This window comes from Xenopus tropicalis, chromosome 4 (assembly GCF_000004195.4).
Source record: "Xenopus tropicalis strain Nigerian chromosome 4, UCB_Xtro_10.0, whole genome shotgun sequence".
Lineage (NCBI taxonomy): Eukaryota > Metazoa > Chordata > Amphibia > Anura > Pipidae > Xenopus > Xenopus tropicalis.
In genome coordinates, this window is record NC_030680.2 from 138,173,721 (window position 1) to 138,234,668 (window position 60,948).

The 60,948-nt window shown below is 43.1% G+C and overlaps 4 protein-coding genes across 14 annotated transcripts; 2 read left to right on the forward strand and 2 right to left on the reverse strand.

Moving 5' to 3' along the window:
* The first annotated feature begins 2,287 nt into the window (after window positions 1–2,287).
* LOC100158544 (uncharacterized) lies at window positions 2,288–28,890 on the forward strand. Of its 4 annotated transcripts, none has more exons than XM_012960647.3 (16): window positions 2,288–2,483; window positions 3,651–3,747; window positions 7,704–7,755; window positions 8,138–8,242; window positions 9,024–9,124; window positions 11,100–11,280; window positions 12,762–12,817; window positions 13,912–14,040; window positions 16,011–16,125; window positions 17,231–17,368; window positions 20,702–20,903; window positions 22,282–22,430; window positions 23,358–23,601; window positions 24,051–24,486; window positions 26,070–26,637; window positions 27,339–28,890. In XM_012960647.3, the coding sequence occupies exons 2-16, from the start codon at window positions 3,736–3,738 to the stop codon at window positions 27,554–27,556; spliced, it is 2,706 nt and encodes a 901-aa protein (XP_012816101.1). In that variant the 5' UTR covers window positions 2,288–2,483; window positions 3,651–3,735; the 3' UTR covers window positions 27,557–28,890.
* Window positions 28,891–29,895: 1,005 nt separating this feature from the next.
* On the reverse strand, window positions 29,896–39,767 carry rpusd3 (RNA pseudouridine synthase D3). Of its 2 annotated transcripts, XM_002933048.4 has the most exons (9): window positions 39,542–39,767; window positions 37,992–38,155; window positions 35,958–36,002; window positions 34,825–34,921; window positions 33,671–33,778; window positions 33,342–33,426; window positions 32,980–33,106; window positions 30,423–30,562; window positions 29,896–30,213 (listed from the first exon to the last, which is right to left on the reverse strand). In XM_002933048.4, the coding sequence occupies exons 1-9, from the start codon at window positions 39,649–39,651 to the stop codon at window positions 29,983–29,985; spliced, it is 1,107 nt and encodes a 368-aa protein (XP_002933094.3). In that variant the 5' UTR covers window positions 39,652–39,767; the 3' UTR covers window positions 29,896–29,982. The 2 variants fall into 2 exon arrangements, with proteins under 2 accessions (XP_002933094.3, XP_012817148.1); XM_012961694.2 differs by lacking the exon at window positions 37,992–38,155 and having other exon boundaries at window positions 39,542–39,658.
* Window positions 39,768–42,543: 2,776 nt separating this feature from the next.
* Window positions 42,544–51,127, reverse strand: cidec (cell death inducing DFFA like effector c). 5 transcript variants are annotated; one of them, XM_012960955.3, is made up of 8 exons: window positions 50,893–51,127; window positions 50,029–50,127; window positions 48,288–48,390; window positions 47,205–47,282; window positions 46,188–46,329; window positions 45,388–45,537; window positions 44,881–45,068; window positions 42,544–43,693 (listed from the first exon to the last, which is right to left on the reverse strand). In XM_012960955.3, the coding sequence occupies exons 4-8, from the start codon at window positions 47,255–47,257 to the stop codon at window positions 43,516–43,518; spliced, it is 711 nt and encodes a 236-aa protein (XP_012816409.1). In that variant the 5' UTR covers window positions 47,258–47,282; window positions 48,288–48,390; window positions 50,029–50,127; window positions 50,893–51,127; the 3' UTR covers window positions 42,544–43,515. The 5 variants fall into 5 exon arrangements, with proteins under 5 accessions (XP_012816409.1, XP_012816410.1, XP_012816411.1 ...); NM_001008101.1 differs by lacking the exon at window positions 50,029–50,127 and having other exon boundaries at window positions 42,550–43,693; window positions 50,893–50,951; XM_012960956.3 differs by lacking the exons at window positions 48,288–48,390; window positions 50,029–50,127 and having other exon boundaries at window positions 50,893–51,042.
* A 384-nt stretch (window positions 51,128–51,511) lies between these two features.
* On the forward strand, window positions 51,512–60,215 carry jagn1 (jagunal homolog 1). Of its 3 annotated transcripts, XM_018092984.2 has the most exons (4): window positions 51,512–51,641; window positions 52,230–52,445; window positions 52,834–52,929; window positions 58,112–60,215. In XM_018092984.2, exons 3-4 carry the CDS (start codon window positions 52,841–52,843, stop codon window positions 58,572–58,574), a joined length of 552 nt encoding a protein of 183 aa, XP_017948473.1. In that variant the 5' UTR covers window positions 51,512–51,641; window positions 52,230–52,445; window positions 52,834–52,840; the 3' UTR covers window positions 58,575–60,215.
* The last annotated feature ends 733 nt before the right edge of the window (window positions 60,216–60,948 follow it).

Below are 60,948 nucleotides of genomic sequence, written 5' to 3' on the forward strand. Positions count from 1 at the left end.
CACTCTGCAGCTCCAACCCGGCCCAAGGAAAGTCTCCCATAGGGCTCAATGGCACTCTGCAGCTCCAACCCGGCCCAAGGAAAGTCTCCCATAGGGCTCAATGGCACTCTGCAGCTCCAACCCGGCCCAAGGAAAGTCTCCCATAGGGCTCAATGGCACTCTGCAGCTCCAACCTGGCCCAAGGAAAGCCTCCCATAGGGCTCAATGGCACTCTGCAGCTCCAACCCGACCCAAGGAAAGTCTCCCATAGGGCTCAATGGCACTCTGCAGCTCCAACCCGACCCAAGGAAAGTCTCCCATAGGGCTCAATGGCACTCTGCAGCTCCAACCCGGCCCAAGGAAAGTCTCCCATAGGGCTCAATGGCACTCTGCAGCTCCAACCCGACCCAAGGAAAGTCTCCCATAGGGCTCAATGGCACTCTGCAGCTCCAACCCGGCCCAAGGAAAGCCTCCCATAGGGCTCAATGGCACTCTGCAGCTCCAACCCGACCCAAGGAAAGTCTCCCATAGGGCTCAATGGCACTCTGCAGCTCCAACCCGGCCCAAGGAAAGTCTCCCATAGGGCTCAATGGCACTCTGCAGCTCCAACCTGGCCCAAGGAAAGTCTCCCATAGGGCTCAATGGCACTCTGCAGCTCCAACCCCGCCCAAGGAAAGTCTCCCATAGGGCTCAATGGCACTCTGCAGCTCCAACCCGGCCCAAGGAAGGTCTCCCATAGGGCTCAATGGCACTCTGCAGCTCCAACCCGGCCCAAGGAAAGTCTCCCATAGGACTCAATGGCACTCTGCAGCTCCAACCCGGCCCAAGGAAGGTCTCCCATAGGGCTCAATGGCACTCTGCAGCTCCAACCTGGCCCAAGGAAAGTCTCCCATAGGACTCGATGGCACTCTGCAGCTCCAACCCGGCCCAAGGAAAGTCTCCCATAGGGCTCGATGGCACTCTGCAGCTCCAACCCGGCCCAAGGAAGGTCTCCCATAGGGCTCAATGGCACTCTGCAGCTCTAACCCGGCCCAAGGAAAGTCTCCCATAGGGCTCAATGGCACTCTGCAGCTCCAACCCGGCCCAAGGAAAGTCTCCCATAGGGCTCAATGGCACTCTGCAGCTCCAACCCGGCCCAAGGAAAGTCTCCCATAGGGCTCAATGGCACTCTGCAGCTCCAACCCGGCCCAAGGAAAGTCTCCCATAGGGCTCAATGGCACTCTGCAGCTCCAACCCGGCCCAAGGAAAGTCACGATACCGAAGCTTGAATGAATCCAAATCTTTCATACTTGTTGCGGCAAATACGATTTTGTCGTGCAAATTGTCGCTAAGTACGAAAAAGTCATAGAAATTTAGTTGTGAACTTTAGAAAAAATACAATTTTTTTGTAATCGGACCTGTTGTACTTTGATAAATGTGTCCCTTAGACTGAAAAATACTTCAATATAAACTATTTTTGCACTTTGCAACTTGCATACATTTTTATATCCCGCCCTAGGCATTGAACTACTCAGTGTATTATGTCCTGTAAATTACATCCTTATAAGTGGTGCTTAATGATGTCATCAGTTATCATCAGAGCTAAGTGATGTCATTTCTGTCACGTAACTCAGTGAAACTTTTGTATTATAATAACAAATATACCCCCTGTTGTATAATATCCAGATATTAAACGTCACTTTAGAGTTTAAGGACCTGTTTAAAAGCACTAAACTTTCAGCATTGTGCTTTTATATAGTCATGGACCCCCTCAGTCCTTATTTTTTATAACAGGGGGTACATTATTCAGTGTGTAAGATTGATCTCTGTAGTCTTTATTTCAGCTTAGGGAAGTATAAAGTTCTGGGCAAAAAAAGTTAAAATCTTGAAAATTACGTGAGCCCTTTGTGCTCCCAGAATTACAGTTAATGGGCAGCACAGGGGCCCTTAGAAGCCATTAGGTGCAAGTATCAGTGTTCCCAGTCCCTCCCACCAATGCCACAGTATTATTCCTGTAGGTTCCCTGTACATGCTGGAGTACAGTCCTACCCTAGGAGATAGTGCCACGAAAGGGTTACATTACTATTATTATTATTATTATTATTAAGTTCTGTATTGTCGCTGGTTTATTTTTTCCGAGATCACAGCAACGTGACTCCTGAGTGTCATGCCCTAAAGGCACGGTAGCTGAACTTGTTATGAGGAATAAGCGGGCGTGTTTTTCAAGTGCTGCGATTCATTATGAACCTGCCATCCTTGCTGTGCCATAGCTTTGCGTTTGTTGCCCTGGAAACAGTCACCATGCCGACTACAAACATTAGGGGGAGGGATGCTGCAGGGAGTAAGGGAGATGGTGACAAGGAAGTGGCCTTTAGATGATTAGTGGTCAGGGGAGGGCAGGGTCACATATCATATCACCTTACCAGCGGTGCCAAGCCTGTGCAAGCAAGGTGGCAGGGCAGCCTCCGATGCTGACTCCTCTGTCATGGTCCTGAGCTGTGGGGTCCAACTGCTACTGATATAGGGTAAGATCCTATTAATCTCCATATCAATGCATGCACGGCTATGATTATACTATTATTACAGAGGGATAGTGGGGAGATCAAAAAATGTTTAAAAAAAAAAAAGTGGGATCTTGTAAAATTGCTCCTGTAAGGGTCCATATAAGAAGCACCCATTCCAATTTCATAGGCAAGGTGCAAGCTGCCCTATGTGCTGGATTTTATACTGTATATGGCACAAGTTGCAGAATGCTGCAGGCACAGGGCTCCTTTGCTCCCACCGCCCTCTGGTGCTTCAGACTCTTACATCCCAAATCATGTGCTATCCATGATAGGTGCCGTGGGTTCCATTTAGTGAGAGGGTGAGAGTGTGCTGGTGCCGAGACTGCACCATGGGCATTCAGTATGGAGCTTTCCCACTATTGTTCTCTGCCAGATGGAAGTAGTGGACTAAATGCCCCATATACCATAGCTGATCAGTCTGTGCAGTGTGGTCAAACATAGGCATGGTGACATTCTATCATCCAGTTCACTGCAGTTTGCTTGAGATTGGCCAAACTGCCCGGTCAACACTGTTATGGGCTATATATAATCCTGCAAGAAACAGGGGTGCTGCTACTGTGTGCCAAGGTGAGAATCTTGCCTCAGGCGGCAGTGCCCCACATGTTGCCAGAGGAAGCAAAAAGCCACTCCTGGTAACTGTAAGAGCCCAGATTTTGGTTATTAAACTGGAAACTCAGCTCTTGTAGTGCAGAGAGTGCAATACACTGGTGATGCAGCCCCCACTTCAACCCACTCTGACTTTGAATTTCATTGGGGAGTCCTCCTTGGGCAGGCTGGGGCCCACATGGTCCGGTCTATTTATTGCCTGGCATTAGGTACTGTGAGGGACATAGGTCGGTCAGTGTGGATAAAGTGTTATTATTAGCCATTTTATTCTAGTGTTGCCATGCTGCCATAATATGCCTGTTCTACCGTACCCTTCCTACCTGCTGCTTTGTGAAGGGATCTATTATGCCCTGGGCAGCTAGCCCTATGTGCAGCCATTAATGACAGCTCTGACTATGTTTCTCAGGCATAGACTATATATGCATGCTTTATAGGTTAGTGATACACACCCCTGGCACATTGAGAAAAGGAACTTGTTTGAAAGGTATTCAGCTTGTAACTGGACTTCTTCTCTTCCCTCAGTCTAGACTGCATTGGAACCACAGAAACTATGGAAGTGCCCCTTTAAAGTATCTGGATTACCAGCGATAACCGCCATATTGTTACTATGGTTACACAGGTAAAAAAAAACACCAGCACTAAATGGATAGGTTTGTTATTTAAAATGCTGAATAGTGCTATGGATTGCTAGCTAGGTGGTATAGATAAATGCCCCAAAGGCTGTGGTGGGAATATTGGGAGTAACAGTTCAGCAGCATTTGGAGTGGCCAAATTAGTGCATTAAACCATTTGGTCCAGGGATACTGACTGGTCCCTGTATGAGGGACAGTTAGCAGAGTGTTTGAATTGACAGTGGAAGGGGCAGTAAACAAGATCCCAGATGTTACTATTAGGCATTAGTATGCCTAAAGGTGGCCACACACGTAGCGATTTTCGATCTTTCGTACGACTGATGGTTCCCACCCTCCATAGACGTTCAGGGCTGAATTGTCAGATATGGAGGTAGAAACAATAGGATTTCTACCTCCTTCTGCCGATTCAGCCCTGAAGGTGGATTTTGCTCGGGTGCCATTAAAATCTTTTCCAAAGCCTTTTGCGACACGACGAGTCGCCATACACGCACCGAATACCGTGTAAAATGAGGTTTCATACAATATCATCTGTGCGTGTATGGCCAGCTTAACACCTACTGATAACGGTATGAATGTCCATACTACATTCAACCAATAAGCATAGCTAGTCAGTCAGAACTCAGTAAAATGAATCTGTGTAAAGACACCTTTAGGCCAATAGCATGCAGGGGGTACCTAAGGGGTCATTTTACAAGTAGAATTCAAAGTGCAAAAAAAAAAAACACACAATCTGCCATTTTTTTCACACTTTGCACACTGAGCTCTGCTCTTACAGAATGGCTGTGTGCTGCTCTGGAGGACAGAGACCTGCAACTAGCCACTTTCATAGAGCACTGCTTCCATTGGGCAGCGCTGTGTCCAAGAGGGACAGGCAGGGGGAGTACAAAGGCATCTCTACTCCTATCCCCTACCCATCCCCTACTTGCTGGCCATTGAGACACACAGGCAGGAGGTGAAGGCTGCATTGGGCCCTTGTCCTTACTGCCAGCTCAGGCCCGAACTGGCGATCGGTGGATTCTGGCAAAAGCCAAAGGGGCTTTGGTGAGATGCCATTGACAGTCACTTTTTATTGTTTGGGCCTCTCTGTAACTGATATGCCAGGGCCTATTTTAAATCCTAGTCCAGACCTTCCCCTGCCCTATGGCAGCCAGTAAGGACAGATGTGCCTCCTGACACTGTGCTTTGCGTCTCACACAGGATTTTCAATTTGGCGCAGCATTCCCCTAGGCACAAGTGCTTGGTAAGTGAGCAATAAGGTACTGACACTTGTGACGCTTAGCACTTGCACCCAGTTAAACTGTAGACTACTCCTCTAATACATTGCTAATACTGAGATTTCCAGTGCTATGGTTGAGCGGCAAAACTACTCAGTGCCATGTTTCTGAATGACAATGACCTGAGCGCCAAGTGTAGGAGCAGCGTACAGGCTGTTACCTTTAAAGTCAGCGTAAAGGCAGATCCCAGCGTTTGCCACACATCCATTAAGCTGGAAATGACACGAGCAGCAAAACGTTCAGTCTCTGTCCCGGCTCATTAGCCTTGCACAGCCTGCAGGTGTGAGTCCCCTAAGCAACCTGAGTCAACAGAGTCCTACGCTGAAACCAATCTGAGCTACACACCTGCCACCAACTAGGGAATGGCCCGTAGGAGTCAATGCATGCTTTCTATTTAAAGGAACAGTAACACTAAAAAATGAAAGAGCTTTAAAGTAATAAAAATATAATGCACTGTTGCCCTGCACTGGTAAAACTGGTATGTTTGCTACAGTAACACTATAATAATAATAATAATATATATAATAAGCTGCTGTGTAGCCACGGGGGCAGCCATTCAAGATGGAAAAAAGGAGAAAAGGCACAGGTTACATAGCAGATAACAGATAAGTTCTGTAGAATACAATAGTGTTTTATCTGTTATCTTCTATGTGCCTGTGCCTTTTCCCCTTTGAATGGCTGCCTCCATGGCTACATAGCAGCTTATTTATATAAATTATAGTAGACTTTCTCAAGTAAACACACAACTTTTACCAGTGCAGGGCAGCAGCACATTATATTTTAGTTACTTTTATACACTTTCATTTTTGGGTGTTACTGTTCCTTTAAAGGGGAACACAACTTAAGCTCTTTGTAACGTAAACATAATTTCAAACAATTAAAAAATGCACAGTCTTTTCATGATTTGTAATGTAATAATAGGGTTTGGAACAGTTCCCTAAGCCCCGCCCCCTGTTCCCCTGCTGGTCTGGCTGGCTACTTTGTGACTCAAATAAACTGTAACAGTAGCGCCTGTCCCTCAGCCTTCAGCCTGCATCCTCCCAATCCCACAATTCCCTGCACACGTGATGTCAGTAAGGAACATCCCAGTGCAATGCATTGTGGGTTATGTAGTTCCTGCATGCTGTCTGTAAGCATTGAGTTGGCGATATTGGATTCAACCAATTGTTTGGCCTTCTAGTCTGATTTGTGGCCAGATATCTGTTGGGTTGACCCTTCTGAGGGCCCCATATACAGGCTGATAAGCTGCCGACACACAGACTGTTGGCCACTTTTATTTGCCTGTGTGTGACCACCTTAAGGGTGAAGACACATGGAGCTACTTAGTAGCAGCTAATTGTCACAGCTACTAAACGCCAGAAAATCCCCTGCCATAGGCAATACTGAGAATTGCCTCTACTAAAACACACATAGAGACAATTATCAGTGATCAGCATTGTCTATTGCTGTAGCTTTGACAAGTAGCTGCTACTAGTAGCTCTGTGTGTCTTCACCCTAAAGGCCCCCATACATGGGCCGACTATAGCTGCCGATATTGGTCCCTTGGACCGATTCGGCAGCTAATCGGCCCATGTATGGGCAGAACAGAGTGGCCTGACCGACCGATATCTGGCCTGAAATTGGTCAGATCTCGATCGGCCAGGTTAGAAAATCCAGTTGGACCGGGGACCGCATCGGCTCGTTGATGCGGTCCCCGAACCGACTACCCCATAACCACAAATGTAATCCGATCGTTTGGCCCCAGGGCCAAACGATCGGATTATTTTTTTTTTCAAGTTACGTAGGTGGGGATATCGGGTGAAGATCCGCTAGCTTGGCGACATCGCCAAGCGAGCGGATCTTATAGTGTATGGGCACCTTTAGACTCACTCTTGTCTGGTAAATGCTAAAGCCAACCTAACTTCATAATTTAAAGAAAGTACACAGTCTGGTACGGTAAGTCTGCCCTATACAGTGGGGAAATTATTTCAACGTTTGTTATGAGATCACATTGAGGATTATAGGTTGGAGAATACTATCTTAGGTGTTTACTGGTTTCTATGATAAAGCATGTTGGACGTTTGGACGAGGTGAGGAGGAAATTGATATGTTAGATTGTGCAAAGGTTGGGATACAGTGCTACATAAGCATTTACTGCATAAACTATGGGAACTCTATATGCACAGTGATATTAGAGAATTGGCCGAGGGATTATGTACACTGTACAGCGAGTAGCTGTCAGCAGTGTATTGAGTGGCTGTCAGCAATGTGTCCTTTAATTGGGCTACAGTTACAAGTGGTGTACTATAGGGTTCTGCATAGGTGACAGTTTTATACAGTATGTCAGTGCAGAGGTAATGTAGATATGCTTTGCCACCTGGCTGGTATATGAATAGTTAACAACCTTAGCTGCTTTGATCTTCTGATTGGGATCTACTGGTATATTGCAATCTACCTTTTGGGCACCCTCGGACTATAAACATTGGCTAAGTGGGTTGTATTTTCCACTGTTGTACTCTTTGTACCCCTTAGGGTTTGTACACCTGTGCCCGGAGCAATACCTAGGTGCCATTAATACGCTAAAGTAATCACTGCAAATTAATACCCTAAAGTAATCACTGCAAATGACAGCAAAGAAGTCCCTGAGCGATAGCTGGCTCCTAATATCATGTTTTTATTTCATCCCACAGGCTGAAATTGTAACTGAAGCTGTTGATGCTAATGGAGATGAAGAGACTCAGGGTAAGTCTCAGTTTGAGCAGCTAACTATCATAATACATTAATGCCCAGGGCAATAACTCTCTAGTGCAGCCTTCCCAGGGCCCTATTTTATGTTAGGGCAACTGGGACATGGAGCTACTTAGTAGCATCTACTCAACATCAGAAAATCCCCTGCCATAGACAATACTGAGAATTGTCTCTGTTAAACACACGTAGAGACAATTATTAGTAAATGATCAGTATTGTCTATTTTTGCAGCTGTGACAAGTAGCTGCTACTAAAAGCTCTGTGTGTCTTCACCCTTAGCAGTCCTTTGACTATATATTATCCTTGCATGGCTAGAATTTGAAGTGTAATTGTTCTGTAAATACAGCTCTTATATCTCCATCTTTTTATTCTACAGAAGACGCCTGCAAGCCTGAGGATCATGCTATAGCTCAAAACACACCTCCTGACTCGAATAGCAAAAAGAATATTCGTCCAACAGCTGAGAAGCAAAAACATGATGGTAGGGAGACAAATATCACCATCCAGATGCTTTTTCCTGGAAAGTTTTTAAGCCTACCTTTAAACTATTCTCCCTCAGGGACCATATCAGCTCAGTCCTAGGTCTGACTGCACCTATGTCTGCCGTTTTAATTTGTTTGGCCCTAGGGCCAAAGAATCAAATTAGCCCAATATTGGCCACCTTAGATTGGCATAGCGAGAGAAGATCTGCTCTTTAGTGACCTCGCCAAATGAGCAGACCGCAACATGTATGGCCACCTTTACAACTTTTATATATGTAACAGAATAGATAGGCCTGTATAGGTCTGAGTATATATAAAGGTTGGGAGTAATTTGGAGGCGTTTTGCACCCTGCCCTGAACATAGAGGACTGGCTGCATGTCTCTTATCTTTTAAACAAAGCACAGGGACCTGCATTTGCCCATTAATAGTAATCATGAGGGGCTAGGAGGGGTTGTTAAGCAGGCATCCCTCCCCTGCCCACTGCCCCTTCCACCAATCCCACTCAACTTTTTTGTGTTACATTTCTCATAAATGTATTGTATAAAAATTGATTGACAGACTGATCTACATAGTTGCAGCTTTGTAGTTAGAAGTTAGAGCCCAACTTAATGCTTTACTGTTTAAGGTTCTAGGTTATAGATTAGAGCTGATGGTCTGCGCTCCTTGTAGGGAGTATTACACAGGAGATACACAGAACCATTGCTTTGTATGGCATTGGTGTTATTACATGGTGAGTTTGGCTATACTCACCACTCACTCACTTTTTTGTCCTTTAACAGTTTCAACTACTGAACGTCATGCACGGAAAATGGCCCATCATACAGCAGTCAACCCAGATCGCCTGAAACATGCCAAAGCCCTGGTAGAGAAAGCAATAAAGGTGTGTTATATACGTTACCGATTGTAATGAATACATATTCTTTGTTTCTTGCCAAAGCTTGTAGGTCAGTAGGTAGATATATAAAGAACATATCATTATTGTATCACAATCGCCTGGGCTCCATTGCCCAAAAAATATTAACTATGATAGTAAAAATAACATATTGTTGAAGTATTTAGCAACTGTTATTTTTAGCCAGAAGTGATACCTTGTGGCCCTCATCTGTTGTTTAATTAGGGCTCCCAACATCCCATCAACAGCCATCTAGTGCAAAAGGAGTGCTGTGGGACCATTGCCCTGGGCCTACCAGCAGGGGCGATTCTGGACATATCGCTGCCTGAGGCGGCTCCTGGATGCCGCCTCCCCCCCCCCGCTCCCCATCGCTTACCTTCTGAGCGCAGGAGCCGGTCCGGGGGCGGTGAGATCGCTAGTGCAGAGAGCGCAATTGCACTCTCTGCACTAGAGGAGCCGAATTTCCGGTTTAAAAACCGGAAATTCGGCTCTTAAAGTTACCAGGAGCGGCTTTTTGCTGCCCCTGGTAACTGGGGCGCTTCTGCCGCCTGAGGCGAGTTTCTCAACTCGCCTAATGGCAGAAGCGCCCCTGCCTACCAGTGACTTAAACCCGCCCTTTCTATATATCCTAGTTTGCACAAAAGTGCCAGGCATGTCTTGACCATGAAGTCAACCAGCTTCCATTTAATACAGAAGTTTTGTCCCTTAGGGGGATTCCAAAGCAGTGAGGCCTTGTCTAAAATGTGGTCAAGATAAGTTTGGGTTGCATAACAATTTTCTGTGACTGCAATAGTTGATGGATCCCTACCCTGTTATATAATCCAAGGAGGACCCATAATGGCCCACAATGACAGCTCAAAACCAACATGGCTGAAAGAATAAGTTCCATTTTTAAATGGCCAAGCCAAAGCTCAGGGCTAAACCTATAGAAATGTTAAAGTGCAATTTAAAAAAACCCAAATACATTGAGGTCCAGAAACCCCTAAAACCTCGGGGGAAATAATAGTAATACATGGTCTTAAGTTTGCTACTTGTCTAGTAACCCATAGCAACCAATCAGCAGGTAGCATTTACCCCAATGTGTTACCAGCTGTCTCCCTTTAAAGAATGGGTACGGTTCCTTATGTGCGTGACTGATCACTGATCACAGGAAGGGTTTGGTTGCAGCTCGTTAATATTGCAGCTTAAGGTAGGGCAGTAGGTTACTGGAGCTGATAGGATCATGCCTGTTTCACATAAAACTTTAGATATGGGCTGAAAGCAAATAAGTCAAATAATAAAATAAAACAAGCACAAAGCAATGTTATTCTCAAAGTCTATTTATCGTTAGCACCAATGTAAAAAGGAAAAATAACACCAAATAATATATAAATGATTCATTTGACTTGACATACCATTTACATTTAATCTGCTGGTGTAAAATGTCTTTCTTTAAAGCAGAAGCCCTGATTTTCTTTTAATTGCAGTTTGCGCTCAGCTAAGCTGTGTTCAGCCATATATTATTAATGCAAAGCCCCCACCTGTTGTGTTCAGTGCAGCCTTATATAATACACCTCCATTAACTACTCCCAAAATCCCAACCGGAAATATGTATTTTTAACTACAAATACAATGTTTTCTAAAACGGTGCATACTGAGCAAACATTATGGGCAGTGGCGTAACGATTGCAAAAAACCTAAGCCTACCTGCCCCCCAATGCCCCCCCCACCCGTGACTGTGCCCAATTTGATGCGCAATGAAATTTTTTTACTCGCGGCGATTTTTTCCACTGCAAATTTTCACAGAAGTTTCGCTAAACAATTTGCCAATGGCGAAATGAGGAAATTCACTGCGAATCCATGCCTTGCGAAAAAATTCACTCATCACTAGTCCTCAAACCCAACACAAAGGCAAGAAGCCCCATGTAGGCTTGTGTATGTGGGAATCTTCAGATTCAGTCTCTTCATCTGTCCCTTTCCCCAGCAAAAAAAAATCTTCGCTATCCATGGCCCTTACCCTGTGATCCGGAGCTGCCTGCGGAGCAGGGGATGGGTGGAGAAGAAGTTCCCCAAGAGCGGCAAAGCTAAGCAGAAAAAGGAGAAGGCTTCAGATGAGGACATGGAGGACGATGATGGAGATGGGAGCAGCAACGATGATGATGATGGTAATTAAAACTGGAAATGATCATGCATGTGGATTTATAGACATCACAGCATGAATGGCACTCAGTATGATTCATATACTGTAACAATGGTCAGGGCTGGAAATAGGGGTAGGCAGAAGAGGCAGCTGCCTGGGGCGCAACGATTGAGGGGCGTCAGGCAGGAGCCTCTTCTGCCTACCCCTAGTGCTACTTTGTCATTGCCTCCACCGCTTGTCATTAGCGGCGGAGGCAATGACCGATCTAATCGCCCCGCCCCCCCTGCACAACCTCCTGTGCTTTGGCGCGCATGCGCAGTTGGGGGGGGGGGTGGGAAGGTTGGCGGAGTTGGCTGACCGGGTTGCTAGGGCACCCGGTCGGCTTGGCCCGCCCCTGACAATGGTATCTAGTTTACCGTATAGCATATAGATTTTATTTGCACAATTCCAGGTTATGCATGGAGTTCCAACTGCACTTGGGTCCTGCTGTCTTAGGCTTCTCCAAAATATAGAACTTGCACTGCAGGAGAAGTATGAAAGCCTATACACAAGTCTATACAAACCTATATACAAGCCTGTATAGATGCAGATGGGTGGGGAAGGGTGTGGGAATAAAGAGCTGAGGGTCACTGGGCTTTGGGGCACATAAGCCTTGAGCAATGCACCTGCTTCTTATAAGCCAGTAGCTTTATTTTTTAGACAAAATAATAGAACATATTTTCAAAAGATTTGGTATATGTTGAATCTATGGGTATATTGTTAGTTGTGGTAAATCTTAGTGCTTAGGCAGCCATGGTAGGCATATTCAAATCTAAGCATTTTTTTTTTAAAGTTCCATTTTCCAGTGCATTAAATTGACATGACCCCAGGGGTTGGTTCGATGCAGCACTGTGTATTTGGCAGACACATAAGAAACCACGAAAGAAGGTGCCCAGGTGCCTATTTTTGGCCCAGGAATCAATCCACTAGATGAGTCTGAACTGGCCTATCAGGAAAAGATATGCTTTTTATGAGAACTTCTCCAAAGAAGCTGACTTTTCAGCGGATATCTAGCTTCACCAATTCCCTATTTCCAGAAGGCAACAAGGCTTCATTTTATAATTTGGTCAGTAACAGATTACATTGGCACAAAGGGCCCGTCAGGATCACCTTGAGTTAGAATTCCAAACAAAATGATCTTGCCCATCCCACCTTGTGTCTTATGCCCCCCTTTCCTTTTAGATTGTAAGCTCTATTGAGCAGGGCCCACTTTACCTATTGCATTGGGTATCTGTTGTAGTTTTGTATTTAGTCTGTTCACTCTATACATTTATTGCACTGCACTGCAGAATATTTCTATGCTTTAGAAATACATATTTGCATCAATAGTAATGCTAATAATAATAATACATACTCATTTTGCTTTCTGGCCCTGAATGTATTCACTGCATAATGCATTCCAGGGAGCCAGTCTTGGTAACTACTGTTATAATGGCCCAGCATAACCCACTATATTTCATTACACAGGCGAGAATAGCGATGAAGAGGAAAATGGTGATCCTGATGGGACCTGTGATCTCATGGTAAATCCAAATCTTGTTCATTCAAGAGAAGAAAATGAGACCGTTCCTTTTTCCTTTTGCTGTAGCCTTGAGTCCTTTTTTAATTTTTGATTTTCCGTATTATATTCACTTTCCCTTTCCCAATTTTTCCCCTTCTGTTCCGCTTCTTTATCTTTCATGTCCTCAGGTGTAACTCACCTTCATTCTACTGTTGGGTTATCTTGCTTGTCCCTTTTCTCTTATTGGCCTTTATTTATTTTTTTCTCAGCTTTTCCCTATAAACATGCACATTTGGAGCGGGAAAGTATTCCCTTGGCCAAGGCATCAGCACACAGTACCAACATGGTGACTTAGTCACATACAGGATAAACTCCACTTGGGTAATCTTTGCACATTGTCCCATTTTTGTCTCATAAATGAGGCTTAAATCCCAGCAGGTGGAGTCTGCCAAGGTATGGGTATCTGTACTGATGTATTGTCAGTCATTGGATTCTAATTCAAGGGTTGGGTTCAATTCTGATGCTGGCTTCTTGTAAAGGTAAATAATTCTGCAAGTTGGGGTGTTTGGTGGGTCCAAGCTTCACCAAGACTACACATGGGCAATGTGACAGCCTGGCACCAATTTACCCAGCCCAGATCCACCCAAATTCTTTTTAGCATAAGCCCTGCCCTCCAGCCTGCCCACTCCCTGTCAGGACTCCAGCCATTACCTATCCCAACTAGGTCCCTGTAGAATGTACCTTTGCCTTTAGCCATTAACCTTTTTTCACCTTCAAGTAAATTCCTCTAATAAAACTGACAATAACTGATCTCCCTTAGTGGATACATTTTTCACATATGCACATATTAGCATTGCAGCATGGTACAGTATGAAAGGAGTCTTTATATTCTCCTGGTGTCTGAATGGGTTTTTCCTATGGGTGCTCCAGTTGGCTCCCACACTCCAAAACATTAAGGCAGGTTAACAATCTCTGTAAATTGTTATAGAGATAATGGCTGATAAATAAAATAACTAGCAATAGCTTGGATGTCACCCTGTGTAAAGCAAACAGATATAATGTACCCACATATCAGTATAACTAACCCCCCAGCATGACTGTATTTTTTCTATTTAGTCAAGGCTTTTACGCAATGAAGACCCCAACTTTTTCTGGACAACAAAACGCGATGCCGTAGATTGTCGCTTCCTGAAAAAGGATCAGATGCTGAACCATTATGCCAAGGCTGGGTCATTCACAACCAAAGTGAGTCGTCCCTGTGTATCCAGACAGGATCACAGGAACCATCCTTTTATTGGTTGCTATGCATGCCTTAACCCTGAAGGGGCTGATTCTCAGCCTGTGGATAAACACAGACCAAAATCAGCCAAACAACTACACAGGATCCTGTGTCTGCTCGAAAAGGCGCTGCGTTGGCCCTGGTACAGACACATTAAGGGGATTTCAGCATGAAAATGCATTCTCACAGGTTTCTTTGCCAAGTCCGCTCCGTGTGTCTGCATTAAGGCAATACAGGGCATTTTGGTGCAGACACAAGAGCCAGTGCAGGCCAGTGGTTTAGCTTATTCAGCCCCCTGTGGCTGTATCCTTCTTGTGGCTGACCAGTTTAGATTATTGAAATACAGGATTATATTGACTTAGAAGTGACAGTGAAAAAGTGATCTGGGAAAGTAAATAAGAGATCTGTATGTATGTAAGCAGGAATCACGGGGCCCCTCAAAACAAAATTTTCTGCCACCCTCCTCCCATGCCCCAGCCCCCCAGTGGCCCCTCCCCAGTGACCCCTCCCATCAGTACAAAGGAAACACAGACATTGGTAGCCAGGGCCCCTTAAAACATTGGTGGCCAGGGGTTACGTTTTGCGTTGGTGCCAGGGCAGGGACACCCTGCTCCAGCTCCCCCCCTACATCCTCCTGCTCCCCCCTGCGTCCTCCAGCTCCCCACCAGCATCCTCCAGCTCCCCCCCAGCTTCCTCCTGTGGCTCACCCCAGCATCCTCCAGCCTTCCCCCAGCATCCTCCTGCTTCCTCCGGCTCCATCCTCTGGCTGTGTCCTCTGGCTATTTCCCCTGGCTCCCCACCTCATCCTCACTTTTATAAGGTTGCGCCCTGTGCGTACTGGCATCACACGTACACAAGGGGTGCAACCAATCGAATTACCCACTGACCACCAATGACAGGGCACGTACCGTATATACTCGAGTATAAGCCGATCCGAATATAAGCCGAGGTACCTAATTTTACCTAAGATAACTGGAAAAACGTATTGACTCGAGTATAAGCCTAGGGTGGGAAATGCAGCAGCTACTGCTAAGTTTCAATAATCAAAATAAATACCAATAAAATTACATTAAATGAGTGGGTTATGTGTTTTTAAATATTTATTTAAACAGTAAACTAGCTCTAGTGGAGAAGAGGGTCAACAAAAACAATATGGTATCAATAATGATACCTTAAGAGTGCTACCCCTTTAGCTCAATCAGCAACCCAGCTAAAACACAAAGAGTTAAAATCCTTCAAAACTATATATAGATTATATAGAATATAAAGTGCAATGTCTAGTACAGAATGGGACAGGTGAGGATGGTAGATAAAGATGAATTTGGGAGCGGGCCAGGGCACTGGAGGGTCTGGTTGCGGGTGGCCTAATTTGCACACAAAGGACAGAGGGTGCTAGTCTGGAGGGACCCGACTCGAGTATAAGCCGAGGGTGACTTTTTCAGCACATTTTGGGTGCTGAAAAACTAGGCTTATACTCGAGTATATACAGTAATTGTTTTAAGGGGGCCCGAGCTAAAAAACTGTATCACGGCCGGGCCCCCTTTAAAGCGAGAATCGTCCAGGCCCAGGACAACTGCCCCCTCTGTGCCTCCCTGATGGTGGCCCTGTATGTAAGAGGTAAAAGTGTGGGCATTTGGCTGGCACATAGAACATTTCCACATTTATCTCCATGGATTCCCCTTAGGTCTTCCTTGCACTAAATGGAATGGGTTAGGGGTGCAGTTAGGTGAAAGCGCTAGGTGGATATTATATATATAGCACTCCCCATAGGCCTATCACTTTTTTGTCTTTTGTGGGCCCACTGCCCCACTATGAATAGCACACAGGACACAATTACAGTGGAATATTGAGAACAAATGGCACATTGTGGTGATTATAAATAGTCATTTGGTTCCCTGTACTAAATGATTCCTTTAATGTGTTGCCTTTCTGTTAGGTGGGCTTGTGCCTCAATCTAAGGAACCTGCACTGGTTTGATGACGCTGATCCTGATTCCTTTTTCCCACGTTGCTACCGACTGGGGGCAGAAGATGAGAAGCAGTCGTTCAAAGGTAGGGAGTCATAGAAATGTAGAACAGTACTGTCTCACCTTTCCTATGCAAGCTAGGGAAACCCTCCGCTCAGTCATCTCTCTTATAGGACTGAAACCAGTAGCAACTTTTAGCTATATTTATCATATACACACTGCTCTAGTCAATTACCCTCATCATTATCTTTTATTGTCTGGGGATCAAAAATTGCTTTTGTATTTTGCAGATAAACAAGTGTTAAAGGGAATGAGTATACCTGTGTTCATTGTAAGCCAGATAAACAGAGACTGTGTAATGTAAAGGGAGTGTATAAATGAGCCCTGCTCATTATAAGGGGGTTTAACCTAGAGTGGTAAAGTGTTTTACTGGAGACAAACAAAGGCTTTGTAGGATTATATCGGTGTATGTATGGCCAGCTTTAAGGTGGCCATACACGTTAAGATTCGCTCGCTTGGCGAGGTTGCCAAGCAAGCAGATCTTCTCCTGATATCCCCACCTACGGGCGAATTTAAGCTAATTTGGTCGTTTGGCCCTGGGGTCAAACGATCGAATTATAACAACGGCAATGGGCACAGTTGGTTCAAGGACCACATTAACGAGCCGATGCGGTCCCCGATCCGATTAAATTTTTTAACCTGCCCGATCGATATCTGCCTGATTTCAGGCCCGTCGTTCCTGCCCCTACACGGGCCGATAAGCTGCCCAATCGAGTTAAGGGACCGATATCGGCAGCTACAATCGGCCCATGTATGGGGGCCTTTAGATTTGAATGGTCACCTACAAGTTAAAAAACAAACAAAAGCAAAGATCTGCTATGGGCAACAGCACCAGTGATTGTCTCCTGTGTTGATAAGTACACCCCTAAATGTAAAATGAAAATACTTTCAATTTTATTATTCAGCTCTGTACATGAAACCAATATATAGTTATCATTACAAGAATACATAGAATGTTTTCAGGTCACTATTTCACTTCTTATTGGTCCCATGTTAAGTACAGGTGTATATTGCCCCCTTTGTATATAACACAGTTGCTCCATGTCTATATTTGTCATTGGAGGACAATGTTAAAATGTACATGGTCTCACAGCACAATAGAATATTCTCAAAGATTTACCTTGATTTAGAGGATTTCTGGCACACGGCTGCCCGAAGTATTCTGAAACGAGTCGCAAACAGACGCGATATCTGCTCCCCTGCTGCGACCGGAGGAGCTAAAGCTAGCCACAGAGAGCCGGGTGCGAACAATGGGGCCCAACTATTAGGTAAGTAGATAAATATATTCAGATTAACTGCTTATTTCCTTTTAAGACTCAAAAATCGTTAGTTTCTGTTTGCGGATAAGGCACTAAGAGAATGGCTGTTGGAAGGAGTATTTCTGGCTTAGGCCCCTCTTGGAAGATAAACCTTTAGCTCATAACAAGGTTACAGAAGTAGGCAGAGCAGGCCAATGTAAAACGGTGCCCAAGGCAAGCCCTCGGTGTGGTCATCCTGCTCCCCTCCCTGCAGTTCAGCATCTCTCCCTCAACGAACTATGGATATAGGGCCCTGTTGGAACTATGGATATAGGGCCCTGTTGGAACTAAGGATATAGGGCCCTGTTGGAACTATGGATATAGGGCCCTGTTGGAACTATGGATATAGGGCCCTGTTGGAACTATGGATATAGGGCCCTGTTGGAACTATGGATATAGGGCCCTGTTGGAACTATGGATATAGGGCCCTGTTGGAACTAAGGATATAGGGCCCTGTTGGAACTAAGGATATAGGGCCCTGTTGGAACTATGGATATAGGGCCCTGTTGGAACTAAGGATATAGGGCCCTGTTGGAACTATGGATATAGGGCCCTGTTGGAACTATGGATATAGGGCCCTGTTGGAACTAAGGATATAGGGCCCTGTTGGAACTATGGATATAGGGCCCTGTTGGAACTATGGATATAGGGCCCTGTTGGAACTATGGATATAGGGCCCTGTTGGAACTAAGGATATAGGGCCCTGTTGGAAATAAGGATATAGGGCCCTGTTGGAACTATGGATATAGGGCCCTGTTGGAACTATGGATATAGGGCCCTGTTGGAACTAAGGATATAGGGCCCTGTTGGAACTATTGATATAGGGCCCTGTTGGAACTAAGGATATAGGGCCCTGTTGGAAATAAGGATATAGGGCCCTGTTGGAACTATGGATATAGGGCCCTGTTGGAACTATGGATATAGGGCCCTGTTGGAACTAAGGATATAGGGCCCTGTTGGAACTAATGATATAGGGCCCTGTTGGAACTAAGGATATAGGGCCCTGTTGGAAATAAGGATATAGGGCCCTGTTGGAACTAAGGATATAGGGCCCTGTTGGAACTAAGGATATAGGGCCCTGTTGGAACTATTGATATAGGGCCCTGTTGGAACTAATGATATAGGGCCCTGTTGGAAATAATGATATAGGGCCCTGTTGGAACTAAGGATATAGGGCCCTGTTGGAAATAAGGATATAGGGCCCTGTTGGAACTAAGGATATAGGGCCCTGTTGGAACTAAGGATATAGGGCCCTGTTGGAACTATTGATATAGGGCCCTGTTGGAACTAATGATATAGGGCCCTGTTGGAACTATTGATATAGGGCCCTGTTGGAACTAATGATATAGGGCCCTGTTGGAACTATTGATATAGGGCCCTGTTGGAAATAATGATATAGGGCCCTGTTGGAAATAAGGATATAGGGCCCTGTTGGAACTATTGATATAGGGCCCTGTTGGAAATAAGGATATAGGGCCCTGTTGGAAATAAGGATATAGGGCCCTGTTGGAACTATGGATATAGGGCCCTGTTGGAACTATTGATATAGGGCCCTGTTGGAAATAAGGATATAGGGCCCTGTTGGAAATAAGGATATAGGGCCCTGTTGGAACTAAGGATATAGGGCCCTGTTGGAACTATTGATATAGGGCCCTGTTGGAACTAATGATATAGGGCCCTGTTGGAACTATTGATATAGGGCCCTGTTGGAACTAATGATATAGGGCCCTGTTGGAACTATTGATATAGGGCCCTGTTGGAAATAATGATATAGGGCCCTGTTGGAAATAAGGATATAGGGCCCTGTTGGAACTATTGATATAGGGCCCTGTTGGAAATAAGGATATAGGGCCCTGTTGGAAATAAGGATATAGGGCCCTGTTGGAACTATTGATATAGGGCCCTGTTGGAAATAAGGATATAGGGCCCTGTTGGAACTAAGGATATAGGGCCCTGTTGGAACTAAGAATATAGGGCCCTGTTGGAAATAAGGATATAGGGCCCTGTTGGAACTATGGATATAGGGCCCTGTTGGAACTATTGATATAGGGCCCTGTTGGAAATAAGGATATAGGGCCCTGTTGGAACTATGGATATAGGGCCCTGTTGGAACTATTGATATAGGGCCCTGTTGGAAATAAGGATATAGGGCCCTGTTGGAACTAAGGATATAGGGCCCTGTTGGAAATAAGGATATAGGGCCCTGTTGGAACTAAGGATATAGGGCCCTGTTGGAAATAAGGATATAGGGCCCTGTTGGAACTAAGGATATAGGGCCCTGTTGGAAATAAGGATATAGGGCCCTGTTGGAACTAAGGATATAGGGCCCTGTTGGAACTAAGGATATAGGGCCCTGTTGGAAATAAGGATATAGGGCCCTGTTGGAAATAAGGATATAGGGCCCTGTTGGAACTAAGGATATAGGGCCCTGTTGGAAATAAGGATATAGGGCCCTGTTGGAAATAAGGATATAGGGCCCTGTTGGAACTATGGATATAGGGCCCTGTTGGAACTATTGATATAGGGCCCTGTTGGAAATAAGGATATAGGGCCCTGTTGGAAATAAGGATATAGGGCCCTGTTGGAACTAAGGATATAGGGCCCTGTTGGAACTATGGATATAGGGCCCTGTTGGAACTATGGATATAGGGCCCTGTTGGAACTATGGATATAGGGCCCTGTTGGAACTATGGATATAGGGCCCTGTTGGAACTATGGATATAGGGCCCTGTTGGAACTAAGGATATAGGGCCCTGTTGGAACTAAGGATATAGGGCCCTGTTGGAACTAAGGATATAGGACCCTGTTGAAACTAATAAATAGTCATCACCAATGTCACTCAATTTGACTTTTACACTAAGCATCCAGGTGTATGTAGAAGAGCAAATAGGCATTAAACCCATATCTCCCCCAATTGGCTTACAGGCTAAGGATATTGGGGCTAGTAATAAGCTGGTTGGCCTGAAACCCGCCAACATCTAAAAAAGATTTGTGGGCAGTTTTAGGCCAAACTCCTCCTTACGCCCTCCCTACCAACAACCTTGCCTATATTTTTAGGCACGTACCTGGGTCACCCCACCACCTTGGTGACATCAGATATAGGGAGGGTTGGAGACGCGTCTATAAATACAGGTGGATTGCTGGGTTGGGTGGCGGTTGGGAAGGGGTGAGTTAGAGTGCGGTGGGGGTCAAGCTGCACATCACCGACTGTGGCCTATATAAATTCCATCAAACTCTGCTTCCGTATTTTCCTTTCCTGTGTTCAGTCCATGGTTTGTTCCGTTTTCTGTCACTCTAATTCAGATTCCTCTCCGGTAGCTAAAAGGGGGAGCCGAAAGCGCGCAGAAAGCGTCCCAGTTCAGATCATTCTGACTGCCCTCGAGGCCTGTGAGAGGTACCTGAACAGCTTGGAACACAATGACATAGACATGGAGACAGAGGCTACTCCGGCCATGACAGATACTCAGTGGGAAGAATTCCTGCATGGCTACTATCAGGTCATACAGTAAGTCATGTGAAATAGAACCTATCCTTGGAATATTTCATCTTTATTCATGCAGCCACTGTACAATGTTTATTTCTTTGTAAGAACACATCCATCTATTGCAAGAAAAATAAAAACAAGGCCACACCCCTCACATGTCACATGGGCTGATTTGCTCAGATCTATTTATTATCTTAAATGCTGATTGGTGCTGCACACAACTGGCACCCATGTCGATCATGTTAAGCCAATGATATCATAAACCCGTCCTACCCTGTTTCTCACCCTGACTGTTCACTGCAATTCCTATTGCATGGACATCTGATTGGCTAGATAGAGAAATCCAAACAAACGGTGCAATGAGAGAGTATGCCTTGGGTCCCCAGCATTCACAGAGCTCCTTGGTGATAAATGTAGGAACATTTTATATGATTCTTAGTTTTTTCAGCGTATACTTAAGGGTGAAGACACACAGAGCTACTAGTAGCAGCTACTTGTCACGGATACTAAAATAGACAATGCTGATCATTTACTGATAATTGTCTCTACGTGTGTTTTAGCAGAGGCAATTCTCAGTATTGTCTATGGCAGGGGATTTTCTGGCATTTAGTAGCCATGAAAAAGTAGCTGCTACTAGTAGCTCAATGTGTCTTCACCCTAAGCGCTCTGGCACACGAGGAGATTTGTCGCCGGCGATTTTTAAAAGAGAGATTTGGCGACAAGGCGAGCGACAAGACGCCAATGCTAAATCAACGGAAATCGCCAGTGTCAAAATATACGAGGCTACTTCAAATCACTGCTGTTTCAAATCGCACACAGACCCTTTTCTGAGCGACTTGAGTAAAGATGTGGGAGGGGTAACTGTTGTAGCAGATTGCTTGGAGCTCAACTCGCATGAAATCTCTTCGTGGGTATTGTCGTGGCGACTTGTCACCAAAGCGCCAGGGGGAAAAAACACAGGCGACAAATCTCCTCATGTGCCAGAGCCCTAAGGGTTGTCCAATCTGCTGAGTTCCAGATTTTGTGAACCTTTATCTCCCATCATTGTACCAACAGCCAAATTCTGTTAAGGGGATGCTATAGTTCTGCAATAGCAGGAGTGGGGTCAGGGACATATTTGTTCCCTTTAAATATAAACTTTATAGCTCTCACTGTGAAAAACGCTTTTTTTGACAAGATGAAACTTTCTTCCATTCTCAAAGGATCCCCTTGTGTTCTCTGGAAGCATCTACTTGTTAATAAGGCTTTGGCCATTGTATGGTGCCCATATATAGTGTTTTCATTTTCCTTAAGCCTCTTCTCCAGTGTAAATAATCCCAGCTATGACAGTCTTTCTTCATATCTGAGCCAGGAACTCATTACAAATATGTTCTCTTCCTCCGCCCGCATCTTCTCACAGTGATGGTGCCACCATAGAGCACTCAGAATACTACGTAGACCAGTGCAGTGAAGTTCTGCATAAACTGGAGGCAGTGAACCCACAGCTGGACATTGAAGGCGGACGGAACATCTGGATAGTAAAACCAGGAGCCAAATCCAGAGGAAGGGGTAAGAGAACTGTTGAGTTGGCATCACAAAAAGTAAATTGCTGCTAGTAAGGATGCTCCATTTCTAAATATGATCCACCAGCAAGGTGCCAGTGGCACACATACAGCACTTTACAATATATTTAGAGATGGGGCAACACAATTCCTAATGCTTTAGGGTGCCATATACTGATATGCCCAGACTTTCCAGGCAGTAGACAGACACATCACACATGAAGACCACAGGTGTTTGGACTGCACTATGCCTACTATACCCTTAAAAAGATTGGCTGGATTTTGTTTAGTACTTCTGTTTAAAACATAAAGGTACCTGTCCCTGGTATGAAGACTTTATTTAATTGTTATATGTGGCTGACCATGCCTCCGCTGATCTCATACCACCCCTCCGGACTGCCAGCCCACATCCCCTTCTGGCTACAGATAATAGAACTATAGGAGGGCTGAGGCAGGTGAAGATGAAGGTTATGGCCAGCCTGAACCAGTAGTACCTTCATGAAAACACAAAATAAATATTCATGAAGCACTTAATAATTCTTTTGGAAAAATCCAAGGGTAAATAAGGATACTATAAGGGCTCATATAAGTTTCACCTAAAAGCTGGCCATACACCCACCGATGATATCGTACGAAACTTCGTTTCATACTATATTCGGTGCGTGTATGGCAACTCGGCAAGGCAACCGATATCGCAAAAGGCTGCGGATATCGGTCGACTCGCCGATCCGGGCGGGTTAAAAGATTTTGATCAGGCGCCATTGAAAGTGCCTGAGCAAAATCTATCTTCAGGGCTGAATCGGCAGAAGGAGGTAGAAATTCTATTGTTTCTACCTCCATATCTGACGATTCAGCCGTGAATGTCTGTGGAGGGTGGGACAGATCGAAAATCGCCACGTGTGTGGCCACCTTAACTCTAATTACATCTTCACAGGTATAATCTGCATGGATCGCCTGGAGGAGATTTTAAAGCTTGTGGACTGCGACCCAATGATTGTCAAAGATGGAAAGTGGGTGGTGCAGAAGTACATTGAGAGGCCACTCCTAATCTTTGGAACCAAATTTGATGTGCGCCAGTGGTTCCTGGTAACCGATTGGAACCCTCTAACCATCTGGTTCTACAAGGAATGTTACGTCCGTTTTTCATCACAGCCCTTCTCCTTGGAAAACCTTGACACGTAGGTAGTGGGTGCAGTATCTGGCTTGCTATTCCCATTATATATAATTCCAGGGCTGCCATCAGAAAGGATGGGGCCCATACTACTTAGTTAGCAGGACCCTCGTCTCCAGTTATTAATCCACTGCCCTTATAAATAAAAGTAGAATGGAGTTTGGGTTCATGGTGACGAAGGAAGATAAAGTCAACATTAGAGGGGAAAGTCAGTACTGCTGTACGGGGGACCAGGGGGGCCAAAATGCAATGATTCTTGCAGCATCAGTCCCTCATTCTCCCAGATAGGCAAAGCAATAAAGAGGCCCAATGTGCCGGACAAAGGGGGCACTAACTAATCAGTAAAAAGTCAGGTATAAGAGTTACAAAAAACACAAGGGGTTGTCCAATGTTGGATTTCTGTAACAAAATGGAAATATCAGGCGCATAAAAACTGGATCTTATTTGATTTTCCAGCTCCATACACCTGTGCAACAACTCCATACAGAAGCACTATGAGAATTCCCAGAGCCGTCATCCACTGGTGCCTACGGATAACATGTGGTCTAGCAGACAGCTACAAGTGCACCTCCACAAGCTGGGGGCACCCCACGCCTGGGAAGCGGTGATTGTGCCGGGCATGAAGGCAGCCATAATCCATGCCATGCAGAGTGCCCAGGATATAGTCGAGTACAGGAAAAGCAGTTTTGAGCTGTATGGTGCTGATTTCATGTTTGGGGAGAATTTCCATCCCTGGCTGATCGAGATCAATGCCAGTCCCACAATGGCAGCGTCAACAACAGTGACCAGCAGACTCTGTGCCGAAGTCCAAGAAGACACCCTACGTATCGTTCTAGACAGGAAACTAGACCGGAACTGTGATATAGGAGCATTTGAGCTCATATATAAACAGGTAGGTGAAAGGAACAAATTTGAAAAAAGTCAATGATTGGTTGCTATGGGTTAAGCTGGCCATACACGTGGCGATGTGACGATGTTTCGTGCGACCATCGGTCGCACGAAACATCGTCAGATCCGCCACACACCATTCAGGGCTGAATCGGCAGGTAAGGAGGTAGAAACAATAGGATTTCTACCTCCTTCTGCCGATTCAGCGCTGAAGGGAGAATTTTGGTCAGACGCCTTCTATGCCGATCAAAATTTTCAAACTGGTCCGATCGGCGCAGCTTCCTGCGATATCGGTCGACTCGCCGACATACCATACACGCACCGAATATCGTACGAAACGAGGTTTCGTACGATATTATCGTTGCGTGTATGGCCACCTTTACTTGTAAATGACCCCAGTGAAGCATCAGATGTTCCCCCTTCCAGACTAGAATGCTGCAGTCTTAACGGACTGGTACACCCCCCCACAAAAACAGCCTCTTGGAAATCTTTAAATACTTGCCACTCTCATTGTTAAAAGGTTAATAGTGAGGCTGCAGCATCCCCTACTCCTCTTCTAACTTACTTGGCCCCCTCCCTTGGGAATTTACTTTTGCCGTTGGCTACTGAGCATGCTCAGTTCTTCTCAGCTCCGATTACTTAACACACCCTCCAGTCTAGCAGCCAATGAAGAGATGGGAATGCTTGTTCCCATAAAAACTCAGCTCTAGCTATCTGCTTCTATTTTTACTTCTAACCTCTTCTCCTGAGCTCAGCTTACCCTTTACAGTGCTAAATCCAAGCAGAACGTTTTATCATTCAGTTCTGCCTGTGTAAGCCTGAACTTTACACTGAATATGGACACTGGAGAACAGAGAGGACAGATGCAGTACAAATGGTGTGGTTTGGTGAGATGTGCCCAACATGATTTAGATGTCTTTAAAGGGGTATTTAACTTTTGAATTAACTTTATATAATATAATAATAATATATAATAAAATGTTGAGGGTGATATTCCGAGACAATGTGCAATTGGCCTTCCTTGTTTATTATTTGTAGCTTTTTAAATTATTTAGCTCTTCATGTAGCAGCTCTCTAGTTTGGAATTTCGGCTGTTATTTGGTTGCTAGGGTCCAAATTACCCTAGCAACCAGCCATTGATTTGAATAAGAGACTGGAATATGACTAGGAGAGGGCCTGAATAGAAAGTTAAGTAATAAAAAAGTAACAATCTAGTATAAATAAATCTAAAGCAAGTGGACTTGTTAAGTAATCATTGAAGACGTTTCACTACTCATCCGAGCAGCTTCTTCAGGTCAACTCAAATAAAACAATAAAAAAGTAGCCTTACAGTTTTTTGACTACTTGGGTCTTTGACCCCCATTTGAAAGCTGGAAGGAGGCTGAAGAAGGTAAATAATTAAAAAAAAGCTATAAAAAAGAAAAAATGAAGACAAGTTGAAAAGTTGCTTAGAATTATCCATTCTATAACATACTAAAAATGTACCCCTATAAAGCAGTAATACATTATACAATGTTTAAGTACAATGATATCATACTGATCATTGCTGCCATACTGCTTTACAGCTATTCTATTTACTCTTTACAGTGTGCAGTCGACATCCCTCAGTACCTGGGAATAAATCTGTTAGTGGAAGGATCAATGGTCAAAAAACCCCGTCAGCTACAGCAACCCAACCCCAATGGGGCCTTCAATTTCTCCATCGTCCAAAGTAACAAGAGGTCTGTCTCACTGTTAAACGCTAAGACCTCCGGTTCAAACCCAGGCGTCGGCAGCCAGGACTCGGTTAAGGTGGCTGTCCCAACCCGTACGGCTCCTGCGGTAATGGGCAATGATTTCTGGACTTCTAGAACCCACGGCACAATCGGCAGGGCAAAGACAACAGCAGCTGGCAAAGAGAATAAGGCGGCGGAGGGGGGGCAGAGAAATTCAGTGATGGTGGAACTTGTTAGACTTCCCAGCAAGCGAGCGCTGGAACAAAGCAAAGAAGGAACCAACCCGAGGCAACGCCTTTTTCCTGCGCCTAAATCCTGCACATTGGAAAAGCCAATCAGAGTGAGGCAGCCAATAAGGCTCAAGAATGGCGGGTTTGTGGACCTGAAATTTACAAGCTTGGACTCTGGCCAAGTGCAGCTCCTAAGGAATATGAAAACAGGTAAAAAGCTACAAGAGCTACTTTTTATTACTATTTTTTTCTATTCAGGCTTCTCCTATTTGTATTCCAGTTTTTCAGTGTCTGGTTGCTAGGGTATTAAGGACCCTAGCAACCAGATAGCTGCTGAGAGTCCAGACTGGAAAGCTGCTAAACAAAAAGCTTAATAACTCAAAAGACACAAATAATAAAAAATGAAAGCCAATTGTAAATTAACTCAGAATATCACTCTCTACACAAGGTTAACAACCCCTTTAAATACTAATACCCAGCATTCCTTGCTAACCAACTGGTCGTAAAGTACAGGCCACTGCAGATTAGGCAGGTAAGTGGCAGCAAAGTGGCATTGGCACCGTTCCCTTATAGTCAGGACTGTATTTTGGGTCTGTGTCGCCCAAAGCACCAGACCTAGAAGCACCCCCAACCCCAGACCACCATCTCAAGTACAGCAGACAGGGGAATTATAGTTGTTTTTTTCTATATTATATTATATTATATATATATATATATATATATATATATATATATATATAGGCACCCTATAAAGCTATCACACCCTTGGCACAGGCCTTTGGGTGCCTATATATTCGTATATATAAATATGGCCCTGCTCTTGGTACCCCACCTGGCATCTCATATTTTATATTGTTCTGCTTATAATAATCATTCATACTAAAATGTTGTGTGTTGTTTTGTATTTACAGGGATGACAGATCCTAATAAGATGCCCTGTTTATTTTGTAAGGGTCCCTCGTCTCTGACCGGCCTGCATGCAATGTGCTCCTGTTCTAGGGCTGGGAAACAGGCCGCTAAACCCACTTGCCTCAAACTATCCAAGAGAATTATTATTGGCAAGTTTCATGGCAGCTCTGCTGCGCTCTCTGCTCGGGGAACAGCAATCCTCACCTCCCTCTTGCCCTGAAAACAACCCAGTGCAGGAAAGGATCACTGAACATGGCACCTTCCCCTATAAACCAGTCCCGACACAGTGGGGCTTGCACTATAAGTTCCCTTTCACTCAAAAAGTCACTTTTATCAGGAGCAAATTACCCTGCCAGTAAGTTACTGGAGAGCAGGCAAAAACCAAAGGGGAACCCACCCAGACATGGGGAGACTGAACCACCTCCGATAACACCCTGATCAGAACTGAACCATGCAGAACAGCAGTGCCAGCCACTGAGACACCCACAGAGCTACTGGAACCAGTGTTTACCTTCTCCTAAACTGCCACTCATTGCAAGAGAGAATTCATTGCGACAAAATGCTAAAGAAGATTAGAAAAAAATATATATTACTAAATACTGTGAAGCCATGAATACACTGTGAATACACCTTACTAAGGGTGCTCAGGGATGTCACTTTCACTTGACCCATAATAACCCACAGGCAATATGAATAATGACTAGCCCCTGGAAAATAGGTACCCCCATATCCACAGACAGCTCCTTGGGGATTGTTATTAAAGCTCATCTGTATCACAAGCAGAGTAGCATTGGGTTTGCCCTCCTTTGGCTGCGTTAAAATGCTCATTCTCCTAAACTGTTATTCCATATGGCAATAGGACTGTTAAAAAGCTCACCAATACCACGTGGGGACTTGGTGTATAAAATATTACGTACTGTCAATATGAATGAATGTTGTTACAACAGCGCTACCTGCTGGTCAGGAAGTTGTCAGGAGAAAGAAAGAGGGCTTGTCTGATGTTCTACTGGTTAGAAAGACATCAGAAATCTCAGCTAACTTTTTCTACGACTTTCCTAACCAGAATAACATCAGACCAACCTTCTTTCTTTCTCCTGACAACTTCCTCGACTGGATCACAGTCAGAAACTGACCAGCAGGTGGCGCTGTTGTAACAAAATTCATTAATATTGACAGTACACATTTCCCTTAATATCCACCATAAGAAAATTAATGTAAATTGCAAAAATGCTTAGAACAGCACTCTCATCAATTTTACATTAATGTATCTTAATGGTCTATATATGCAATCCATACTAAAGTTTCAGAGGATCCCATTCAGGTGTTATAAAGAAGAAGGAAGTTTTATTATACATTATGTAGGGCCCACCAAAGAGTTATGCGTTTCATGCACACAGCACTAAATGAAGATGAAGTGCCTATGATTGGCTGTATTCTGCGCTTTCTATCTAGCCTATGTTTGAGTGCTGTTTGTATAGAACATGCTTCACACTATGGCATGTCCTACATTTTTTAAAAATAAAGCTTATTTCTGACCTATGGTCATTCAACCAATGGGATCCCGGCATGAGGACCCTGGAATAGCAATATAGGAGTGCCTAACAAACCGGTATTGCCTTTTGTTCATCCAGGTTACCTAATGTTCATATTGACTCATGCCAGGCACACCAGCAATCAGCCAATGAGCATTTCTCTATTTACCCTATGACTTTTTTCACTACAAACTCTTTGAGGTGCCAAAAACATTTCTAACATATAAAATGGATATATCATTACTGATGCTTCAGCCTACTGGGTCTTTGCACTGCCCCTAAGGGGCAACACTGCAGTTGCACTCTCAGTGGGGCAAACCAGCCAAGAAGAAATGGTGGCATCCAGCACAGGTCAGTAATAGGGATCAGAGGGGAGGAAATGTGTATATCCAGGAAAAGGAATTGACTAAGGTGAGTTTGATGAGAACATGTACTCACTTGCACAAATAGGAAAATGGCCTTTGTGGGTGAGGACAAGCCAATAGCCAGTTCTATAGAAGCAAAGATAAAAAAAAAAACAAACTGGGTCTGACCAAGACTCAATCCAGTAACCAGTATGAACAGATATAAGGCATGGCTGTGGCCTATCCAAAAACCAACCCGAGGCCAAAAGCCAGGAAAGAAGAGCAATTTGGAGGGAAGAAGAAACAAGAGCCTTAAGGTGGCCATACACGGGCCGATTGTAGCTGCCGATATCGGTTACTTAGAGCGATTTGGCAGCTTATCGGCCCGTGTAGGGGCACAAACGTCAGACCTGCCCGACCGTCATCTGGCCTGAAATCAGGCAGATATCGACTGGGCAAGTTAAAAAATGTAGTCGCATTGGCTCGTTGATATGGTCCCAGAACCGACTGCGCCTATTACCGGCGTTCTAATTCGATCTTTTGTCCCCAGGGCCAAATGACCGAATTAGCCTAAATTCACCCGATATTGGTAGAAGATCTGCTTGCTTGGCGACCTCGACAAGCGAGCAGATCTTAACGTGTATGGTCACCTTTAGGAATCCTCAATAACAGATATCGAGAAGCACAGACAGAATTCTTTAGTAAGTTCATTCATGGAGCCAGCCCGGCGTTGCCATACTGCTGTACAACAATCTTTAGAAGAAAAGTCTTTATTTGGCTGTATAAGTGTCTCTGTCACTGCAAAGCTGTTTGTTTGCATACAGTCCCAACAGTTGGAGAGTCCGTTGGAAGAAAGGGGGTGGTGGTGCATCGAGAAAGGTGTCCCCCTCTGCAGGAGACTCACCGGGAATCATAAGTTGTTGAAAGTGTAGATGGAGGGGCATGCGATGCATCTGCTGTTGTGTGAAGTGCATCCGGCGCAAAACATTCTCTTCTAGCACCTGCCATAATATTATTTTTTTATTATTTCATATTAAATTATACAACCCTTCCACAGGTGTATATGCACCATACCCTGGCTTTTAATTGGGACATTTAATGGGGCAAATTACAGCTAGGGGAGCACTGAAAGTGCATTCTATCATTGTACTGTACAAGGAAAGACACTGCAGTTACAAAGACACAGTGTCCCATAATTCCACTGCTTTACCTGTGTGCGGGGAAGCGCAATGTCCATTGGAACAAAAATATTCTCTCCTAGGACCTTCCCCACCCGGGCCGAGTATGTGTGGTCCCCGAGAATTCGGCAGAACATTAGTGTGCTGTGCACCAAGAGCTGGGCTTGGAAAACTGCAAAGAGAAAAAAAGCTTTAAAATATATATGGCAAGAAATGTAGATAAAATATATTTTATATACAGTGGAGGAAATAATTATTTGACCCCTCACTGATTTTGTAAGTTTGTCCAATGACAAAGAAATGAAAAGTCTCAGAACAGTATCATTTCAATGGTAGGTTTATTTTAACAGTGGCAGATAGCACATCAAAAGGAAAATCGAAAAAATAACTTTAAATAAAAGATAGCAACTGATTTGCATTTCATTGAGTGAAATAAGTTTTTGAACCCCTACCAACCATTAAGAGTTCTGGCTCCCACAGAGTGGTTAGACACTTCTACTCAATTAGTCAACCTCATTAAGGACACCTGTCTTAACTAGTCACCTGTATAAAAGACACCTGTCCACAGAATCAATCAATCAAGCAGACTCCAAACTCTCCAACATGGGAAAGACCAAAGAGCTGTCCAAGGATGTCAGAGACAAAATTGTAGACCTGCACAAGGCTGGAATGGGCTACAAAACCATTAGCAAGAAGCTGGGAGAGAAGGTGACAACTGTTGGTGCGATTGTTGGAAAATGGAAGGAGCGCAAAATGACCATCAATCGACCTCGCTCTGGGGCTCCACGCAAGATCTCACCTCGTGGGGTGTCAATGATTCTGAGAAAGGTGAAAAAGCATCCTAGAACTACACGGGAGGAGTTAGTTAATGACCTCAAATTAGCAGGGACCACAGTCACCAAGAAAACCATTGGAAACACATTACACCGCAATGGATTAAAATCCTGCAGGGCTCGCAAGGTCCCCCTGCTCAAGAAGGCACATGTGCAGGCCCGTCTGAAGTTTGCCAATGAACACCTGAATGATTCTGTGAGTGACTGGGAGAAGGTGCTTTGGTCTGATGAGACCAAAATAGAGCTCTTTGGCATTAACTCAACTCGCTGTGTTTGGAGGAAGAAAAATGCTGCCTATGACCCCCAAAACACCGTCCCCACCGTCAAGCATGGGGGTGGAAACATTTTGCTTTGGGGGTGTTTTTCTGCTAAGGGCACAGGACAACTTATTCGCATTAACGGGAAAATGGACGGAGCCATGTATCGTGAAATCCTGAACGACAACCTCCTTCCCTCTGCCAGGAAACTGAAAATGGGTCGTGGATGGGTGTTCCAGCACGACAATGACCCAAAACATACAGCAAAGGCAACAAAGGAGTGGCTCAAGAAGAAGCACATTAAGGTCATGGAGTGGCCTAGTCAGTCTCCGGACCTTAATCCAATAGAAAACCTATGGAGGGAGCTCAAGCTCAGAGTTGCACAGAGACAGCCTCGAAACCTTAGGGATTTAGAGATGATCTGCAAAGAGGAGTGGACCAACATTCCTCCTAAAATGTGCGCAAACTTGCTCATCAATTACAAGAAACGTTTGACCTCTGTGCTTGCAAACAAGGGTTTTTCCACTAAGTATTAAGTCTTTTTTTGTTAGAGGGTTCAAAAACTTATTTCACTCAATGAAATGCAAATCAGTTGCTATCTTTTATTTAAAGTTATTTTTTCGATTTTCCTTTTGATGTGCTATCTGCCACTGTTAAAATAAACCTACCATTGAAATGATACTGTTCTGAGACTTTTCATTTCTTTGTCATTGGACAAACTTACAAAATCAGTGAGGGGTCAAATAATTATTTCCTCCACTGTATTAAACTTACTGTATTAGCCCAGAGGTTCAGCAGCCCTATAATACTAATGATTTGGGCCTTAAAAGTTGTCCCCTGTATCTTGGATATTGTTAGGCCATCTTTGTGTGTCAGTGGCACTGCACATGCTCGGTGTGTTCTGGGTTGATATTGGAAGGCTAAACTCAGGGGTTGTGGGAGATTATCAAGCAAAAAATGAGGATCATCTGTCATAGCAGCTGAGTTTACAGGGTATGATTAAATTCTTGTGCAGACTGCACTAGTTTCTGAGCTGCCATGTAATGTGACCCTGAATTAACTACTAACCAGCCTTGTATTGTGACATATATATTCTATATATATACATATTATATTGTGATTCAGTCCCTAAGCTCAGGTAAGTGACAGCAGCACAGATCCCAAAAGCTTTACACAAAGGTTAAGCACTAAGGGCAAAGCTGCACCCCTGCCTTGCTGCTCAGACCCCCTATTACCTCAGCCTTTCAGTAGTAAGCCCTGCAGCCTTGCACTGAGTTTGGTTCTAGCTGTTGCACTATCTGCAAGCAGTGTGTGTGTGTTCTCTCCATATCTGCATGGGTTTCCTCCTACATACAAAAATGTGCAGGCAGGTTCACTGGATCTTAATAAAACTGAGCAGAGTGTGTATATGTGATATGGCTGCAAGTTCCACCGGAACTCCATGGGAGCACTATAATTACCCCCCTTCCTACCCCCATGATGTCTCGTCACCAACATACCAGACATAGGTTGCAGCTGTACTAGAGCACAGCCATCTGCAGAGTCTAGAACCTTATATCGGGTCAGGGTTCTCTTTATTTCTCTCCTTTCCAGTCTCCCTTTTGATGGATCTGTGACTGGTACAACCTGTCATGAAACAGAATAACAGTCATTACTAAAAGGCCATATATTTTCTTCTCTCTCACAGTCAACATCCGGTTGGTGCTTTTGAAAAAACGATTTCACTGCAGGATTCTGCTGGAGAAGCTCTATTAACTGATGTGTTTGAAAGAAACATTTTCCCATGACAGTATTCCTTTAAGGTGAGCACCCCCTTTATATTAAACAATGTCCCCTTTGAATAAGTTATACACAATCTTACCAGTTGCCAATCTTCAATTCGTTCCAGTTTCAGTGCAGCCTTTATTTCCCCCTCCGCTGGGTGTGGAACCCCCGCCATCACTGCACTAACAGAGACCACGCGTGTTAAGCAGTTGCAATTACATTTACAAGTTTAAACCCACTGACCTGTACAATGAATGTATATTGGGAAGTTGCTTAGAATCCCATTTTATTTCACTATGCAAACATTTTATAGTAAAAAGGCTGTTAGTGTGTCTGTATGTGTTAACCAAACGGTCAGCACAACCCACGGGCACAGCCTATTCGGCACAAAGTCTAAGTGTGCACCTTCCCATGCCATAAACTCACCAGTAAGACGCTGTTGGCTTCTGCGCTTTACGACAGAGCGCATAATAATCCTCAAGTCGCTTTGTGGTCATGTGACACGTAGAGAGAAGGACCAGACCTGAACTCTCTCTGTACAGGATAAGTGAAAGAGAGGATTATGGGGGAGGAATTATATAACCATGTATCATTAGGGTGTGTTGGCAAGGGTAACTCTCTATAAAAGAAACAGAAGAAGCGACTTTTAGGACCAAGCCACGGGTGATATAATGGCCGAGATGCTGTTAATTTGTTCAGGAGTCCCCTGGGTTATCACTAATGATGTTCTGGAAGCCAGGGTGTGCTTTTAGAGCACCACACATTCCAGGGCTGCTGTATGTACTACTATTATTGTGCTTTGTTTACACAGCCCTGACATACTGTATGCAGCAGCATTTTAATGATTGTTTTTGTGTCACATCAGTCCCTGCCCCAGGGAGCTTACAGTCTAAAATAACTGACACACACACAACACACACACTAGGGACAGCAGCCAATCTATATTTTATGGAAACCAGAGCACTTGGAGGAAACCCATACACACACAGGGACAATATATGCACTCCATACAGACAGTATCCCAGGCAGAATTAAACTCAGGACCCCCAGCTCTGCATGGCAGCAGGGGTAGCCAATAACCCACTGTGCTGCCTACACAAAATTCTGCACCAATATGGGGGTGTTTCTGTCACTGCTGCTCCTAATAAGATGACTTCAGTGACGCAGTCATGTCACTACAGAGCAATAACAGGAGAGCTGAGCTCAGGTCTGGACTGGGAGTCAAAATAGCCCCTGGCATTCCAAGTACACAGAGGCCCAAACAGCCCCCCCCCAGCCCAATAAATAGTGACTGTCTGTGGCACCTTACAGCCCCCCTGGCATTCCAAGTACACAGAGGCCCAAACAGCCCCCCCAGCCCAATAAATAGTGACTGCCTATGGGATCTTACAGCAGCCCCTCTAGCATTTGCCTGAACCCACAGATTGCCAGTCTGGGCCTGGCTAAGCTGTATTAGAACAGTAAGCACAGGGAGATCATTGCAGTGCTATAATGAGTCACTTACACAGACAGGAGAAAATCGGCAGAAAACTAAAAACAAATGATCCTATTGGGATACCTACTACCCACTATATACTTACTTTGGTGCTGCTTTTACTATATGAAGGTCACTGCCGAGTCCCAAGTGCTGCTGCAGATCTGCTAGTAGTGAAGACACAGACACCTCCTGCTCCTTCCCTGAAAAAAACAGACAGAGACATATGCTGTCACCAGTGCCCAGTGTACTAAACTGACATTACGAAATTGTTCCTTAAAGCAGAAATAAAGCTCAATAATGATTTATACAAAAATGCTACTCCTTATATTTGGGACAAGGCCCCCACAGCCCTTTAGCAGGGAAGATCTGTGCCCCCAAAAAATGCCCCAGTAGCCCCCCATATTCTTTTCTGCTGATTCCCTGCATATACTCTGTGCTGCTGGCACTTACCTGAGCTTAGGGGCCCACTCACACTATACTACATATACAGAATATAAAGTTAATGCTGCAAAGCTAGTAATTAATTTAAATTATCATTACATGGCAGCATGGAAAATCCTGCATCAAAATAATTAATAATCAGCCCTGAAGCTTCGAAATGTGACCTCAGTTTCTGCTAATGTTTTGATGATTTCTGATGCCCCAAAGTTTAGCTTCTCAATTGAAGTGCAAAGCATACGGAGCATGTGCAGTGTCACTGGCACTCAAAAGATGCGAGGAGCATGTGTGGACTTTGATAGCATGAATTAATATATGTGGCTGCTAAACCTCTCTCTTAAATTGGTCTGTGTGAGAGGGTGCAATATAAATAAATAAATATATATATATACACACACACACACACACACATTTATAGACCAGACAGAAAAAGAGCAGGGGTTAGGGGAGGAGGGGAGTGGCCCAGCCCAGCGCAGTAGATTCAATAGATCCACCCCTGTAGATATCAGCAAGAGAAAAATCTTAAAAGTAAGTAAAGAATGGGTTGGAATCCTGATTGTACATCTAGGTATCATCAGAATCTGATCCCCCCCCCCCCACCTAGGGGGTAATGTAATAAAAGCTACTATGTTTTCCCAAGTGCAGTAACCTATAGCAACCAATCAGCAAGTTGAATTTACTGGTCACCTGTTTAAAATCAAACTTATTGGTTGCTATGGGTTACTGCACCTAGACAAAATTAGTGTCTTTTATTACATACGGGGATAGAGTTAAGGAATTAGCTTTTGTTTTTTTTACCTGTAATTGATAAGCCCTGAGGTTTATTTATAGCCACAAGTGGACCTGAAAGACAAAATGATGGGGAATGGCATTAGAATGGAGACAGACACAATCCTTGCAATATTATTCAGATATCAAGGAATCAGGCCCCCCCCTCTTTGCAGCAGCGATTGCATGACTTTTCTTAACCACAATTCCTTGTCTTTCCATTATGGTAAAAATGGTTGCTATGAATTGTTCATGGAGCTCTAGAAAAAAAAAAAACAGCAACTTGGAGTCATGTAACAAAAGGTGCAGAGTCTGCTTTGGGTCATAATCCACAGCAACCAATCAGCAAGCCGCATTCACTAGTCAGTTGTTTGAAAACAAATATTGAATTGGCCGCTAGGGATTAACAGAGATGGAATGTTTATTACATAAATCTGATTGATGTAAATAAAAAATGTTTGTAGTACCAAAGGCAAAGGAAAAGCCCTCTGGCCACTGTACTAAAGTGTGTCTTAACCTTTTTTCTCGAATTAATTTTTTGAATCATGCTACAGACCCTTATATTGTCTTAGATTGAATTATTTATCTCATTATTACTCTCTATTGTAAAAATTGCATCTACTATATTAAAGGGGATGATGGGAACCCGCCTTAAACAGCATGGGGACTCAAGGGTTAAGAAACACCATCCCTGGTGATGTTGGCTTATACATTATAATTAATATGCCCCTAAGTTTTCCTAGGTGCAGAAACCCAAAGCAAGGATTTGAACAGGTAGCCAGTAAATGACTGGTTGCTATAGGTTACTGCACCTGGGCATACATAGTGCCTTTTATTACATCACCCCCATTAGAACTAAGGAGCATTACAGCATAACAGTATTGAAGTATTTGTAGTGGAGAATAAATGTATTGGAGTATGAGCAATAAAGCAAAAAAGCATTGGGTTATTTGATAGAGAATTGGTGTAATTAGAGTATCAGTCTTGGAGTATTAAATTATCAAACCGTACAAGCGTTAGTGCTGGGCATTGAAATATCACAGCATCAGAGAATACTCAGAGTCACTAAGTATGTAGAGTATTAAAGCATTAGTATGCTCAAAAATGTGGAGGATTAGAGGGCAGGGCAGGGCATGGCTATTAGAGTTTTGGAATATCAGAGCATAAGGTTTTAGTATGTTTTGAGTATTTTGTCATTAGTTGATAAGAGTCCTGAGTGGAATGTTGGAGTATTAGAGCATAAGATGATTAGCTGTTTGGAGCTTTGGTGCATAAGAGGGTTGGGGTATTAGAGCATAAAAGCACTGGAATACCAGGGTACTGGAGTGTTAGTGTAGAGTATTAATATGCTAGAGATTCATCTGACATTGCAGTATTACAGCTTCAGCATATTTATGAGTTACAGTAATGCCAGGCAGCAGCTGCTAGGGCTAACATTAACATTAAAAGAGCAAAGAATTGCAGGAGGAGAGGGTCATTATTACTCTTACAGAGCGCTGGTAAGGCCCCAGAATATGCTGTGCAGTGTTGGGCTCCAGAGCTCAAACGGGACATGATTGAGTTAGAGAGGGTCCAGAGAAGGGCAACTAAGCTGGTAAAGGGCATGGAAAGTCTCAGTTATGAAGAAAGACTGGCCAAGTTGGGTTTGTTTACACTGGAGAAGAGGCGCATATAGGGGGTATGATAACTATGTATAGATAATATAAAGGGATCATATAATAATCTTTCTAATGCTTTATTTACCAGTAGGTCCTTCCAACGGACACGAGGGCACCCACTCCAATTAGAACAAGGGAGGCTCCATATAAATATTCAGAAGGGGCTTGTTACAGTGAGAGCTGTGAAGTTGTGGGATTCCCTCCCTGAATCAGTTGTACTGGCTGATACATTAGATAAGTACAAGAAGGGGTTGAATAGACTGTATGGGGGGGGAGAGAGGAATTGGCTTTTTCTGTTCATAGGAAATGCTTGTAAATATAATACAATGTGAGAATAAGAAGTGACTGTTGGAACTGGCCGAAATAAAAAAAAATTGAATATTATATTTTTGCCAGAACCCAGCACCTTTAAGATACACCACATTTTCCACCAGCAGTTGGCAAATTCTCTCTCTTGACATTTTATCCACAACAAAAACGCCAGGATCCCTCAAGATGCTGACTCTGCTCGACTGCGGCTCGGAGCGAGGTTTTCTCCCCTTATCCCTCACATCAAGGTGGGTTTTATACCTTTAAATAGAAAGGGAACGGTGATGGGTAAAAGTAACCAGACAGGTGCCGATGGTGCCCTGAGAATAATCGCCCCAAAGTGGCACTCTGCCTAAATCATAAAGGCTTACCGTTTGGGTAAGTTAACAGTGTTGAGCTCCCCAATACTGCTATTGCTAAATCATAAAGGCTAGCATCACAACTAAAATCTATAAACAGTGACACAGAAAACCCCATAGGAAGAGGGTGCACCGCTTTGTTTACTGTACATGGAATTACACAGCAATGGCAACAAAGGCCATATTGGCATTTATATAACTCCCTGTACCTTTCTTCCATTTTTAACAACCCTATATATGAAGTCAGAATGATACGGGGGGTGGGGATTCTTAATGGAGAAGGATCTAGGGGTTTTTGTAGATAACAAGTTGTCTAATTCCAGGCAGTGTCATTCTGTGGCTACTAAAGCAAATAAAGTGCTGTCTTGTATAAAAAAGGGCATTGACTCAAGGGATGAGAACATAATTTTGCCTCTTTATAGGTCCCTGGTAAGGCCTCACCTTGAGTATGGGGGGCAGTTTTGGGCTCCAGTCCTTAAGAAGGATATTAATGAGCTGGAGAGAGTGCAGAGACTGCAACTAAACTGGTAAAGGGGATGGAAGGGTTAAACTATGAGGTGAGACTGTCAGGGTTGGGGTTGTTTTCTCTGGAAAAGAGGCGCTTGCGAGGGGACATGATTACTCTGTACAAGTACATTAGAGGGGATTATAGGCAGATAAGGGGCATGTTCTTTTTTCCGATAAAAACAATCAGCGCACCAGAGGTCACCCCTTTAGATTAGAGGAAAGGAGCTTCCATTTGAAGCAGCGTAGGGGGTTCCTCACGGTGAGGGCAGTGAGGTTGGGGAATGCCCTTCCTAGTGATGTTGTAATGGCAGATTCTGTTAATGCCTATAAGAGGGGCCTGGATAAGTTCTTGAACAATCAGAATATCCAAGGCTATTGTGATACTAATATCTACAGTTAGTACTAGTGGTTGTATTTATAGTTTATGTATGCGATAGTAAAGATTGGTAAGTATAGGCTGTGGGTGCTGGGTTTACTTGGATGGGTTGAACTTGATGGACTCTGGTCTTTTTTCAACCCTATGTAACTATGTATGTAACTATTAGCATGGCAGCTCCAACCCATGCAGTTGAATAAGGCCACTTTGCAATATAACTGATGCCAGAGCAAACTAAAGTGGAAGTAAACCAGCCTTACAACAAGGTATATTTCCCTTTCTATTGCTTCCTGCCACCCATGGCAACAAGTTATGATCACAAGTTAAATGTTTTATAACGTTATACGAGGAGTATTTCAGAGTAAACCCTACCCCTGTGACAGGGTGACATTATAAGTGACTTACCAGGGGACTCTGCTGACATTAGAGAAGTGACAGGAGGCCCGGAAATAAAAGCGATCAATAAGTGCCAGCCCCGACCTGTTGCCCCCCAGCTGCCGGCACAGCAGCGCCATTTCCGCACGGTTCGGCCCGGTCTCACCCTGGCAGCGGCACCACCACTCACAGGGACCAGGAATCACATTGGCTGCCAGGGCGCCGCCATGTTTGCTGGCACATGCGCAGTGTCGCATAAACGCCAAGGCATGCTGGGAAATGTAGTTTTTATATCGCTTTCTTTCTATAAAAAAAGTCTGCTCAGGTGATAGCTTGATTCTTGTGTTTTGTATGTGAATGTCCCAAATATCTGTCTTTGTAACAGTATGGTAGCTGCCTGCATAGTATTTACTCATCCCATTGGGGGTACTGGGGGCTCAGCTTATGGGGCCTCTTATCCCTCAGGTTACCTTCTTACCATAAATGATTAACACAGTGGCATACTTATCTATGGTTCCTTTATTTTCATATTTTCCCCTATTAATAACATTGGCACGGTTGGCACCAAACATCATTTTTTGGCAACCCTACGGAGCCCTATCTGTGTAATCGTTTTTCCTTACCTAGGGTTGCCTAAATAAGTGATGCCAATGTTATTAATGAGAAAAGATAGATAAAAAGCAACAATAGCAGCCTAGATAATTATATAGTCATCAAGCGTCCTTTACTGGCCAGGTGGCAATGAATGATGTCTTACACAGGCCCGGACTGGCATGCTGTGGGTTCAGGCAAATGCCAGAGGGGCTGCTGTAAGATGCCACAGACAGTCACTATTTATTGGGCTGGGGGGGCTGTTTGGGCCTCTGTGTACTCGAGACGCCAGGGCCTATTGATTCCAAGTCCAAGCCTGGTCCTACCTGTACTGGGTACCTTACAGTCTGCCATAGTAGCCTTTTCAGCATATGCTAGGGATTTGCCAGGTGTTTGGGTGGGGCTGTTGTTTGCCCCTTATTGGAACCCCTATACCTTGTACTATCCATGCCATACAACCAGTGGTATACTCATTATGTGGCAACCTATAAACAATGAGATGAAAAGATTTTATCATATTAGATCTCTCCCCAAAACAGGTCATTTAAGAATATGCCTCCAGTCTACCCCACCATCACCACACCTAGAAACAACATTTTGGATAAGGAATGGTAGCCCTGTGCCTTTTTGAATCCACAAAATACAAATTTCCCACATGAACTGGCACTACAGGGAAGTAACATATTGAATATTTTCCTTGTTGGGCCCCTCTTTCTCCTGGGCCCCCTTTAGTCACATGGTCTGCTTCTTCCATAGGTGCACACCTACTGACAATCAGTTTCTTAATACTGTTTTCTCTGACCAAATGCAGTCACATCCAGGGCCATATCTTCTATATAGGCACCAGGGGATGGCAGCTTTAAAAGACAAGGAGGTCCTAGACCTAGAAGAACTCAATCCTATGCCTGTTACTTGCTGTCAAATCCAGTGACCTAGGATGTGCAGAGTATTAAAATTAATTTATAAAATTATATTTAGTGCCACCACAAATGCCTGTGATCTGTTTTGCTGTGTGTTCTTCAGTGTCAGGAAGTGGGGTCCTAAGCAGCAGGAAAATTGCTGTATTCAGACAGAAATGCTCCGTCCCTGACACTGTGTTGAATACACAAGGCACCATCAAAATGTCACATGTATGGTGACCTAGGAGGCAAGGAGAAGTTTTTCTTCTATAGTGTTTTCCCTTTAAGCCTGGTGTAGGCAACCTGAAGCCCTCCAGAATTTATTGATCCAACAGCATCTTAAGGGAGAATTCCAGCTTCCAAACCAAAATTTGTTAAAGAGCCCCACATAACATAGAAACCCCTAATATACCTATCACTGTAATCTGTAGGAATAAATACCATTTTTATATGCTGAAATCCAGCTGCAAAACAGTTCTTTTCTTTCTGCATCATTTGAAATCCTGGCAGGGGAGGAGGGACTAAAACATTGATGTTACAGATTGTAACAACTTCTTCACAGCTTACAGACAGCATGCAGGAACTACATAACCCACAATGCATTGCACTGGGATGTTCCTTTCCTTATTGACATCATTTGAGCAGGAAATTGTGAGATTTGGACAGTGCCGACTGAGGGCATTTTATTTGAGCAACAAAGTAGCCAGCCAGATCATTAGGAGAACAGGGGGGCAAGCTTAGGGAACTGTTCCAAACCTTATTACTACATTAAAAATAATGAAAAGGCTGCATATTTTTAACTGATGTATATTCAATTAAGGGCCCCAAAACATGTGTAAGTTGACCTATGCTACCATGATATATTGAAGTTGCTTATTGTTTAGGGCCATCTACACTCCTGGGCACCCTTACAAGTGCAGGGTCTGCTTCCTCTGTAGGTATGCCCCTCATACCCACATCAACACCTAAAGGATCTAAAGGATATATTTATGTTTCCCAGCTAGCGCACCAAGTAATAACTATGGCTCCACTGACTATGCATTAGGGTTCATTTATGAAGGGATAGCCAGTAGCCACCAATGATGGAACAGTCAATGCTGCAAAAAATGGGGCCTTTGATGATGATCCATCAGGCACTCCACATACCCCTTGCAAACTGAACTCTGCCCCTGATAGAAAGTCCAGCACAAGGCACAGAGTGGCCCAACAGGAAACCTTGCAAGGAGGTGGCCACAGCCTGCCCATGTGTTTCCCTTTCCATTGCCAGCACGGTATTTAAAGTTGAGTACAGCTCTTTGCTCTATTATATTTACCAATTTTCTAAGTACTATATATTTTTATCTTTACTTCAGTCATACTGAATAGTGGAATTTCAGGTAAATAAGCTTCAGTTTCCCTTTACATGAGTTCATAGCATGACTGAGGTGGGCAGCTAGGGCAATTGCTTTCAGATTACTTCTCTTTCAGAGAAACTCACACCTGCCCCCTGCCTGTGACTGTCAGGTTATATAATCCCTGGATGGAAATACAGAACATTATAAGACCGGGAGGGGAAAAGTGTTTTAATTATATCATTCATATGGTACAGGTAGGTTTATAACAATATTAAAATATAAATACTCATTCTAAAGTCCATAAAGCACAGTGTATGGAACATGTAACAGTCAGTGTTAGTTGCATTGCAAAGGCTTCCGCTGGAGCGAATACATTTAAGGGGCATATATATTACAGTGTGTAAGGCAACCAATCAGCAATTGGAATGTAATGGTCACCTACAAGTTGGAAAACAAAACCAAAGATCTGTTATGGGCAACATCACCAGTGATATTGGCATATATGCTATCATAAATATGCCCCTTAATATTATTCTTTTTATTGTAATCTGACTACTTTTTATTAACACTTTCCCTGCCTCACTTAGCTGATGTTTCCTAGAGGAGGTTTCAGCCTATTTAAAGTACGTGACTCTTGATAGGTTTTAGAATGTAATTGTGAGGGACCCTAAAAGACAAGTGATAAGAGCCCCGTGCCCCTTCTTAGAAAAGGGGTGGAGGGCAGTAAGTGTAAATTAAACTCTCGCCAACTCCTGCTTAGTAATAATAGCTTAACGTTACTATGAGCAACATAGTAAAATAGTGGAAATGGCCCCAAAAGCTAATAAAATATATTTTTTTGTGGAATAGTGGGATGATAGAGTGAATTATTGTGTAATGGAAAAGAAATAAAAGGATGGGGGTTTCCCCCACATCAAGATATGACTTTGTACAAGTTGCTTGGGGTGATAGGGTTAACCCTCAGGAAATCTGGAGCGTGCCGAGAAGCTATTTTGGGACCTACTTTCCTTACTATAATAGATTGCAGAGCAAACAAAGGCCAGAGAAATATGGCCAGCAGCCTTATGCAATTTAAGTTAAAGAGCCCCATGGTATATTCCTTTAGGCACAGTTTATGCAGAGTCATGTAAGCCATCACTTGGAATAGGCCATAGCTTCTTGTAGTGCAACACAGGTAAATCTACTGCAGCATCTTCCAGGGGGAGAAAGGGATAAAGTCTCTCAAGGTTGTGCTGGATTTCTCCTCCTCTGTAACTGGTCTTTCTGTAGCATCGAGAAGCTGCTTCATATAGCACGATGTTCCCAGAAGCACGTGTCCTGTGGCCTGCATGGTGTATAAAGTCCAGCGTAGCGCTTCCCTGCAATACAGTTACCCGCCATTAGAAACCCCAGCACTGCCACAGCCAAAGTGTACTGGATACATATCAAACAGAGTTGATTCCAAGTAGGGCAACTGCCCAGACCCTGCACACACTGCAATAGCAATGTTAGAACAGCAGTTGCAGTAGGAAAAATTAGGGCAAGACACACAGAGCTACTAGTAGCAGCTACTTTTTCACGGCTACTATAAGCCAGAAAATACCTTTCCATAGACAATACTGAGAATTGCCTCTGCTAAAACAAACATAGAGACAATTATCAGTAAATGATCAGCATTGTCTATTTTAGTAGCTATGACAAATAACTGCTACTTGTAGCTCTGTGTGTCTTCTCCCTAAGGGCAGTGACAGACGGGGAGATTAGTCGCCCTTGCGACAAATCTTCGTTGCCGCGGGCGACTAATCTCCCTGCAATGCCATCCCACCAGCAAGAATGTAAATCGCCGGAGGGATGGCACATACTTTGCTACGATTTGCCAAAGTCGCCCAAAGTTTCCTCTCAAGGCAACGTCGTGTGACTTTGGCAAATCGTAGCGAAGTATGTTCCATCACACCGGTGATTTACATTCTTGTCGGTGGGATGGCATTGTGGGGACATTGGTCGCCCATGGCAACGAAGATTTGTCACAGGGCGACTAATCTCCCCATCTGTCACTGCCCTAAAGGGATAGCACTTATAGTAGGGCTTGATGGAGAAAGCAACACTTTCAGCGTTGCCCAATGTACAGCTCTTTAGTAGTTATTAGAGTATATCTCCTAGCACTCAATGGTTGTTGGGGGCTCCTGGAGTTGTATTTTAACAACAGCAAAAGATAATGAGTAATGAGAAGACAAATCAAAGGGCTATAGCGTTAGTCAGTGGCATAAACTGATCCCTGGTGGTTACTAGAGTTGTGGAAATCATGATGCCTCAATGCTCACATTCCCGGGGATAAGAAAGCTACTGTATGAGCAGTGATCTACAGTACCAAATGTTCCATATAACCAGGTGATACCCATGGACTGGGATTCCAAATAGGCCCTGGTATTTCAAGTACACAGATGCCTAAACAGCCCCCCCAGCCCAATAAATAGTGACTGTCTATGGCATCTTACAGCAGCTTCCTGGCATTTGCCTGAACAGATTGCCAGTCTGGGCCTGGGGCTAACTGATTCCTAAAACTTACTTCACCATTCTCTTGGCTCCATAGCACTGCAGGTCATATGACAATGAATAGGTCCCATATAAAGTGGCTTTGACATTCAGGCAACCAATGAAATCGCGAGGGTGATTTTTATACAGGTCAAAACTGACACAGGCAACATCAATCTTTCTCGCAGGCTTCTTGGTGAGAGATAAGTGGTATCCAGAATTCTGTGGGAAACAGGTGATACAATAAGCAAAACTACATGTAAAACTGGTCATACACAGGCAGATCCAGCTGGGGTCAGTGACCCCCATTTGAAAGCTGGAAAGAGGCAGAAGAAGAATAATTCAAAAACTATAAAATATAAAAAATTAAGACCAATTGAAAAGCTGCTTAGAATCGGCCAGTCTATAACATATTAAAAGTCTATGGGAGATTGCCTTTCCGTAATGCAAGGCTTTCTGAATAATGGGTTTACGGATAACAGATCCCATACCTGTATTACAATACAGCCACAAGGACACCTGATATTGTGTAACAGCTCACCTCTGTAGGTTTCCATTTCTGCCCTTTAGCAAGGGCCATGAAAACAGCACCATCATCCAAAGATCGGAAAAATTCCTCTGTGTCCACACATGTCCCGTCTTCATCCAGGACCAAAGTAATCGCCTCGAGCATCAGCAGGGCATCCTGAGTCTAAGGACACACAGCGATAGAAAACATGATAGTGGAACAATGGGCAATGTGGCAGCCATCTTTATTTGTTTATTATCTCCAGCTGGAGACAGTTTGTAGCTGGTCTTCATTTTTTATTTTGTGTGGTTTTTCAGTTATTAAGCTTTTTGTTCAGCAGCTCTCCTGATTGGAATTTCAGCAGCTATCTGGTTGCTAGGGTCTTATTTACCTTAGCAATTAGGCAGTTTAAATGAAAGAATACAGAATATGAATAGATGAGGGACTGAATAGAAAGATAATCGCTAAAAACTAACAATGAAACTGTAGCCTCACAGAGCAATAGTTTCTGACTGCTGCAGTCAGTGACCCCCATTTGAAAGCTAGAAAGAGCCAGAAGACAAAGGCAAATAATTCATAAACTATAAAAAATAAATAATGATGACCAATTGCAAAGTTGCTAGAAGCAGGACATTTTAGAACTTACTTAAGCCACCCCTTTAAACAACAGTCTGGGCGTCCCCCATGTGGCCCCTATGATGCTGGCAGAGCCTTGGGCAACAAATTTTTGCCCTACGCTAAGCCTAGCCCTGATCAATTAGCCCACTTTAAGGTGTAAATTTAATTGATGAAGATTGATTCATTGATTATAGAAATGTGGACAGAGCCCCTACCTTGTTGATTAGGTCCTCCAGACTGTTAGCCACAATGCCTTTCCGGAGACTGCGATTGCTGTTGCACACCCGGAAGGGTCTGGGCTTGGATACAGGGCGGGAGAGAAGCTGTTGGGTCATGGAAGCGCTCACAGACACACACCTAAATACAAAGGCAATAGGGTATAGTGACAGAGAGCCAGAGCACTCATATCATTGCTTACCCCAGCTTGTCAGCGCTGGGCTGTGACACATTACATAGAGCAATGACATCATTACATTAGAGCAATGACATCATTACATTGCAAAGGAAAACCTTTTCTTCATGATGTTATTTCTAACTCAAACACAAGGGGGCCCCTAAATAATCAGTCATGTATATGTATGCTGTATTGCTGTGCTGTGCAGGCTGTGCCAGATTTCCCAACTCTTGCTGAACTTTAGTACACCATTTCCAACACAAACACTGCTGATTGCTTAAGGGGCGAGTCTGCGGCACCCTTCGTGGAGTTCATGCCTCGCAAATGAGAAATGAAGCTAAAGGTGGCAAGTCTACAATATGTCTGCACTTTGTTTGATGCTGTTGTTTAACTGCAACTCTCATATCCTGCCAAATACAGTATATACTATGAAGGGGATTGTTACTCTATATATCATTCTGATATACACAAGGCAGTTTCCCAGTGGCTGTTTGTCATTTGAATGACTTCTGTTGTGACCCACTGTGTGACCCACTGATGGTAACTCAATGCCACTTTATGTGCAGGTTCTCACTAGAGATGTCCAGGCACCTATATAATGATTGGTCACTCTGTACTCCATTCGCACTTTTGTTTGATTTACATAAACACAGAGGAGACCAATCTTTGAGGCAACAGATAGATTTCTGAGTGAGCATCCCCTCTGTGTGCCTTAGGCCACTGGGTAGCATTTGTCAGACTTACAATGGCTTCTGCCAGGGTTTCAGTGCTGTATGGTAGTCGCCCGGGGTGACAAGCTAAATTAGCCCAGTATATATACAGTATATATCTTACTTACTTTGTGAGAGACTTGGGAGAGAGGAGGCTCAGAGACTTCATGGCATACTCCATCCTGGTCAGAATGATTTGTTCAGTTCTAAACAAGAATAAGAGTGGGTATCAGTACAATGCTGTATACAGAGAGCGTCTAAAGATTCACTGCCGCTAACCAGTTCTATTAGTACATGTGGCACCAAGAAACCATACTTACTCTGATGCCATGGCACTTCTAAGCAGCTGCCGTCACAGTCAATAGAAACCTGGTTATATCCTACTGGGAGCTAATATGAGAGTTAAATAGTCTGGCTGGGCTGCTGGGAGACCTTTGTACCAATGATCGGGTCGTGAAGTCATCAGAGGAGCAAAGTCTCTGCCACGCGGGCATTGTGCAAGCCAGTGCCACACAGAGCTGTGCCCCAGTGTGACTGTGCCAACGGCAAATATACCTTGTTATTAGAGGCTATAAAAGGAAATATTTAATTTTTTGTACAATAACGTCATTGCAGCCTGGAAATAGTTGGTTAGTAGGGCATCTGCCCTGGCTCTACACATAGTAAAGCCTCCGGGGGGGCAAGGCCTAGAATGTGTGGACTTAGGGCAGACTGGAGGTATATTCGGCCATGGCTGGGATTGGTTAGGACATAGTGGGTTGTGATCTATTTTGGTAAACATCTTTTCTTAGTTGGTAGGACATTGGCAGTGGGGGGTGGGGGCTATGTAGGATAGTAAGGCTATTGCAAGGCAAGATGGAGACAGTAGAGCAGCATGGTAGCACTTATGTTGTTGCTGAAGTACAACTCCCAGCATCTACCAAAATATGAAGGCTATCAGGGGTTTTCTGGGGGCTGTACATCAACAAAAGCAAAGGTCACAGGTTCCCTGTGGAGAAAAAAATACCATTCTATGTACCCAATATCACTATAAATATATCCACTGTATCACCTTACCAGACAGATTCCCTTTTCAAGCAATTCTCTGGTCACAAGCAAGCGCCAATACTGCACCCAGGGCCATCACACGGTATCCATGACAATGGAAATTATTTGATTTAAAAGCGTAACGCTGTCACCGCCCCCCACCCGCCGGCTCTGAATGGCTTTACCTTGACTGCTTGTGTGCTCAGGCCGCTTCTGCATCTATTTAGTCTTCCTCTGTTTATGTTTCTTACACCCTCCCCCTCTGAGAAGAAACCATGGTAACGTCAGCTGCAAGGACATTTAGAAACACATTAAGTTCCCCTTTACATACATATTATCTATGTTATTTAACTGACTGGAGGAGAGTATTTGTTATGCACTGTGTACTTCCTGTCAGATACAGCAACTGAGCTTCAGTAGTCCATTCATGAGTGTGTGTGGGGGAGTCTCGTGTGTCACCATAAGGCACTGTACCTGACCAATTGGATGTATGTGGCCAATGCAATGTGGCACTTGATCATGGAACGTGAGGCGTATTCTCCATTTGTGCCCCCAAATGCGCCTGAGCAATCTGTCATTTAGTTACATGGAATAACGGCAGATTCTACTGCATGGGCACATTTATATCAACAATTTTATGTGCAACTATCAGCCCAGTAAGGACCCAGAAATGCAACGTGGAGTGGGGCCCCAATATTCAAGTGTGAACCACTGTTCACAGTTCCTGCCTAATTGCACAAGTACAGAGAAACCCAATATCCAAAAAGCTCCGAATTACAGAAAGCCTGTCTCCCATAGACTCCATATTAATCAAATAATTCAGATTTTTAAAATTGATTTCCTTTTTCTCTGTAAAAATAAAACAGTGCTTTGTATTTGATCCAAACTAAGGTATAATTTATCCTTACTGGATGCGAAATAATCCTATTGGGTTTAATTAATGTTGTATTGATTTTTTTAGTAGACTTAAGGTATGAAGAGCTGAATTACGGAAAGACCCCTTATCCAGAATACCTTTGGTCCCTAGCATTCTGGATAACAGGTCCTAACAGGTCCTGGTGTTTGCAATTGCTGAGGGCTTAAAGGGCAAGTATACATTGCTATATGTAACCACTGTGCCCCCATGATCATCTCAGTATATATATATATATATATATATATATATATATATATATATATAGTGTATACTACATTTGTTGGGGAATTGTATTTTCTCAGTATGATGTCACTTCCTCTACTTCCTTTTTTGGCAAAACCAGTAGTCCCATCTTGCTTTATGGCAGGGACTCTAGAAATACACTTGGAATCAATCAGAGCACATGTCTAACAAATCTATAACAGGACCATTTACCCTTTACATAAAAGCCTCATTTTTCACTTCTACTATTGCATAAGTGGTCTGTGCTTGTGCTCAGTGAGAGAAGAGATGGAAAGTTGTCCTGCCACTGAACTTACAAATGATATGAATTCTGGCCCTTTACTGACATAAAGCATAACAACACTATTTAAATAGGGATGGTTCAACCAAAAACTATTTTCTGCATAATGAAAGAAAGTGTAATTTCCAATATACTTCAATTACAAATATTCAAGGGGTTTAAAGTTATTTGTGAATGTAACTGCTATTAAAGGCAGTACCTGTCTGAACTACTGGTTCTGACTCATAGCAACATCAACAAAGCAGAAGCCAGTTGATCCAAAGACCTGAAAAAGAACTGACTTTTGTTTCATTGTTTTAAGAGTCAGATTTAGGTATAAACAGCAACTTCAAACCATTGAAAATGGCTAATGAGTGTATATTAGAAAGTTGCCTAGAATTCAGTTTACTTTCACTGTGCAAATAACAGGATTGGGTGGAGAGCCCCTTTAACGACTCTGTACAAGATTAAACTGGATTTAAAAAGAAAAAAAAGAAGGCGTAATTACCTAGTGAGTAGTAATGATGAATTAACTGTGCTGTATTTATGCCTGTGTGAACACCAACATGCATTCCTGCCGAGCCAGCACACCTTCACTGTTATCCTCCTTTATGACAGGTTACATTTCAGTTGGAGTTTAAAGGGCAAGTTAAACAACTTCAACAACTACTGTTTGCCATGGCAATCTGAGATGAAAGGTTACACTGTATTTAGGCTTTTACTGCTCTCCCCTCCTCCACACATTGCTCTATTCCCATCTGCCCAGCTGACTTTCAAAACAAACAGGGCAGAGCCCTCCTGTGCAATGGAGAAAGCCGAGTCTGTGTCTAAGCAAACTATTACAGCAATGATACAGGAACAGTGTAAGTAGAGCAAATATGGACGAGTGCATTGGGAACTTTTTATTAAATATTTTAGGAGTATGCAGATCCCCCCCTCCTCCAGGTGTATGGTTTTATATATTATTATAGGTGGGTGAAAAAAACAATCATCTATGCTGAGCCAATGACACTTTAAACGCTGTGTATATTATAATGCTGGGACATCCAACCAGCTTAACTCTAACAGTCTCTATATTACCAAAGCCTAACTACAAGCAGAGTCCCACAGGAATCTCAATGTAGAAAATATACTCTAACCATTGAAGATATATTTTAGCTAAGTATGGTGATTACTGCCATTAGCTCTTATTGAGTGCCATGCAGACAAACATACACATACAATATAATCCAATTTAGAGGGTCTTTACCCTGCCTTCCATTTACTGATTTACTCCCAGCCAGCTAGATAAGCACAGGCAATGTGACATCTGCCATAATAGTCTTTTTGACACATTATAAGCAAAACACACACAAAAGAGCTTCATACTTACCCTGTATATATGTCTGTAAGGAGTTATATGTTGCACTCAGTTCCCTGGGATCCAGTCTCCCAGTCAGCAGGCTTGACCCATACTATGACAGTATATACTTGGGAGATGTTTATGACTCTCTTTCACTGCAGGTCACTCCTTCCTACCCACAATGCCCTGTGCCAATGAGTGGCCATTCCTTCAGCTGTCCCAGCAAACAGGAGCACAGGTCATTGCTGTTCAGTGGGAGTCATTACTGCCCTGCCTCCTACTCACAGGGGACCTATGCACTGCAGTCTGAGGCCAGGGAGACACATTCCCAGCTGTTTGCACAATATGCAGGAACCTGTCCCAAACTTGCCCACCCTCCCCATTAGCAAAAAGGCTTAAATTACACAGAATGCAGGGCTCCATGGCAACAAACGGCTGCCCTGCATTGTAAAGCGATAATGAAAGCTAATTTCTATAAAACAAAAAATCAAACAGCAGCTGGTAATTTCTGCAGATATTTTATATTTTGACATCACCCATTATATTTAGTAGCTTAAATAAGAAGCCTTGCACTGATTTTTTTTATTCTTAAGGCAGAGAGCGACAATGTGGTTTTAATTTACAGCCATACAGCTACTTCACTGTCTTCTCAACATCAATCAATACATGGTGATTCTACTTCCGAGTGGAGCAAGATGGCGCCGGGAGCCGGACGGAAGTAGTCGGAAAGGAGCGCTGACTGGGCGGATGTTGCCGAAGCGCCGGGTTCATTGAGCGTGGTAAGTGGGCTCCTTGCTATTGTGCGTGTTATAATATGTCTTTATAGTTTGTTTGTTCTGTGTGTGCTGGGGGAATGCGTATTTAGTGCACTATTTTGGAAAGCCAGTCATGTCATAGGGCAGGGGGCTAGCTGTAGGGGCATGTTACCTGAGTGGGCTATAGCCATCTACCAGGTACATTAGCCTCCAAGGGTTGCCACCTCACCCCCTTTAAACCAGGTACAGGACCATATGAAATCCCCCACCTCCCATAGGTGCCTGCTGCAGGCTGTGATGGCTTCTTTTTATATTATGTGACATTTTATATTTGGAATTACATCCCCTTTGAGCTTTGGGCAGGGTGTTAGGACTGACACTAGGGAACTTCAAGTGTTGTTGAACTACAACTCTCTGATCCATCAACAGCTGCAGGCTGTAAGGCGATAGTGGGGGCTGCTCGCTAAACGCTAAAGGTGTCAATAAACTACTCTAAGCCTTATGCCCCCACCCCAAGGCCACCTTCATTATACTGACATGATCCCGCTATTGATAGGAACCTGTCATGATTGCAAATCCTGCACCAAATATCTTTTTTTTTTTTTTTTTCAGCCCTTGTTGTTAGTCCAAAAGATCCACAGGCACATCCCTGGCCAGCAACAAATGAGCTTCATTTTGTGCCCAGGCCAACAAGAACGAATCTATATTCACCATTTAGAAGCCAATATCGTTCTTTGTATGACCAGCAAACTAATCTGTATGATTATGTATTGTGCTTGAACCCTCATTTGTAGATTAGTTATAAACCAGAACAGAGCCATTGCCCAGGTAATCATTAACCAGATGCAGCTCTGAGATTTAGCCGTAGGGGGTTATATTTGGGGGGGGGGGGGGGGGGGGGGGGTTACCGGCTTAATATGTACACCACCCACAGCATTTCAGTCACAAAAGTGAAAAGCTTTATTTAATTTTTTTTACTGTTCCTGTAAGCAAAGGAGCACCTACCAATACCACTGTAATGTTATTTTAAACATTTGATAAGTAAAGGGGAACTAGGCGCTCAGCTGTTAGTTTTTCACCTGGGGAACTCAGACGATATATAAGTCTGTGCACACACTGTTCTTTTGTTTCAGTGTGTTGTAGATTGTAACTAAGTTATTCTTTAGTTTGCAGATAATTAATTAGAGATTAATAATTATTGTTTCCTGGTTGTAAGATCAATAATGGCCTCCCGTGCTGGCCCTCGGGCAACTGGTACAGATGGAAGTGACTTTCAGCATCGAGAGAGAGTAGCCAGCCACTATCAGATGAGGTAAGTAAAATACAAAGAAAGTCTTGTATTAGAGCTGTACTTCCCCCACTGTTATTTCATTGTAACACCCATCATCCCCCCCCCTGGCAGACTTCAGCTGTAGTCCAGCCACGGTTGGTGCCCAGGAAAAGAAATGTTTATTTGCAATGCTAGGCTATTTGGGGAAATTATTAAAGAAGTGCAAATCTGCAAGATGCAGAGAGATCTTAAGGTGGCCATACACGGCAGATTCTAGCTGCCAATATCGGCCCATTACACCGATTCGGCAGCTTATTGGCCCGTGTATGGGCACTACCGACAGGCCTGCCCAACCGACATCTGGCCTGAAATCACCCAGATCTCGATTGGGCAGGTTTGATTTTTTTTTAGTCGGACTGGGGACTGCATTGGCTCGTTGAAGTGATACCCGACCTGACAGACGCCTATACCCATCGTTCAAATTAGCCCGATATTGCCCACCCGTAGGTGGGGATAACAGGATCTTAGAGCGTGTATGGCCACCTTTAGGGTTTTTTTTTATACATGATTACAGCCAGTAGATAGCAGTGCAGCCCCTACCATTCAAATCTTCTCTTTTAACTTGTATGTTCTGACAATCTCTATCACCTTATTGGTAAATGAATTGTAGATAACTACATACAGTGGTGCTTGAAAGTTTGCGAGCCCTTTTGTATGTCATATTTCTGCGTAAATATTACCTTAAACGTGATCTGTTTTTCCTGCTCCCTTAAAGGAGAAGGAAAGGCTAATAAAGAGTTAATCTCAAGCTGCAGGCATACCTTCAGTTCTCTCAATAGTGCCCCTAAGTCTCCCCATATTTCTCCTGTTGCAATGATCAGAAGCCAAACAGGAAGAAAAAATGCTGAGCTGTGTAAAGAAAGTTCCCATAATGCCTCACTCCTGCACAGACACCCAGACCAAGTGTACATGCTCAGTTAGTAAGACTATAAGTCAGCCTCCTGCTGATTGGCTCAGATCCACATTCCTAAGGGGGGGGAGTGAGTTCTTAGCTTTCTTGAGGGAGGGGGGAGCAGGAAAGAGCAGAAAGCAAAGAGCTGTGTGTCTCTGGCAGAGGAAACTGAGTTTTTACCTTTCCTTCTTCTTTAAAACTAGATAAAGGATAAGTAAACATTTAAAATAAGTGACTGTAAAATTGATGAAAGTGTGCTGTTCTAAGCACTTTTGCAAGTTGCTTTTTTATTTTAAGATTCCAAGAGAAATAAAGCAGGTAGTTATGCTGGAATGCAATGTGTTGCTTTACCCATAATGCTTTTCATTTAAGCCTAAAGGTGGCCACACTAACCTTCAGTGCTGAAACAGGCAGATAAGGAGGTAGAAACAATAGATTCAGCCCTAAAAGCAGATTTTGCTCAGGCGCCTTCTATGGCGCCTGATCAAAATCTTTTAACCCGCCCGATTGGCGAGTCGACCGATATCAGCAGGTTCCTGCGATATCGGTCGACTCACCGACTTGCCATACACGCACCGAATGTCGTGCGTGTATGGCCAGCTTAAAAGGTCTGTTTTGGTCTCATCTGTCCACAGATGATTCTCCCAATGGCCATCTGACTTACCCCACATGGGAAATCAAATATGAAGATAGGCAGGCACTCCGGATTATTTGTTGCAAATGTAGAAAAATGCAGCCAGTAGAAAAATAATTAAGTTAAAAAAGTATAAATTTTATTTTATCCATATGTAAAAACAAATAGCCTTACGCGTTTCATACCAATAGGGTACTTAGTCATAGGCTTAATTCATTGAACACAATACACCATATTTAAAGACAAGTTGACCAATCAGGTAAACTTTGCAATTAGCCAATCAGACCGATAGGTCTTTTAGCTAGGGAAAGTAGATAAAAAGTCATAAATTCACATAGGGATATATTTTAGGCATTATATACAATCAATTAGTGTATAACCATAAAAAGCTAGATTTAGGTAATTATACATAGCAAGTAACATCATAGTCATAATTTAGTCCATATGGTTGTCGAGTTTTTAGGAAGAAAATCCACTTTGTTTCTTTTCTAATTAACACTGAGGAGATGTCGCCCCCTCTAGGACTAAGGATAGCTCTATCTATCCCTGTAACTTTTAGAAAAGACAGGGATCTATTTGAACATTCGAAAAAATGTTTTGCAACAGTAGTAAAACTATTAACGTTAGTAATGTTCAATATATGTTCCCTTATCCTATCTTTGAGCTTTCTACCTGTCTGACCAACATATTGTTTCATGCACTTAGTGCAAGTAAGAAGGTAAATAACATTTTTGGTGTTACAATTAATAAAATGTTTTATCTGATATTTTTTCATAGTAATAGACGAGGTGAATGAATCTGTTTTTTGTATATAGTTACAAGTAATACATTGTCTATATCCACATTTATAGCACCCTTTTGTAGATAGCCATGTGGTTGTGGGCTTTTTTGTGTGGATTAAACTTGGTGACAGTAAATTACTTAAAGTTTCAGTTTTTCGAGTGATGTATTTATGTCCATTGTTAAGTATTTGTCTTAAAACAGGATCGGTTTTTAGGATGGTTAGATTATTGTTAATAATTTTTTCTATCATTTTCTGTTGGGGACTATAGGTCAAAATACATGTTAAAGGTTCATTATCCTTATTATTTGCATATTTCTTACGTTTAGAAGTTTTTTGATTATGCATATGATATCTGTCAAAAAGATTTGATCTGTCTACAGATGCAGCTCGCATCTGTAGACAGATCAAATCTTTTTGACAGATATCATATGCATAATCAAAAAACTTCTAAACGTAAGAAATATGCAAATAATAAGGATAATGAACCTTTAACATGTATTTTGACCTATAGTCCCCAACAGAAAATGATAGAAAAAATTATTAACAATAATCTAACCATCCTAAAAACCGATCCTGTTTTAAGACAAATACTTAACAATGGACATAAATACATCACTCGAAAAACTGAAACTTTAAGTAATTTACTGTCACCAAGTTTAATCCACACAAAAAAGCCCACAACCACATGGCTATCTACAAAAGGGTGCTATAAATGTGGATATAGACAATGTATTACTTGTAACTATATACAAAAAACAGATTCATTCACCTCGTCTATTACTATGAAAAAATATCAGATAAAACATTTTATTAATTGTAACACCAAAAATGTTATTTACCTTCTTACTTGCACTAAGTGCATGAAACAATATGTTGGTCAGACAGGTAGAAAGCTCAAAGATAGGATAAGGGAACATATATTGAACATTACTAACGTTAATAGTTTTACTACTGTTGCAAAACATTTTTTCGAATGTTCAAATAGATCCCTGTCTTTTCTAAAAGTTACAGGGATAGATAGAGCTATCCTTAGTCCTAGAGGGGGCGACATCTCCTCAGTGTTAATTAGAAAAGAAACAAAGTGGATTTTCTTCCTAAAAACTCGACAACCATATGGACTAAATTATGACTATGATGTTACTTGCTATGTATAATTACCTAAATCTAGCTTTTTATGGTTATACACTAATTGATTGTATATAATGCCTAAAATATATCCCTATGTGAATTTATGACTTTTTATCTACTTTCCCTAGCTAAAAGACCTATCGGTCTGATTGGCTAATTACAAAGTTTACCTGATTGGTCAACTTGTCTTTAAATATGGTGTATTGTGTTCAATGAATTAAGCCTATGACTAAGTACCCTATTGGTATGAAACGCGTAAGGCTATTTGTTTTTACATATGGATAAAATAAAATTTATACTTTTTTAACTTAATTATTTTTCTACTGGCTGCATTTTTCTACATTTGCAACAAATAATCCGGAGTGCCTGCCTATCTTCATATTTGATTTCCCGTGATGGCTCCCTGTGCTGAATGGTCTGGGGCATGAGCACCCGGACCCACCGTCACTGTGGGTAAGAGCTATATATCCACAAAAAGTGTGATCACATTCTATTGTGTTTTGATTACCCCACATGGGCTTAAGAAACTGTAGATGGGATCAAGGTTCCTTTTCAATAAGAGTGTCTTTCTCCTTGCAACACTGCCACGTGCAGCTTTTCTGTTCACTGTTCCCCTGAGGGTAGACACATAGACACATACCTAGGCCAATGCAAGAGAGGCTGCTAGTTCCTTAGGCAATAGCCCCAGGGGTTCTTTTCCAGCCTGGGGAGCATCAATAACTGGTTATGGGACGTCCTCATTAATCTCCTTTTTTTGAGCCATGGCACACTTTCACATACCTGCACTGTTAAGGGGGTGGTTCACCTTTACATTAACTTTAAGTATGTTATAGAATCTCCTATTCCTAGCAACTTTGCACTTGGTCTTTATTATATATATTTTTAGCTTTTGAACTATTTGCCTTTCGCTTCTAGATTTTTACAGGTTTCAAATAGGGGTCCCTGACCCCAACAGCCATAAACGGTTGCTCTGTGCGCTTACAAATGTACTAATAGTCATTTATTTATCTTACTATTCAGACCCTCTCCTTTTCATATTGCAGTCTTTCATTTAACCCACTGTCTGGTTGCTAAGGTAAACAAGACCGAAATTCCAAACATGAGAGCTGCTGAACAAAAAGCTAAATAATTAAAAACAACACAAAAAAAACCAATTGCAAATTGCCTCAGAAAATCAATAATAATCAATAATGAGCCACAATTCGTTTATTATGTGTAGAGTCATCCCATTGACTCTAATTTTCCCTTTAAATAAACTGAGAATTCTAGATCCCAGACTAATAAGTAGTAATTTTTCTCAATAAATAAACAAGCATTATGTTTATGATACAATGGTTTGCATTTGTGAACAATATAGTTGTACCTGGAAATACAGGCTGCATTCTTTTGCATAAAAGAGTATGTTGCAATGTATCTACAGGACTTTATGCCTCCATATAATGGCTAAAAAGCAAGTTTGGCCACTTATAGAAATCAGTGTATATTTGCTCACACCCTTCCTGTTCAGGGAATAAACAAAACTATGAACTGATGATTGGAAATAAACAGAAATATACCCCCGATGTTGCTCATTCTCAAGAAAGAGAAAAGGAAAGAAAGCTGCTTTTTGTATTGTAGTAGTGGATCCATGCAGTAGAGGGCGCTATACGTTGCTATAGATTGTTGTATATCAGTGTGATTATTGCATGCGTGCTGTTACTTACTGTTGTGTTTCCCCCACCCACAGTGCTTCCTTAAAGAATGAAATCAAGAAGCTGATCTACGCCCACTTGGTTATCTGGCTGCTGATCGCTGCTCAGATGTGTGTGTCTCATCTAAAATTGGTCTCCAAGGATTTGGTAGCCATGCCATACCAATGGGAGTACCCATACCTCCTGAGCCTTGTCCCGTCCCTCTTTGGTCTCGTCTCTTTCCCCCGGAACAACATCAGCTATCTGGTGATCTCCATGATTAGCACGGGACTCTTCTCCATTGCTCCCCTCATCTATGGCACCCTAGAGATGTTCCCTATGGCACAGCAGCTGTACCGCCATGGCAAGGCCTACCGCTTCATCTTCGGCTTCTCCGCCATCTCTGTTATGTACTTGCTCATGGTGGTGGCCGTACAGGTTCATGGATGGCAGATCTACTACAGCAAGAAGCTGTTGGACGCTTGGTTCACAAACACTCAGGAGAAGAAGAAGAAGTAACAAAACCAAGTGACTTTTTAGAGCCAAGGTACAATGATAGGAAGGTGCAAAGGGGCAGAGGTGCACGGCACAACTGTAATACAGTATCGTAACGTGGAACATGAATTAATAAACCCAAGAGCAGATATGGTGAAAGAGTGCTTTCCAGTGCCAGGAATTGTCCAACCTGATGGCTTCCATTTTGTATTGAACTGCAAATCCATCAGTAGTTGAGGGGTAGTGAAATTGTAGCTCAGAGGCTGGGCACCACTGCAGTTAATTGCCATGCCAGGCTAGAATGTTTTCAACATTTTATTTTTTTCCCCAGAGGCACCTTGAGACCACTGTAAACATGAAAACCTTGATACATGGAGCCCCTCATATAAGCTACTTATTGGGCTTTGGGTGTTAGACAGCTACAGTTTTCCTGGGGTCCCTACCATTTTTGGGGGCTTACTGCACCACTATCACCATTTACTTTCATGCTATAAGCCATCATTCCCAAACTGAGCCATTGCACCCCCCAAACAGTGGATATTGATATTCTGAGACAGTTTGCAATGGTTTTTCATTTTTTGTGGTATTTCTCAGATATTTAGCTTTTTTATTCAGTAGCTCTCCAGTTTGGATTTTCAGCAGCTATCTGGTTGCCATGGCCTTGGCTTACCTAAGCAACCAGGCAGTGGTTTAAATGAGATTGAAATATGAACAGGAGAGGGGCAGAATAAAAAGATAAGGATCAAAAAGTAACAATAATATTACAGAGCAGTAGTTTTTGGCTGCTGGGGTCAGTGACTCCCATTTAAAGCAGGAAAGATGTAGAAGAGAAAGGCAAATAATACAGAAACTATAAAAAATATGTAATGGAGACCAATTGCAAAGTTGTTAGGAATAGGACAGTCTATAATATATTAAACGTTAAAGTAATGGTGAACCACCCCTTTAAGGTGCAGTATGGGGTGAATCCCCACAGATAATTCTGAACTATATAGTCACTGCTATAGGATTTTAATACTTTGTTAGGAGCAAAGGTGAGCGTGACCAAGTATTGGCCTATCAGAGACGCCTGAGCAGTTAACTGAAGGGTAGGTTTTTGTTTTTTTTTTTTTAAATCATTGCTTTATAAGAAATTGTGCTATCTGAGTAATTATTTCTATAATTTAATGGGAGCCGCCCTATGGCTTGGTTTAACTGAGCAGAATCTACTGCTCATAATGTTGTTCCTATAGAATTCTGGCAAGCATTATGGCAGCTCCTAATTCTGCATAAATCCAAATATGCCCCTAATATGTTCTGTGCTCACCAAATACTGTATGTTTAAGGAGGAATAGAAGCCCGATAAACCCTGCTGCTAGTCTTTTATGTGGTCTCTTGTTTTTTTATTAAAGGGTAAATGTCCCCTCTGTAATTGACTTGTGGAACCATCTAAATGGAACCAGTTTGGCAGCCTTACAAAGTGTCATTGTGCATGAGCCTTACACACCATAGGCCTTTGCTACTGGATTGTACCCAGGCCTGTTTCCTTTCTGAGCATTTGTACTTGGTATTTGCATGCAGCGACACGTGTACAAACTGTAGATCAATGTGTAAATGTGCCCTTTAATGTGCTCCATAGTGTAAACCTCTCGCCAGTTCAGCCAAGAATAAAACCAACTAATATGATGTATGAATTTCTGTTTAGCATGAAGCACTTTCACACACTTTGTTGCGGTTGATCTAATTGGCTTCCTGGTGGAGCACTGTCCAGCGAGATTCAGCCGAGGAAGCTGTCAGGAGAAAGAAACAGGGCTGGGCTGGTTCTGCTGCTTGGGAAACACATTAGAAACCTCACATAACTTTTCTCTTGTCTTTCCTAACCAGAAGAACATCAGCCCAGCCCTCTTTTTTTTTTTTCTCCTGACAACTTCATTGAAGTCATGGTTGGAAACTGACCAGCAGGTGGCGCTGTTGTAACAAAATTCATTCATAGTAACAGTATTAATATCTTGGAATTTTGGGAAAAAATAATTTAGGTTGCAAAAGTACTTAAAATAGCACTCTCATCAATTTTACAAGCACTTATTTAAAGGTTTACTTATCCTTTAAAATCAGTAGGAAGAGGTAGATGGGGATTTCGGGTGCTGACTCCCACCCCTTGTTTCTGTCACCCTTAAGGAGGCCATACATGGGCAGATTTTAGCTGCCTGCTTGTCCCCATCTGGCTGATTCCACAGTTTATACAACGCCCCCCTCACTGATATCTAGCTGGTAATCGCCCAGATGTCAATCAGACAGTTATGAATTTCCTGTTGGATCGAGGGCAGTATCGGTCCGTGGTGACATCACTTTCAGTTTTGTGGGTCCCTGGGTTGAGTGGTGAGTAAATGGATTGTGGGTGTGGGTTGGGTAGCGGATC

Bases quoted from the DNA above. Each gene is read 5' to 3' on its own strand.
- LOC100158544 (XM_012960647.3), top strand. The intron at 23,602-24,050 runs GTAGGTAGTGGG...TTGATTTTCCAG, and splicing joins TCCTTGGAAAACCTTGACAC to CTCCATACACCTGTGCAACA. The intron at 24,487-26,069 runs GTAGGTGAAAGG...TACTCTTTACAG, and splicing joins TTGAGCTCATATATAAACAG to TGTGCAGTCGACATCCCTCA.
- rpusd3 (XM_002933048.4), bottom strand. From the start codon at position 39,651: ATGGCGCTGCTGTGCCGGCAGCTGGGGGGCAACAGGTCGGGGCTGGCA. The intron at 34,922-35,957 runs GTAAAAAAAACA...TGTTTTTTTCAG, and splicing joins TCAGGGCTTATCAATTACAG to GGAAGGAGCAGGAGGTGTCT. The intron at 30,563-32,979 runs GTATGTTGGTGA...TTCTCTTTGCAG, and splicing joins ACAGCTGCAACCTATGTCTG to TTTTCCAAGCCCAGCTCTTG.
- cidec (XM_012960954.3), bottom strand. The intron at 45,538-46,187 runs GTAGGGGCTCTG...GTGTGTCCTTAG, and splicing joins TGGAGGACCTAATCAACAAG to ACTCAGGATGCCCTGCTGAT. The intron at 43,694-44,880 runs GTAAGTTTTAGG...ACTGTATTGCAG, and splicing joins GGAGCCAAGAGAATGGTGAA to GGAAGCGCTACGCTGGACTT.
- jagn1 (XM_018092984.2), top strand. From the start codon at position 52,841: ATGGCCTCCCGTGCTGGCCCTCGGGCAACTGGTACAGATGGAAGTGAC. The intron at 52,930-58,111 runs GTAAGTAAAATA...CCCCACCCACAG, and splicing joins GCCAGCCACTATCAGATGAG to TGCTTCCTTAAAGAATGAAA.